The 72,089-nt window shown below is 45.3% G+C and overlaps 1 protein-coding gene across 1 annotated transcript; it reads right to left on the bottom strand.

Moving 5' to 3' along the window:
* Positions 1–7,631: 7,631 nt before the first annotated feature.
* Positions 7,632–54,410, bottom strand: LOC120928727. Its single transcript, XM_040339721.1, has 6 exons — positions 53,980–54,410; positions 26,676–26,816; positions 20,142–20,435; positions 13,691–13,840; positions 8,533–8,582; positions 7,632–8,231 (listed from the first exon to the last, which is right to left on the bottom strand). The coding sequence occupies exons 2-6, from the start codon at positions 26,710–26,712 to the stop codon at positions 7,974–7,976; spliced, it is 789 nt and encodes a 262-aa protein (XP_040195655.1). The 5' UTR covers positions 26,713–26,816; positions 53,980–54,410; the 3' UTR covers positions 7,632–7,973.
* Positions 54,411–72,089: the final 17,679 nt, after the last annotated feature.

A 72,089-nucleotide genomic window follows, 5' to 3' on the forward strand; every position in this document is an offset into this window, starting at 1 on the left:
TGCCTTGGGTGCCATTCACAATAAATGTCCCACCATAGACCGCACAGGGACCGGGTGTATTGCAGGAAGGTCCGTGTTCTACCGCGCAATGGAGAAATGTGAATGGGCTCACTAAGGTTTTCATATTCTTTCTTTATAATAATAAAATGGAGATCAGAGATCTTCTCTGCGGTTGATTGGCTCTGCTGTTGTGTTCAGACTCTGGTGGGAAATTCTTGTGTCTTTAGTACTTTCTATTTCTCAAGAATGAGATCTGCACTCCTCTTCCTCTGCTTCCCACCACAGATATCAGTTTCAGAAGAATTAGCGGCGTAAGTGTAGCCATAGAAGCCCACGCAGGTGCTATGTGGCCGGTAGGGGGGGGGAGGGGGCTCTATCAGGGGGGCTCTTCAGGTAAATGAAACATAGAAAATCTGTGTGTGTGAAGATAACTCCCATCAAGTACTGTATTATTATGGGGTGTAGAAAGGGCTTTTATCACCGACCCCCTCCTCCCCCCTGTGACATCTCCAATAGATGGGAATGGAGGTCAGACCTACAGCAGAAGACTTCACAATTGTGTTCTGTAGTGATATAGCTAGATTCAGGTAGGCAGGCGTATCGTTGCGGCGGTGTAGTGTATCGTGTTTACACTACGCCGCCGTAAGTTAGCGAAGCAAGATGATGCATGATTCACAAAGTACTTACTTGCCTGCTAAGTTACGGCGGCGTAGCGTAAATCGGGCGGGCGTAATGGCACCTAATTCAAATTTAGCTGAGGGGCGTGTTTTATGGTAATGGGGGTGACCTTACATGATTGACGTATTTTACGAACGGCGCATGCGCCGTCCGCCTACATATCCCAGTGTGCATTGCGGCAAAGTACGCCGCACGGTCCTATTGGTTTCGACGTGGACGTAAATGACGTAAATCCCTATTCACGGACGACTTACGCAAACGACGTAAAATTTTCGAATTTCGACGCGGGAACGACGGCCATACTTAACATTACTATTCCAGCTATTTGATGGAATAACTTTAGGCCTGATAATGCGTTACGTAAACGGCGTATCTGTACTGCGTCAGCCGGGCGTACGTTCGTGAATAGGCGTATCTAGTGATTTACATATTGTACGCCGACCGCAATGAAAGCGCCACCTAGCGGTCAGCCTAAAAATTACACTTTAGGATACGACGGTGTAAGACACTTACGCCGCTCGTATCTGAGCCTAATTTTAGCGTATCTGGTTTCCAGAATACGCTTAAATTAGCGCCAGCGCAAATTCAGACTTAGGCCGGCGTATCTACTGATACGCCGGCCTAAATCTTCCTAATAGACCTCCTTTGCAGGCTGTGCAATAAGGCACAAAGTGTCACATAATTGTGAAGTGGAAGGAAAATGATACAAATAAATATGTGAAAAGTGTGGGGGGGGGGGAACATTTGTATGGCGCCCCCCGGAGTCAATACTTTGTAGAACCCCCTTTCTCTACAGGTCTTTTTGGGGGTGTCTCTACCAGCTTTGCACATCTAGAGAGGGACATTTCTGCCCATTCTTCTTTGTAAACGACGGAGAGCAGGAGGAGATGACGGAGAAGACCGGGCCGCCGCTAGTAAAAGAGCTAGAAGAAGATAGCGGAGGAGCCCGGCAGAAGGACACCGGAGAGAGGGAGAAGAGGCCGGAGAGCGGAGGAGCCCGGCAGAAGGACACCGGAGAGCGGGAGAAGAGGCCGGAGAGCGGAGAAGTCGGAAGAAGCCCCCCGGAGCTGCCTAATAAATGATTTTAAAAACCTGTGTAGTGTGTTTTTTTTTATTTGACACTTCCCCCCCCCCCAGGTGAATGGGTAGGGGTGCAATGTACCCCATACTCATTCAAATAGGTTGGGGGGCCGGGATCTGGGGGCTCCTGGATTGCGATAAGTGCTCGCCCGCAGCCCCCGACAACCAACGGCCAGGGTTGTCGGGAAGGGGCCCTTGTCCTCATCAACATGGGGACAAAGTGCTTTGGGGTGGGCGAGCGCCCCCCTGCCCCAAAGCACCCACCCCCCCATGTTGAGGGCATGCGGCCTGGTACAGCTCAGGAAGGGGGGGTGCTCTTTCGTCCCCACCCCCTTTCCTGACTGGCCAGGCTGCATGCTTGGATAAGGGTCTGGTATGGATTTGGTATGTTTTTTTTCGGCGTAGGGGGTTCCCCTTAAAATCCATACCAGACCTAAGGGCCCGTTATGCTCTTGGAGGGGGAACCCATGCCGGTTTTTCATTTAAAATTTGGCGTGGAATTTCCCCTCAAGATTCATACCAGACACAGTGCTTGGTATTGGCGGGGATCCAAGTCCGATCCCCGTTCAATGTGGGCATCAAGTCGTGTAGCTCATTGGGAAAGGAAAAAAAAATAATTGTTCCTTTCTCGAAGAGCAAGCTGCCTCCCGTGACGGGCTCGCAGGTGTCAATCTCACCGATAACAGCGGCGAGATTTACACAATATGCAGTCACCTAGATTCCCCCTTGTGACTGAATAAAAACATCACACAGGGGAGCTTGGTTACTACGCATGCGCGAGATTCAGGACCATATTAAAGCGGAGCTCCACCCTAAAGTGGAACTCCCGCTAATCGGAACCCTCCCCCCTCCGGTGTCACATTTGACACCTTTCAGGGGGGAGGGGGGTGCAGATACCTGTCTAAAGACAGGTATTTGCACCCACTTCCGGCCACACAGTCTCGGGCAGACTGCGGGCATGATATCATCCCCCCCCCCCCGTTATGTTCTGGGAACACTCGGCTCCCACTACACAGCGGGTGCCAATCGGCAGGCGTAGCGCGACTCGCGCATGTGCCGTAGGTAAACCGGGCAGTGAAGCCGGAGCGCTTTTTCAGCAGACATCCGCTTTAATGCATGGGCACCGCCCAAGGGCCCCAGGTACACGGGGGGCCCATAATAATCTTGCATTACATCATGCTTGCCAACTGTCCCAGATTTTCTGGGACGGTCACGCTTTTTACTAAACTCTCCCGATATGGTCGTGTCCCAGAACCTGTACTGTGCCCTCCTGATCCCCCTCCCCCAGTACTGTGCCCTTTGTGTTGACTAGTCTTTGATTTATGGAATGTTTTCTTTTTGTAAAATTGATTATATTGAAAGTACTAATGAATATAATTTTAATTCTATCAACTATTTATGCTTTATTTCTTGAAAGTAGCTGTGCAAATTGGGACAAGATAGTAGGGGCCCCAGCACTTTACTTTGCCCAGGGGCCCATGATGCTATTAAGACGGCCCTGGCGAGATTTCCTACAGGGAAACAGCAAGGGCAGAAGTGATGTCAGAAACTGAATCACAAAACAGCAGTAAACATGGCGCTGCCAATACCCGGAAATACAGAGAAGAAAAACATAAAAAAAAAAGGTATTTGCAGGCCTTGTTTTTGGAAGATTTATATATATATTAGGCATTGCAATGAACTTGTGTAATTTAACAATTAAAAAACAGTCAAAGTCGGGCCTGGGTTTACTTCCTCTTTAAATATCAGGATTGCATTGCACAGAGTGCAGAGTTCAGGAGGGTTACATACAGAGTGCAGAGCTGTCACTTGTAAACACAGGAACCGGACTTCTATGTTTACAAGTGATTGTGGTGAGCGGCCCCCCCCCCCAAGGGTCTGAGCCAGAGGTGGTGGAACTGAGTTTCACCAAGTTCCCCCTGAAATAAAGCCCTGATTGATAACTCACATCAAGTACTCTATTATTAAGGGGTGTAGAGGGGGCTTTTATCACTGGTTGTCTGTAGTCATCAGGGCCGCCATCAGGAATTATGGGGCCCCTTACACAGCTTCAGGCATGGGCCCCCTGGAGCACGGGGGGGGGGGGTGCTGCCGCCTCAAATTGAGAAGCGGGGGGGGCTCTGGTAATTGTTGAGAAGCAGGGGGTTGCCCTGGGGACCTCTGGGCCCCTTGCAAAAAAATTAGAATATATATATATATATATATATATATATATATATATATAAAATATAAAAAAACGGGGGGGTAGCCAACCGGTGCCCTGGGGACCTCTGGGCCTTTTAATAAAAAGAAAAAAAAGAAATAAAAAAATATATAAAAAAAAGGGGGGTAGCCATCTGGGGCCTTGGGGACCTCTGGGCCCTTTAATAAAAATAAAAAAAATATAAAATAATAAAAAAAATTATAAAAAAAAGGAGGTTGTGTGGAAAAAAGGACGTCAATTTTGTTTGGGAGCCACGTCGCACGACCGCGCAATTGTCAGTTAAATCGACGCAGTGCCGAATCGCAAAAGGTGCTCTGGTCTTTGGGCAGCCCAAAAGTCCGGGGCTGAAGTGGTTAAAGACCATAACCACCTCTTGCCACTAGTAGAAGCAGTTTGTGTGCCCCAACAACCAGATTCATGGCCAAACTGCCTCTCGGTGATCACACCCAGTGACCGGGTCTCAGTCCTTGGCACCGGATGCAGATGAAGAGGAAGGCAATGAGGAGGAAGATGTCTACATGGACTGGTTGTGGCCATCTATACTGTCAGGGACTACCACTCCTCCTCCCAGTGAGACAAATACTGGAACCCTCGGGTCTGAGGTTCCAGAAATTATACCCCAGAGCCAACCCCTGAGAAGTCAAGAAGACCCTCAAGAAGAGAACACAGGGACTTCTCAGCCATCCAAGAAACCGGAAAAGGAACTGGTCAGGGAGGAGTCATCTCAGCCAAAAGAAACAAAGGCCAAAGAAAACTATTCGGCCCCCTATAACACTGACATCTGATACCTTAGGGCAGAGGTGTCCAACCTTTTAAAGAGAGAGGGCCACCTAAGCGACTTGGTAACCGGTCATGGGCCACAATGAGCGAAGCAGGTGGATGTCAGCCCACTCTACTCTATAGAGCCCACTCTACTTTTTTATATTGCGGATTGGAGGTAGGCGTTTGTAAATGGACACAAGTCCATTTACATCTGCTACTCCTTAGAGGTGAATGGAGGGTCCAATTGGGTCAGACTGACCATGTCAAAGGGGCCTATGGATCAGTGCATGTAACCCATGGGTGCGCTGCTCTGCACCTGCGGATCAGTTTGAAAGCAGCCCAGTAACCACTGCAGAACAGACATGCCCATATATACACTGTGATTTTAGTAATAAACTGAGCTTTATTAACAGTATTCTATTCCATCCCAGAGAAGGAGGTCAAGGGCCACATCAGAGGGCTCCGCGGGCCACGTGTGGCCCCCAGGCCACTGGTTGGGCACCTCTGCCTTAGGGTGACCAGACATCCGCGGTTTCAGGGGACAGTCCCTAGATTGAGGACACTGTCCCCGGACCAAGTCTGTTCCCGGTTTTCTCCCCGGATTAGATTTGAACAGGGGCTGGGGCAATTTCAAAGACAGTCAGTGCAGAATAAAAAAAAAATATCTGAATCACACACCCCGGCTACTAGCTTAGGGGGGTGTATGTTTTCCCATTATCTGTGCCCCTTTCTAATGATTTTGTGCTGGTCGGAGCGGAGGGTATATTTCTTCAGTTTCGGGTGCCCATTCAGCTCCGCTCGCATGTTCTTCTGCCTGGGCTCAAGTCCTGGCCAGCCGTCTGCCTGCTTATCTCCTTGCCTTCCCTGGTGGAGTGATCTTCCTCCGCACCCCATCCAGTAGTATACGGGGCACAGAGAGTGAGACTTCACAGGCTGTGAGGCGGGCGGCGAATGGGCAGAGAGTCCCCGGATTTCATTTTAAAAATCTGGACACCTTACCTTAGGTGAAACTTCTGAGGAAGTTCTTTTCACCACTCAAAGGACTCATGGAGTTCCAATCCTTCCTACTACAGATTTAGTGACTCAAACTCACCCTCTGGCACATCTAGATGGACCATCCCAATATCAGTGGCTTAGAGAACCTCACTCCTTCTGATAAATGGTGGGAGGTTCCCTTGCTAAATTTGTATATCAATGAGAATTATTTGGGTTTGTGTAAATGTTGACTTAAGTTTTGCTTTCAGTTGTTTATTTAGGTTAATCTAAAGCTGTGGACATTATATGTTGATAGACTCGGCCCCTCGTTTTTTTTTCTTTGGTAGGGGGGGGGGTATGTAGCCAGAGGCCTGGTTAACAATAGAGAGTGAGATGTGGCTGTAGCTGCCCTGGTTCAGGAAAGCATTGTGCTGTGGGCCCTGTAGTCCAGAGGAGAGAGACTCTACTGTAATCAAGAGCTTTTGAACTGCATTTGCCAGAGGGCGATTGTCAGGAGGAAGGTAAAGAGCTGCATTTTCTTCAGGCTGTCACCTTCCTCTTGCCATTAGAGAGCCCAGAGAGTGCACATCGCTGTCCAGTGAGCACCACCACTGCTGCATAGCAGTAGTCTAGACAAGGCCTGAAGTGCTGAGTCCAGATGTGCCAACAGCCAGATTCTCCTAGGTGCAGAGCAGAGAGTGGACTAATGGATGTGTATGGCCGGAGGGTGAGCTGCGATATCACTGGCGCTGGTGAGGTTCTGTTGTTGTGATTTACTATCTGCTGCTAGAAAGCATGACCTAGCCCCTTAGAAACTGACCATACAGCCATAGAGTAGCCTTTTTGCTGCCTGCAGGGTTGACTGGGACTATTCTCATGTGCACCAACAGTACAACTGGACCCCAACTGTGGCCGGCTGAAGAGTTAGGACTAAAGACTACTGCATAGAAACCTTCACCAATTGCTTATGCTAAGAGGTACCTCTCAAGGGACATTACACTATATCCTAGCCATTCTCCTAGAGTACACTCTAGACAAGTTTTAGTAATTTTATTCACATTGCAATTAATGCTTACAGTATAAACTGGAAAAAGAAAGAAAATAAATACAAAACCGTTATACATTTTCATTTAAAGCTGTATATCAATCAAATAGAACATACACTTGATCCGTAGCTCAGCTATGGAAGCAACAAAAAAAACGAATACAATTAAATATTTAGATCGAATGCATCTCTTCTACATCATGAGATAATAAATTTAAACTATAAATACTTCTAGCTGGATTCACGTAGGGCGGCGTATGTTTCAGCCGGCGTAGCGTATCGTATTTACGCTACGCCGCCGTAACTCAGAGAGGCAAGTGCTGTATTCACAATGCACTTGCCTCCTAAGTTATGGCGGCGTAGCGTAAATGGGCCGGCGTAAGCGCGCCTAATTCAAATTGTGAAGAGGTGGGGGTGTTTTATGTGAATAAACCATGACCTGACGTGATTGACGTTTTTAACGAACGGCGCATGCGCCGTCCGTGGACATATCCCAGTGTGCATTGCTCCAAAGTACGCCGCAAGGACTTATTGGTTTCGACGTGAACGTAAATTACATCCAGACCCATTCACCGACGACTTACACAAATAAGGTAAACTTTTCAAAATTCAACGCGGGAACGACGTACATACTTAACATTGGCTAGGCCAGCTTTTTGTTGGACTAACTTTACGCCTGAAAGCGCCTTACGTAAACGGCGTATCTTTACTGCGACAGGCAGGCGTACGTTCGTGAATAGGCGTATCTCGCTGATTTACGCATTCTAGGCGTAAATCAGCGTTCACGCCCCTAGCGGCCGGCGGAACTAGACAGCTAAGATACGACGGCGCAGGCCGTCGTATCTTAGCTACACTTAAGTGTATCTCAATTTGAACATACACTTAAATGGTACGACGGCGCAGATTCAGAGTTACGCCGGCGTATCTACTGATACGCCGGCGTAAACCTCTCTGAACCTGGCTATCCATATTTTAAATATTGATCCTCCATTATTGAACACATACAATCCTGGGTCATCGTGATGAGAAGAAGAGGATCTAGGGCAGTCAAAGAGGGTAAAACAGTAACGTTGGTAATTATTTGAAATTTATATGTTTCCAGTGGTAAAAAGTTATCCAGGGACAATCCTAAACTAGGTGAGTTCCTTAAAAATGAGGACAATTGGCAGTTGAACAGAAGCTGAATTTGGTTTAGTTCGCTGTCCGCCTGGACTCTGGTATGTCGGCAGATTATTCCCAGTCGGGGTAAGTGGCACTTTGCTCCAGGGGTCTGGAATCCGGAGTGGACATCCTCAGGGATGCATAACACACGTTGCCCAAGTCCTTGTCTGTAGAGTCACCTGTGAAGGGCTGGGGAGGAATGGCTATCCTCACTGGAGCGTACTCTACCACATCAGTCCCATTATTCCCATTTCTCTCCTCCCTCCTCTGTCCAGCAGATGGGTGATGCAGAATGGTGGAATAATGGAGATCACCGGCGTCGTTCTCCTAGGGAGACCAAAGCAAGAGAAAACGAATTAGGAACTTGTGTAGATGGCCATTCATCTCAAATGCAACATTTTCTATTCAAGCACAAGAAGAGGTTGGGTTTTCATCTACTTTGCCTACAATGCAAACCCTGCAGTGTCTAAAGCAGAAAGTGTGGGCCCTCCCCCCCCTGAACCATACCAGGCTACGTGCCTCCAACTTGGGGGGGGGGGGGATTTTTGTCAAGGATCCATTCTGGGTTGGGTTAGTGCAATAAGGGACTGTCTGTGATGGATCAGTGGGTAAGAGCTCTGCCACTAACCTGCGTACATGTCTGTCCATCTCTTCTCTCAGCTGATGGTGTCTGGGATCCTGCAAGAATAAACATAAAGTGCAATGCTGAGAATATCATCAACAAGGAATAACTTTTTTTAATAAATGAACAAATAAATAAATAGTGTTCAGCTGTATAATAAACTAAATGATGCAAAAATGATACACAGAAAAGACCCTTGGGGTGTGTGTGTGTGTGTATATATATATATATATATATGTATATATATATATATATATATGTGTATATATATATATATATATATATATATATATATATATATATATATATATATATATATATATAAAATATATATTAACCACTTAAGACCCGGTCCTTTATGCAGGTAAAGGACCTGTCCAGTTCTTGCGATTCGGCACCGCGTCGCTTTAACTGACAATTGCGCGGTCATGCGACGTGGCTCCAAAACAAAATTGGTGTCCATTTTTCCCCACAAATAGAGCTTTCTTTTGGTGGTATTTGATCACCTCTTCGGTTTTTATTTTGTTGCGCTATAAACAAAAATAGAGCGACAATTTTGAAAAAAATTCAATGGGGCAGATCCACGTAGAGCCGCGTAAAATTGTGCGGGCGTAACGTATCTGATTTACGTTACGCCTCTGCAACTTACACGGGTAAGTGCTGTATTCTCAAAGCACTTGCTCCGTAAGTTGCGGCGGCGTAGCGTAAATCGGCCGGCGTAAGCCCGCCTAATTCAAATTTGGATCAGGGGGGCGTGTTTTATGCAAAACTACTGTGACCCGACGTGATTGACGTTTTTTCGGAACGGCGCATGCGCCGTCCGTGGAATTTCCCAGTGTGCATTGCTCCAAAGTACGCCACAAGGACATCATTGGTTTCGACGTGAACGTAAATAACGTCTAGCCCCATTCACGGACGACTAACTTTTTCAAATTTCGACGCGGGAACGACGGCCATACTTAACATTGGCTGAGCCTCATATAGCAGGGGCAACTTTACGCCGGGAGAAGCCTAACGTAAACGTCGTAACTTTACTGCGTCGGCTGCGCGTACGTTCGGGAATTCGCGTATCTAGCTAATTTGCATACTCGACGCAGAATTTGACGGAATCGCCACCTAGTGGTCAAAAAAAAAATGCAGTTTAGATCCGACGGCGTAAGAGACTTACGCCTGTCGGATCTAATGGATATCTATGCGTAACTGATTCTAAAAATCAGGCGCATAGATACGACGGCGCAACTGAGAGATACGACGGCGTATCTGGAGATATGCCGTCGTATCTCGGTTGTGAATCTGGGCCAATATTTTTTACTTTTTGCTATGATAAATATCCCCCAAAAAGATATAAAAAAAACGTTTTTTTTCCCGAGTTTAGGCCGATACGTATTCTTCTACCTATTTTTGCGAAAAAATATCGCAATAAGCGTTTATCGATTGGTTTTCGCAAAATTTTTAGCGTTTACAAAATAGGAGATAGTTTTATTGCATTTTTATAAAAAAAATGTTTTACTACAAATGGTGGCGATCAGCGATTTTTTTTTCGTGACTGCAACATTATGGCGGACACTTCGGACAATTTTGACAATTTTTTGGGACCATTGTCATTTTCACAGCAAAAAATGCTATAAAAATGCACTGTTTACTGTGAAAATGACAATTGCAGTTTGGGAGTTAACCACTAGGGGGCGATGTAGGGGTTATGTGTGACCTCATATGTTTTTCTAACTGTAGGGGGGTGGGGCTGGACGTGTGACGTCATTGATCGTCATTCCCTATATCAGGGAACACACGATCAATGAAGCTGCCACTGTGAAGAACGGGGAAGCTGTGTTTACACACAGCTCTCCCCGTTCTTCCGCTCCGGGGACCGATCGCGGGACTCCGGGGGCGATCGCGGCCGCGGTCACGGAGCTTCGGACCGGGTGGTGGGCGCGCGCCCGCGACCCACGGCTGGGCACTTAAAGAGGACGTACAGGTACGTGCTTGTGCCCAGCCGTGCCATTCTGCCGACCTATATGTGCAGGAGGTGGTCCTTAAGTGGTTAACTGTGAAACAAGTGCACAGGTTTTTATATATAAACATATATTATATATATTTTTGAAATTTATATATAAAAATGCAGAGTATATATATATATATATAAAATAACCTGTGCACTTGTTTCACAGTTAATATATATTAATATAATAGATAGGTAATAGTATGTACTATATATATGCAGTGTGTGTGTATATATATATATATCCAGTATATACTATTACCTATAAAATTGGAAGGGAAGAAAAGAAAAGGAGAGAAGGACGCATTTATAAATCTGTCACATAGACAATGGGAAAATATAAACATTAATGCAATGAAAACGTCTTCTCCTATAAGCAAAGAACTGTACTAGTTTAACCCCTTCAATACGGGGCTTTAATACCCACCTCCATACCGGGGGGCCTATTCCGGCACTTCTCTCCTACATGTACAAATCATCATTCTTTTGCTAGAAAATTACTCAGAACCCCCAAACATTATATATGTTTTTTTAGCAGATGCCCTAGGGAATAAAATGGCGGTCATTGCAACTTTTTATCTTACACGGTATTTGCGCAATCATTTTTCAAACGCCTTTTTTTTGTAAAAAAAAAAACGGTTTCATGAATTAAAAAATAACAAAACAGTAAAGTTAGCCCAATTAATATGAAAGATGATGTTACATCGAGTAAATAGATACCTAACATGTCACGCTTTAAAATTGCGCACACTCATGGAATGGCGCCAAACTTCGTTACTTAAAAATCTCCATAGGCTACGCTTTAATTTTTTTTACAGGTTACCAGTTTAGAGTTACAGAGGAGGTCTGGTGCTAGAATTGTTGCACATGCTCTAACGCACGCGGCGACACCTCACATATGTGGTTTGAACGACGTTTACATACGTGGGCGGGACTTACGTGTGCGTTCGCTTCTGAGCGCGAGCTGTCGGGGACAGGGGCGTTTTAATTTTTTATTTATTTATTTATTTACACCTTTTTTTTTTCCGATCGCTTTTATTCCTATTACAAGGAATGTAAACATCCCTTGTAATAGGAATAGTGTGTGACAGGTTCTCTTTAAGGAGAGATGCGGGGTCAATAAGACCTCACATCTCTCCTCCAGGCTGGAAAGAATGAGATTGTGAAAAAAATTCACAGATCTCATTCTTACTAGCCGCAATTGCGGTTTGTTTACTTACTGGTACCCGGGCGTGACGTCATCACATCGCGCCCGGGCCTCCGACGATCATAGAGATGACTGATGACCATCTGGTCACCAGTCATCTTTATGCCTCCCATCCGGCGCACAGCGATCATCTCTCCGGGCCCCCGATGGCACGGGAGAGCCCAGAGAAGCACCGGATGGCGGCGGGAGGGGGGGATGTCCCCTCCCGCCGCCTATGAGAACGATCAAATGGCGGAACCGCTGCTATGATCGTTCTTATGGTGCGCAGTAGGGATGTCCCGATACCGATACTAGTATCGGTATCGGTACCGATATCGAGCATTTCCCAAGTACTTGTACTTAGGGGGAAATGGTCCGATGCTTCACCCGATACCTGGGAAGTCAGGTGGGGGGAGTTACTAGTCTTCTCCGTGTTGTCTTCTCCCCCTCCGTGCCGCTCTCCCCCCATGCCGTCTTGTTCCCCAGTGCCGTCTTGTTCCCCGCGCCACTCTCCCCCCGCGCCACTCTCCCCCCGTGCAGCTCTCCCCCCGTGCCATCTTGTTCCCCCGTGCCGTCTTGTTCCCCCGTGCCGTCTTGTTCCCTGTGCCGTCTTGTTCCCTGTGCCATCTCGTTCCCTGTGCCGTCTTGTTCCCCCGTGCCGTCTTGTTCCCTGTGCCGTCTTGTTCCCTGTGCCATCTCGTTCCCTGTGCCGTCTTGTTCCCCCGTGCCGTCTTGTTCCCCCGTGCCGCTCTCCCCCCTTGCCGTCTTGTCCCCCTCCGTGCCGCTCTCCCCCGTGCCGTCTTGTCCCCCCTCCATGCCGTCTTGTCCCCCTCCGTGCCGCTCTCCCCTTGTGCCGTCTTGTCCCCCTCCATGCCGTCTTGTCCCCCTCCGTGCAGCTCTCCCCCCCATGCCATCTTGTCCCCTTCCGTGCAGCTCTAACCTGGCTCCTACCTTTTCCGAATAGACAGAGCCAGTGATCACTGACTCTGTCCATTCACATAACTGAGCATCGTAACCTGTGATTACGATGCTTCAGTTTATGAATGGAGAGGAGCTTCTCTCCATTCATTTCAGCTGAGGATGCTGAGAAAGGGACTGTGGAGTCTGTGTCCCTAGTCACTTTCTCTGTCTTAAAGGGGAGATGTCAGAGCTCTGTTAAGACCCCTGATATCTCACCAAAGCCCCCCCCCCCCCCAACAGGGCTGATTAAAAAAATGAAAAAAATAAATAAATAATTTAAAAAATAAAATGTAAATAATAATCAAAAAAGAAAAAAAAACACACTGACAATCCACTACACCCCCCCCCCCCTTTAAAAAAAAAAATCACTTAAAAAAAAAAAATAGTAAAAAATAAAAATTGTGGGGAAAAAAAGTCACGTGACATTCGGTATCAGCGAGTACTTGAAAAAAAGTATCGGTACTTGTACTCGGTCTCAAAAAAAGTGGTATCGGGACAACCCTAGTGCGCCGGATCGCCGCCGGAACAAAATGATATCAGAAATCACCACACAAAGTACAGGACGTCATATGATATCCACCCGGGATAAGAGATCCCCTTTTTGGACGTCATATGACGGCGTGCGGTTTTGAAGTGGTTAAGAAGTAATTATTATTATTACAATTATTAGAAGCAAAAATATGATTGTGCTATACAGCTGCATAAAAAAAAAATTCAGCAAGTGAAAAGTTAAACATTACCAACTGCTTCTTGCAACATTGTATCTAGCACTGCAGGAAAGAATAACATACTTACCATATATATGTGTATAAAGTACACTGACATCTAGTGAGAGTTCTCAGTATTGCAGCCAATAATCCCATCATCCCAATATGCAGTTTAGTACGTCCCATTATCAGTGTGGGTTCCAGGATCTCCAATCCACATATCTACACTTGCATCCTGCCCCGGAGTTTTTTTTTTTATATATATAATTTTATTTATAAATCATCTGACATGAAGAATTCTGCCTTCCTCACCTCTTCTAGCCGCACATCTTCTCCAGTACAGGATCACCGCCAAGCAGAGGAAGGTGACGGGTATCAGAGAGTACAGGTAGAGATAGTTATTGCTTGAAGAATCTCCTTTATGCTGAGTATTATTAATAGGAGTGACCGGGGTGGTTAATGCTACGGGGAAAAAATAGAAGAAAATAAACATTTTAATGTATGAATTACAATAAAATATATATAGTGGTAGGTTGCAGTTATTTGGTATATAAATGTGTGACTGCAGCAGCTTAGATAAGTAATTAGCACTGGTGGTCTTGCAGAGGTGGTGCCTGTTCTTCTGGATTGGGGGAGCTTCTTCCATCAAACCCCAGAACCCCAGATTGGTCATTCAACAGTGTGTGTCTATGTCAGGACCGGGCAGAAGAGGCAGCTGCCTTGGGTACTTCGGCAGGAACTGAAACCTATTATTGTAAGGTAACCCAGAAAACCAGTGCGAGCGCAGGCTCATGCGCACTGTTCACGTGCTAATACTTCTAGGCATGTAATATTTGTGTTCATCGTGCTCGCATTCATGCGCGCACGCGCGCACGTGCACATACAAATTAGCGTGCATACTTGGCGCCCAGCTGCCTTTTTACCTGGCCTGTCACCATGAGCATTTGCTGAATGGTCTACACCCGCACGCCTGAAGTGTATTAGAAATAGTCAGGGCCGATCCGCCCTATAGGCTCACTATGCAAGCCGCTTAGGGCCCCGCAAAGCTGCGGGGGGCCCCCCCAAATTACTAGAGGTCCCGCCTGGTGAGAAGTCATTTTCGGCCCCTCACCCCGCTTCTCAACTCGCTGGCTGCATGGGAGAAGAGGTAAGAAGTCAGCACCAGCACCTCACTTTAATGTAAGATGTCATTTCCGACAGCACAACCCCCCCACCCCCGCTTCTCAACTTTAATGTGAAATGTAATTTTGCTTAGGGCCCCAGGGAGGCCAGGATCGGCACTGGAAATAGTACAACATGGAATGCACTGTAGATATAAGATGAATAACCCGCCTGCTTAATCTAAATCAAGCTATATCTCCGTCCACACCAACAACACTACACACAGAGATTTATTTTTCCTGAAATCCGCTTTCAGGGCAGCAAGTTTCTGTACCTCCTTTGAAATGCGGCGAAGTCTGTTCACCACTTTATCCTGGAATGCTGATAAGGACTCCCCTTGCATGGGGACAGGCCCAGGATCCAATGCAGCATGAGCACATGGTGTAGGCCTCTCGGGAGCCCCCACCTTTGTCTTCCCCAACATGGTTCATGCTTGCCTGGGAAAAGCCTGCAGGACAGGCCCCAGGATTGCTGCTTCTCTCAGCTGAGATCCCAGCAGATTTAAGGCCCGTACACACGGTCGGACTTTCGGCCAACAAACTTCAAAATCAACAAGTTTTCAAATTTGTCCGATCGTGTGTACGCTCCATCGGACCAACTTTTTCGCGTTTCATCGGACAAAAAGTTCGATCTGCAAACAGACAGTCCGATGGTGCCTAGTCCGACCGTGTGTACAGCAAGCCATCGGACTTTTGTACAAAGTGCAAATACGCATGCTCAGAACCAATGTGAAAATCAACCAACAATAGCAGAAGTTAACCAAAGGGTGGCGGTAAAGAGCAGAAAAAACACGTGGGCCCGGATTCAGATACATTTACGTATCTTTCGGCGGGCGTAGCGTATCTCAGATACACTACGCTGCCGTAACTTAGGGCGCAAGTTCCGAATTCAGAAAGAACTTGCGCCCTAAGTTACGGCGGCGTAGTGTAAATGTGTCGGCGTAAGCCCGCCTAATTCAAATGTGGCTAGTAGTGGGCGTGTTTTATGTAAAACTCTCATGACCCCACGTAATTGACGCTGTGAATGTTTCCAAGTGCGCATGCTCCAAATTCCGCCGCAAACTGTCAATGCTTTCGACGTGAACGTAACTTACGTACAGCCCTGTCATGGACCTTGAGATATTAAAGTGTTTCTACTTGACATCTGTTACACAGGAGAGGGACATTCAATGCAAGGCTTTTGAAATGCTAAGTGGAACCAGCTTGTGAAATACCTTTTATTGTGTTCTGCAGGTTAAGAGCGGGTGTCGGAGTCAGTCCGTCTGGCTAGAATTGGGGATTGAAGGTTAATTGAATCTATTATGCATGTTTGAAGATGTATGTGTTTACGCTAAGGGACTTTGTATTGTTCTAAAGGTTAGAAGCCTGTCAGCTGTATTGAATTAGCATTCTATTGTCTAAAGCAATGTAACCTCTCAGAGGTAGTAATTAAGTAGACCGGGTTATTGTGTACATTGATTACCCCCTGGGGCTTCTGTCTCAATACACAAGTCTTTCTATCCAAGCTATTGGACCAATCCCTGTTGACAATTTCAAGTCCTCATTTGCATGGTCAAGGAGGACTTGAGTGAAGACTGCATATACTTTACAATTGACCAATAGGAAAGCGGTTGTTGGGAGTGGGATGTTCCAAAATTCTGTATAAAAGTGTGCTGTGTACTTGAAAATAAAGAGTCCTGTTTGAACTTACATACAGCCTGCCTGGTGTTTGTTCTTAATGGGTCCGAATGGCACATAGCTGTAATTCGGATCCCGGAACCTTGGATGACTGTACCATCAGACATTGCAATCTGCAAGCTGACTCACTGGTAGCAGAGGAGTGTCGGGAGAGCAGGACCTGGGCGAGAAAGGATCTCGTCACAAGCCCTATTCGCGAACGACTTACGCAAACAACGTAAAATACAACGCTGTTCGGTTGTTTCTGACGTCCATACCTAACATGACTTACCCCTGCTTTATGAGGGGTAACTTTACACTGGAAAAAGCCTTACGTAAACGACGTAAATAAATGCGCCGGGCGGACGTACGTTTCTGAATCGGTGTATCTACCTAATTTGCATATTCCTCGCGTAAATCTACGGAAGCGCCAACCTAGCGGCCAGCGTAAATATGCAGCCTAAGATACGACGGTGTAAGAGACTTACGCCGGTCGGATCTTAGGGAAATCTATGCGTAACGAATCAGTCGCATAGATACGACGGCACTCAGAGTTACGACGGCGTATACGGAGATACGCCGTCGTAACTCCTATCTGAATCCGGGCTGTGATGCTGGGAAAGTTTTAGAAAAGCTTTCAGAAAAGTCCGAGCGTGTGTATGCTATGGGTGTGACCGGACAAATCACTTCGGACAAAAATCCAAGGGAAAGTTTGTCGGATGTCCGACCGTGTGTATGAGGCTTTAGCCAAAAGCTCCCTGAAAAACAGCACCACCTGGTGGAGAAGCTCCTCTGGTGCTGAGACTGATGTGACTGGCTCAGTATTCTCTGTACAGCACTGCAACATATGTCAGAGCCAGGGCTGTCTTAATGAAAGGGCACTGCCCAGGGGCCCCAGCTGCATGGGGGGGGCCCTGCACTTTCCCCAAAGCAGCTGGTCCTTGAGCCCACGCTGCCCTTTTGTTACTTTGCTGTACAGAATGATTGTTCATGTAGTTAATGCGGAGCTCCACCCAAAAGAGGAAGCTCTGCTTGTCTGCCTCCGACCTACTTGATTTCTGTTTAACCCCTTAACGCCCGCCGCACGACTATATACGTCCGCACAATGGCACGGACAGGCAGAAGGACGTATATATACGTCCCTGCCTTTCCGCGGGTCGGGGGTCCGATCGGGACCCCCCCCCCGCTGCGTGCGGCGGGCGGATTCCCTCGGGGAGCGATCCGGGACGACGGCGCGGCTATTCGTTTATAGCCGCTCCGTCGCGTTCGCTCCACGGAGCTGAAGAACGGGGAGAGCTGTATGTAAACACGGCTTCCCCGTGCTTCACTGTGGCGGCGCATCGATCGTGTCATCCCCTTTATAGGGGAGACACAATCGATGATGTCAGACCTACAGCCACACCCCCCTACAGTTGTAAACACACACTAGGTGAAACATAACTCCTACAGCCCCCCCTGTGGTTAACTCCCAAACTGCAACTGTCATTTTCACAATAAACAATGCAATTTAAATGTATTTTTTGCTGTGAAAATGACAATGGTCCCAAAAATGTGTCAAAATTGTCCGAAGTGTCCGCCATAATGTCGCAGTCACGAAAAAAATCGCAGCCATTAATAGTAAAAAAAAATAATTAATAAAAATGCAATAAAACTATCCCCTATTTTGTAAACGCTATAAATTTTGCGCAAACCAATCGATAAACGCTTATTGCGATTTTTTTTAACCAAAAATAGGTAGAAGAATACGTATTGGCCTAAACTGAGGGAAAAAATAATTTTTATATATGTTTTTGGGGGATATTTATTACAGCAAAAAATATTGCATTTTTTTCAAAATTGTCGCTCTATTTTTGTTTATAGCGCAAAAAATAAAAACCGCAGAGGCGATCAAATACCACCAAAAGAAAGCTCTATTTGTGGGGAAAAAAGGACGCCAATTTTGTTTGGAAGGCCACGTCGCACGAGCGCGCAATTGTCTGTTAAAGCGATGCAGTGCCGAGTTGTAAAGACGCCTTTGGGCATTTAGCTGCATATTGGTCCGGGGCTTAAGTGGTTAACTGCACTGTCTCCATTGTAGGGGCCCCAGAGCATTTCTTTGCCATGGGGCCCATGATGCTATTAAGATGGCCCTGGTCAGAGCTATATAAATGGATAATAATAATAATAATAGTGTAAATGGGATTATTTACTAAAACTGAAAAGTGCAAAATCTCCTTAAAGAGCCCCCTGGAGGTGTGGACTGTATCTGAGTGTGGATTGGGCATCAATGTGACTGGTTGGTTATTATTAGACAATGACTGAAATGATTGTTTCTTAGGCTTCTTTCACACTATGGATTGTATGTCCGTTTTATAATATCCGTATTACACCTATTAACGGACTTTTATTAACGGATTTAATAACGGATACATACGGATAAATATTTTACCATTCTTCCTTTATTGAAAACGGATAATGTTTATCCGTATATATCCGTATACATCCATTATATCATTCCTTTCTAACGTCCGTTAATAAAAAACATTTCACCCTTTCTTGAAGTCCAGCTCCAGAAGTCGCATGGATATTCAGGGGAACCCCGCCGTCAATTTAAAACAAAAATGACGTGCGGTTCCCCCTAAATATCCATAACCAGACCCATTATCCGAGCACGTTGACCTGGCCGGCCGCAGAAAAGAGGGGGGGACAGAGTGCGCCCCCCCCTCTCTCCTGAACCGTACCAGGCCACATGCCCTCAACATGGGGAGGATGTCCCCATGTTGATGGGGACAAGGGTCTCATCCCCACAACCCTTGCCCGGTGGTTGTGGGGGTATGCGGGCGGGAGGTTTATCAGAAGACCTTTCCTCTTCATGGTCTTCCCCAGTGACGTAGCAGAGGTACGTCAGAGGGGGCAGGGTCACGTGACGGGTGGCTCTGCCTCCTCTATATAAGAAATGTCACAGCTTCAGCCGCTCATTCGCCGGGCTGTGCTCAGCGGTGAGAGGAGGTCCGGGATGCTGCTGCGCCGGATGGATGGATCTTCACATCGCCGGAGCGGAGATCACCCGACGCTGGATCTTCTCATCGCGGGAGATCACCCGCACCCGTCGCTGGATCAGGACAACGCAGGAAGCCGGGAACGAGTGGATTTTTCAGCGCTGGAGTTTTTTTTTTTTTTTTTTAATAAAGGACTTTATTCTTTTGTGTCAGTGTGTGTTTTTTTACAATACTTTTTACTTCCTTCGTGAAATGGTAGAGGTACAGTGTACCCCATTACCATTTCACACAGGGGGGGGGTCAGGATCTGGGGGTCCCCTTTGTTAAAGGGGTCTTCCAGATTCTGATAAACCTCCCGCCCGCATACCCCCACAACCACCGGGCAAGGGTTGTGGGGATGAGACCCTTGTCCCCATCAACATGGGGACATCCTCCCCATGTTGAGGGCATGTGGCCTGGTGCGGTTCAGGAGAGAGGGGGGGCCGCACTCTGTCCCCCCCTCTTTTCTGCGGCCGGCCAGGTCAACGTGCTCGGATAATGGGTCTGGTTATGGATATTTAGGGGGAACCGCACGTCATTTTTGTTTTAAATTGACGGCGGGGTTCCCCTGAATATCCATGCTCAGTAAAATTAACGTCCGTTAACATAACGGACATTTACGGAGACATTTACTAACGTCCATGTGCCATAGACTTCAATGTTAAAATATAACGGACGTTAATATATCCGTTACTTGCAACGGACAAAAAATTTACAAAAAATAGTGCAAGACCCGTCACATATTCCGTTATAACTAACGTCCGTATGTTATAACGGACTATTACGGATCTTTACGGAACATAAAAAAATCCCATAGACTTTAATGATATTTTATAAAGGACGTATAACTTCCGTTTTTTAACATTATCTGACGGATTTTAAAACGGATTATTAAAACGGATTTATTTTGTAGTGTGAAAAGGGCCTTACCTGTGACTGACAGTAATGTCCCATTCCCTCTGTATGGATACAGGTGGTTGTCCCGCACTGTGCAGGTGTAAAGTCCGGAGTCATTAGGGGTGACAGAGGAGATGGTGAGAGAGTTCGGGGTGACGGTCACTCGGGATGAGTTCTCCAGATTCTCGAAGGATCCCTGTAAATTCCAGGAATGGTTCAGAGTCACCCCCACATTGACATTCTTCACAACACAGGACATCCGGGCCGTGTCACCGGCAGACAGGTTGAGAAATGGAGGATCCTGGATCACCGTCATAGAGCCGACACCTGGGGGGGAACAAATCACATTCCCGCCCACTTATTATATATATATGAAGTATACTTTTTAATTAACTAAACTCAAGATCTATGATCTATAAAAAAAATATAAAGCAACAATCCCACCTATGCACCACAGAAGAATATATATAGGGGCAGATCCACAAAAGAATTACGCCAGCGTATCTATTGATACGCCGCGTAATTTTAAATTTCCCGCGTCGTATCTTTGTTTTGTATCTACAAAACAAGATATAACTGCATCTGGGATCGATCCGACAGGCCTACGTCTTAGTACGCCGTCGGATCGTAGATGCATTTTTCCGCCGGCCGCTAGGTACGGCGATCCACGAACGTACGTCCGGCCGGCACATTTTTTTACGTCATTTGCGTTCGGCTTTTTCCGGCGTATAGTTACTCAATGTTAAGTATGGCCGTCGTTCCCACGTCGAATTTTGAATTTTTTACGTTGTTTGCGCAAGTCGTTCGCGAATAGGGATTTGCGTAGAATGACGTCACCGTCGTAAGCATTGGCTTGTTCCAGTTTAATTTCGAGCATGCGCACTGGGATACCCCCACGGACGGCGCCATTCAAAAAAAACGTTGTTTACGTCGGGTCACGACGTATTTACATAAAACACGCCCCCATCACATCCATTTGAATTCCGTGCCCTTACGCCGCCAAAGATACACTACGCCGCCGTAACTTACGGAGCAAATTCTTTGAGGATTAGAAAAAAAAATTACGGCGGCGTAGTGTATCTTAGGTACGCTACGCCCGGCGGAATCATGCGCCGATCTACGTGGATCTGCCCCATAATGTATAGTGCAAACAAGATTAAGTGAAATAGGATTTGAACTGTTTTATTAGTAATTATTAATCTTTATTTTTCCATGTATTTATTATTATCGTATTTTTAACTACTGAGGAGGTTGCTCATTATAGAATCAATTGCATAGTCATTTTATTTAAGAACATTCTTGGGGGGCTTTACATTTTACATTTTACGAGATTGAATTACTATTGCTATTTAGGTGAACGTGTTTAATCTGAGACATAGTCATGGACTATGGGTTTTAGGATCATTCTTCTTTTGTAACTTCTGTGACTCATGAGCACGGATGGTGAGCATAATGCTTGAATTCCTGCCCCGGTGTCACGGTCGTAACATATGCTTAAATGGTTAATCATTTGCATATGACATTCTAAAAAAAATGGAGGATTCTGTGCCATACAGCCAATCCCTGGATGAAGTCGTGATGACGAAACGCATTTGGAGGTGGCTGTACAGAAGTGAAATGTCACAGACAAACCGGAAGTGACGTATCACGAAAAAAAAACAGATACCATCGGTCGAGTGAGACGCAGGTTTACTGAGATTTGTGTCCATTGGCATCGGTTGTTGATGGAGATGGATTTTATTGCAAAAATGCCTTTTTAACTTTGCAAAATGTGAGAGGAATGTTTGATTTTTTTTTTCTTTGTTCTTTTTTTTATTAACCACTTAAGCCCCGGACCAATATGCAGCCTAAAGACCCAAGGGGTTTTTACAGTTCGGGACTGCGTCGCTTTAACAGACAATTGCGCGGTCGTGCGACGTGGCTCCCAAACAAAATTGGCGTCCTTTTTTCCCCACAAATAGAGCTTTCTTTTGGTGGTATTTGATCACATCTGCGGTTTTTAGTTTTTGCGCTATAAACAAAAATAGAGCAACAATTTTGAAAAAAAAGCAATATTTTTTACTTTTTGCTGTAATAAATATCCCCCAAAAACATATATAAAAACATTTTTTTTCCTCAGTTTAGGCCGATACGTATTCTTCTACCTATTTTTAGTAAAAAAAATCGCAATAAGCGTTTATCGATTGGTTTGCGCAAAATTTATAGTGTTTACAAAATAGGGGATAGTTTTATTGCATTTTTATTTTTTTTTATTTTTTTACTACTAATGGCGGCGATCAGCAATTTTTTTCGTGACTGCGACATTATGGCGGACACTTCGGACAATTTTGACACATTTTTGGGACCATTGTCATTTTCACAGCAAAAAATGCATTTAAATTGCATTCTTTATTGTGAAAATGACAGTTGCAGTTTGGGAGTTAACCACAGGCGGCGCTGTAGGAGTTAGGGATCACTGTGTATGTGTTTACAACTGTTTGGGGGTGTGGCTGTAGGAATGACGTCATCGATCGTGTCTTCCCTATAAAGGGAATGACGCGATCGATGCGCCGCCATAGTGAAGGACGGGGAAGCCGTGTTTACACACGGCTCTCCTCGTTCTTCAGCTCCGGGGAGCGATCGCGACGGAGCGGCTATAAACAAATAGCCGCGCCGTGGTCCCGGATCGCTCCCCGAGCGGACCCGACCTCCGCATGTAGCGGGGGGGGTCCCGATCGGACCCCCCACCCGCTAATAGGGGAGGACGTACCCATACGCCCATGTGCCTGTACGTGCCATATTGTGGACGTATATGTACATGGGCTGGTCCTTAAGTGGTTAAAGTGTACTTTGTGCGTGTACTCGAGAGAGGAGCCGGACTGCAGGAGTTGGGAGTAGGCAGGCCTCCCCAGAGGCAATCTGCCACCTTTCTCCATGCCCCGGGTGGCAATGGCGGGTGTGTGAGGGGGTCCTCCCACACAGCCCGCCCTACCTGCTCCGCTTTGAAGCCCAACGGGGCAGAGGGACTCCCTATAAGGGAGTGAGAGGATTTGCCCGCTCAACCAGCCCCGTTAGTCCTTCGCCTCTCTTTTTAGAGACCGCGTGGTCAAAGTGTGTGCATGTTAACCCAATTTCGAATACGTGTAAGTGTGGTAGTTTTTGTGGGAGGGGGGTGGGCGTACTAAGCGCAAGCTTACCTCGCATAGCACACCCACCGGGAGCCGGGCTGAGACCACCAAACTCAATTCACATGTAGCCGAGACCGGGATCCGAACCCCTAGCTGCAGAGGTGAATGGCTTGTCAGCGCAGTGCCAATCGCGTTGAGCCACCGCAGCTCCCCAGAGGAATGTTTGATGATAAAGCGTGTGTTAATTGTACTTCCCCCTTTCTTGCCATATGTGAGCTCTCAGTCTGGGTTTTACTACATGTGAGTTGGAGAGCGCCGCTGATGTAATAATTAACCTTCTGGTTGTACAGCACATTTGCTGAACATGAGAATGTGAGGCAAATCCATCTGGTGAGTGTAAACCTAATGGGGAAGGCGTGGCACACTGGCACGTGGTGGGGTGTGAAGAACGTCTTACACTATTTCATTTGTGATGGCCTCCCATGTTCGTGCCTGCCACGTGCCCACTGCAGGGTGCAGGCGACATACTTTGGCCCAGATTCACAGAGAGCAAGGCGCACATTACGCCGCCGTAGAGCAAACACTGTACGCTACGCCAACGCAGCGCAGAGAGGCAAGCATTGCATTCAGCAAGCCAGTGCTCCTAACGCTGCGCCAGCGTGGCGTGGGTTTCGAAGGCGCACGCCGGCGTAGGTTGGTGGGCGTGACCCATGCAAATGAGGCGTGACCCCATGCAAATGATGGGCCAAGCGCCAGACAGGTACGTATCACGAACTGCGCATGCGCCGCGACGTGGACGCAAGCACAGCACCCCCCTGCGCCTGCTCACAACCACACCGGCACAACTGCCTAAGCTACGCCGGATCACTGCGTACGCCGTGAACATAACGTACACCCAGCCAGACACACGTCCAACGCACAATACGCCGGCTTGTGTTCCCTGGTGCAGACCTGTGCATGTCTGTTGCCGGGTTGCACCTCATTTATGGGGAATAACTTTACGGCGGACGTACAACTTACGCGCATCTAGCGTAGCATGCACCGGGCACATGCACGTTCGTGAATCGCCGTATTTCCCTCATTTGCATGTTTGAATGGCTAATCAATGGGAGCGGCACCATGCGCCCAGCCCATATGTGCGCCCACCCTACGCCGGCGTGTGCAAGCTACGTCGGCGGGGTGTAGCCTGTCTTTAGGCGCATATTTGTTTGTGGGTCTGGCGCACAGATACGCCGGCGCACATTTGCACTTACGTCGGCGTTATGTGTTATACGTCGGCGTAAGTGTTTTGTAAATCTGGGCCTTTGTGATCACAGATTGAAGTAAAAAGCCAATCAGCGGCTCTTTACCACATGATCAGCTCTGTCCAATCACAGCTGATCACGGAGGTAAACAGAAGCCGATTATCAGCATTCCTTTCCTCATGATGACTGCATGAGGTGATGAGAAGAGAGCCGATAACCTGTTTCTCTAAAAGGGACATGTACACTGATAATCAGTGCAGTCCCAACAGTGTCCACCAGTTATGCCAATCTGTGCTGCCAATAAGTGCCCATCACTGCCTCCTGATCAGTATCACCTATCAGTGCTGCCTATCAGTGCCCATTAGTGCCACCTATTAATGCCCATCAGTGCTGCCTATCAGTGCCCACCAGTGCCACCTCATGGGTGCCCATCATTGCAGCCTATCAATGCCCATTAGTGCCCAGTGCCCAACAGTGCAGCCTCATCAGTGCACATAAGTGAAGGAGAAAAATTACCCGTTTGCAAAATTTTATAACAAACTATAAAAAAAAAATAGTTCAAAAGTTTGGGTATTTTTTTTGTTTATTTAGCAAAATAAATAAATAAATAAAAAAACACCAAAAAGAAAGCTCTATTTGTGTGAAAAAACAAAAACAATAAAAATGTCATATGGGTACAGTGTTGCATGACCGCCCAATTGTCATTCAAAGTGTGACAGCGCTGAAAGCTGAAAATTGGCCTGGGCAGGAAGGGAGTAAAAAGTGCCTGGTAAGCAAGTGGTTAAAGAAGGAAACTTTCCTTCCATCTTTTGTATTCAATCACCCAGGGGTTCCTGGACACCTGAACAGTGAGTGCATTCCATAGGATGGCCGAGAATGTTCCAGCCTTTAAATCAACATTTGTTGAGTCAGATGGTGCTGACAGGACCCCCAGCAGGGCTGCCTCAATGCATGGGCACCCCTGGGCATTGCCCAGGGCCCCCAGGTGCATGGGGGCCCCATCATAATCTTGCATTACATCACGCTTGCCACCTGTCCCATCACACTTTTTACTAATCTCTCCCATGATGGACACATCTCAGAACCTATACTGTGCCCTCCTGATCCCGGTATTGTGCCCTCCTGACCCTCCCTGTATTGTGCCCTCCTGACCCTCCCTGTACTGTGTCCTTCTGTCCCCCCCCCCCCCCCACCACTGAGCCCTGAGTGTTGATTAGACTTTGATTTATGGCATGTTTTCTTAATGTTTGAAATCGATTTTATTGAAAATACTAATAAATATATGTTAAATTCTATCAACTATTTATGCTTTAATTCTTGACAGTATTTGCGTAAATTGGGGCAGGCTGGTAGGGTCCTCAGTGCATTACTTTGCCCAGTGGCCCATGATGCTATTAACCTCCCTGGTGTTTTATATTGTAGGCCTGTAATTCTTAGGAATAACTCATTTAAATCTGACCAAACAAGAGTCTAGTAGGCATCCCGGGTATGACATTTTTTAAAAAACAAAATTATAAATTATAATATAAAAAATAATTATAAATAATTATAACAAATAATAATATAATTCTAATAAAAATGATTCAATAATGTAATCAACTCAAAATCACTGAAATTTTCTCAGTTGCAGAATTGTCGCTGTCATTACTTTTATTTTTTATGACAAATTTCCCCACAAATCGCTATCGCACAATTCTGCAAGTGATTATAATTTATTATCGCTGTTTTCTAGCTGCTCTAAAACCATTTTTGACATAAAGGGACACTTTTGGTTGCTATGGACAATCTACAGTTTGCAGGGAGAAAGAAACGTTTTTATTATATAAAATGACATGTAGGACACTGGGCAGACCACTAGGGACAAGGGGGGTGTGTATTTTTTACATACAGTACTGTAATCTATAAGATTACAGTATACTGTATGTAAGGTGTTTGTTTACTTTTTTTAATTTGACGCCGTTCTCCGCCCCCTTGCGTCGTAACGTCGCAGGGAACGGAGATCGGCGGCACACGGGGACACTGTGAATCGAGCGAGGTCCCGCTCGCTCACACAGCGGGGATGCATCGCAGGATCCAGGGACAAGGTAAGTAACTTGTCTGTGGATGCTGCGAGCAGGTAAGCCGACCATACAGGGGTTCCCCAACCATACAGGGACCCTCCAACCATACAGGAGTCCTCCAACCGTACAGGGGTTCTCCAACCACAGCCAACGTACCTGTAATCAGACTCAGGAGCAGCACCATCGAGATCATTGTTACAAGTGGAACCAGCGCCCTTGTCAGATGTCACCCAATAACTGGACTCCACCCTCCGAGCAGACCACATGTTGTGTCATGGTATTTTGGTGAAGAGTGACCTGTAGTGTGAAAATAAACAGCTTGAAGATGGAAAATATGAATTTCAGCTGCAGACCACATTGGTACTTCAATGACAAAAAAGTTATGTGAAAAAAAAAAAAGTTTCAGAGAAAGACAAGATCTGGTAACCTCCAGGAAGGTTCTCATATTGAAACCAAACAGCACTGGCCTCAGGTCATTTGGCATATCAAAAGCAAACCGACCTCACCTTCTTTGCGACCATTAGTGGTGAAGGTGGAAAGCATCCACCAACCTGAAAGTAGCACTGTGCCTCTTCTTCAGGCTCATGTGGAAGAAAAGAAAGTAATGGAGCGCCCGGTGTCCAATAAAGGTAAGTATATTTGTATTTTATTTGAAGTGTTAGCAGTAAAAAGAGGCCAAAGCGTTTGTGCAAGAGAAACTCAGGTAACAAGCGCGCAGTGGTGCGCAGGCATGGACATTCCAAGAGATGCACAAGAAAGGACATGTACTGGTGCATGCGTGAGCGCACGAGCCAGCGTGCACGCGCACGCGTGCGCCCATTGGTGCCAGTCCGCCTATTTAAGCCTGCCAGTGACATGCACACTTTGCTGAGTGGTCTTTCAGCTAGTGCCTGTTTACCCGATCTGTACCAGTTTCTCGTATCCTAACCCGGCTTGCCTGAATCTTCTCTTTGACGCTCGCCAGCCTACTTGTGACCCCGGCTTGTGCTTGACTCCGCTTCTGCCTGATGTTCCTGACTGTGTACCGAACCTGGCTTGTGTCCCGTCTTTGCCACTGCCTCACGTCTCGGTACCTGCTCTGTACGGCTGTTGATGACCCCCTGGCTTACGTCCCGGCTACGCTTCCAGCTGCTGATCCAGCGACACGGGGCTCCTGTTCTCAGTTCTGACCCAGCGCTCTCCAGTCACCTGGTTTCTGCCAAGACCCAGCCAGAGCCATCTGCTACATCAGCCCTCGTGCCACTCTGTGTCCTCCACTCCCTGTCATCACTACCAGGGGTGTTGGACAGGAGGTGCAAGAGAAGCCCCCTCTACTGCTCGATCTCCACCAGGTACGTGACAGTTTCTCCCCTTTCATCAGGGCAGCTAGTAAAAGTGGTTATTGAATAATCCTGTTGGTGGGTGCCTTTGACACATGAATCGGACTGTTAGATGTCCACAACTGAAACTTCAAATAAAATACAAATATACTTACCTTTATTGGATACCGGGCGCTCCATTACTTTCTTTTCTTCCACATTATACGCGAGGTCGACCTTAAGGCAGCACACCGAGGTAGCAGCCCAACAGCAGCCAAACAGGGCTCACTACCACCTTTTTCTTAACCACTTGCTTACTGGGCACATAAACCCCCTTCGTGCCCAAGCGAAATTTCAGCTTCCGGCACTGCGTCGTTTTAATTGACATTTGCGCGGTCGTGCGACGTGGCTCACAAACAAAATTGACGTCCTTTTTTCCCCACAAATAGAGCTTTATTTTGGTGGTATTTGATCACCTCTGCGGTTTTTATTTTTTGCGCTATAAACAAAAAAAAGAGCGACAATTTAAAAAATATATATATATTTTTTACTTGTTGCTATAATAAATATCCCAATTTAAAAAAAAAATAATACTTTTTTTTTCTCAGATAAGGCCGATACGTATTTTTCAAAGTATTTTTGTAAAAAAAAAAAAAAAAAATCGCAATAAGCGACTGGTTTGCGCAAAAGTTATAGCGCCTACAAAATGGGGAACAGAATTATGATTTTTTTTTATTATTTTTTTTTTTGCTAGTAATGGCGGCGATCTGCGATTTTTATTGGGACTGCGATATTGCGGCGGACGTATCGGACACTTTTGACACAAATTTGGGACCATTCACATTTATACAGCGATCAGTGCTATAAAAATGCACTAATTACTGTATAAATGTGACTGGCAGGGAAGGGGTTAACACTAGGGGGTGAGGAAGGGGTTAAATGTGTATCCTGGGTGTGTTCTAACTGTGTGGGGGGAGGGGGGTGACTGGGGGAGGTGACCGATGCTGTCTCCCTATGTACAAGGGACACAGATCGGTCTCCTATCCTCTGACAGGACGTGGAGCTCTGTGTTTACATTCGTAATTTGTTCCTCCGAGCGGCCATCTTGGGGAGACTCCGATCTGTGATCACCTGAGTCTCGTAGACAGCGCTTGCTCGGAAAGACGTCTATGGACGCCCTCCCGGTAATTAAGGCCTGCGCTGTAGACGTCTTTTGGCTATAGCAAGTAGTTAAAGTAGATGTAAACAGGGGCGCTGTTAGAAATCATGGGGCGGTGTACAGCCTTCCTGACAGGGCCCCCCCCCAACCCCACATACACCCCCCACCCTCGGGTACGGTTGCCAACTTTTCTTCAAGTCAAGCCTGAACACTTTAGCGGCGCGCGACAATTTTTTTATAGGATAAACTGTACATATATTTTGCTATTAAAGTGGAGTTCCACCCAAAAATGGAACTTCCGCTTTTCGGAACCCTCCCCCCCTCCGGTGTCACATTTAGCACCTTTCAGGGGGGAGCAGATACTTGTGTAATACAGGTATTTTGCTCCCACTTCCGGGCATAGATAACCGAAACCACCAGCGGGTATCTACGCCACTTCCTTCGTGTCACCCCCCGCTGTCTTCCGGGAGACACACAGGTCCCAGAAGACAGCAGGGACCAGTGGGATTGTGCAGCGTGAGTCAGGGAGTCAGAGCCACGTCCTGTCAGGGAGAGGAGACCAATGGAGACCCGTGTACATAGAGACACCGATCGGTCACCTCCCCCAGTCAGTCCCATCCCCCCACAGTTAGAATCACTCACTAGGGGACACATTTAACCCCTTGATCGCCCCCTAGTGTTATACAGTTGAATACAGTTGCTGCTGGATGCCGAGATGGGCTGTCAGGACCTCACAAGATCCCTTTGAAAAGGACTCACCCTCTGGCCCCAGTGAATCTCCAGGCCATCTCCCGCCTATGCTGGGGGGGGGGGGGGGCAGATACAGTTTTGGGCTTTTTTACTTTTTCACTTTTTGATTTTGGTATGGATGTAAAATGTCCTTTAACCACTTAACCCCCGGACCATATTGCTGGTCAAAGACCAGAGCACTTTTTGCGATTCGGCACTGCGTCGCTTTAACTGACAATTGCGCGGTCGTGCGACGTGGCTCCCAAGCAAAATTAGCGTCCTTTTCCCCAAGCGAATAGAGCTTTCATTTGGTGGTATTTAATCACCTCTGCGCTTTTTATTTTTTGCGCTATAAACAAAAATAGAGCGACAATTTTGAAAAAAAATGAATATTTTTTTACTTTTTGCTATAATAAATATCCCCCAAAAATATATAAAAAACATTTTTTTCCTCAGTTTAGGCCGATACGTATTCTTCTACCTATTTTTCATTAAAAAAAATTGCAATAAGCGTTTATTGATTGGTTTGCGCAAAAGTTATAGCGTTTACAAAATAGGGGGTATTTTTATGCCATTTTTATTAATATTTATTTTTTACTACTAATGGCGGCGATCAGCGATTTTTTTTCGGTACTGCGACATTATGGCGGACACATCGGACACTTTTGACACATTTTTGGGACCATTTTTATAGCAATCAGTGCTAGTGGCCTGCGCGAGAGCCGACGTATAGCTACGGGCTCTCGCGCAGGGGAGCCGACCCTAAAATTTCTCTTGCCAATACATACCCCTGAGGAAGGAGATACGTGTTCTCCGAAACGCGTTGGGTGCAAGCGTACTGTATATTGTCTTGTGTACAAATGGTGACAATGTTATAGATGCATTCCATATGTTTAAACTTTTTACATATTATATTTAATAAACTATTCTTTTATCCAAATACTTTTATACTATTTACGTGCCCTAAAAGTCCACCACAAGGGGTTTTTGTTCTTTAGCTTCAAATCCTGGATGTGGCACAGAAAAATTCATTTAATTGCGGTTATACAAATTTTTTTTCCCAATGAGAAAGATAGTGAAGCGTTGGGTAGTAGAATTCGGCATATCTGAAGTTCCACTTTAGTTAGTTAAGCAGCTTGAGAAACTTCAGAAAACATAAAAAAGTAGAAAAGCTCAAAAGTCCCTCTTCTGCTGGACATCGTCATTTACGGCTCAGTCAGTGACGGAATGAGGAAATTCTGTGGCCTGCACAGACAGGATGTTCTATAAATAATGCCGCAACTCCGCTTCACATTTTCACTCAGAACACGAATATAACCAATGTGGGTTTACTAAAAATGACTGATTTATGGTGTGACCAGGCCATTACAATTGGTCCTTTGTGGTTGTACGCATAAAAAGGCCCGGATTCAGAAACAGTTTACGTCGGCGTATCTCTAGATACGCCGCCGTAATTTAAAAACTGCGCCGTCGTATCCTTACGTTGAGTCTCAAAGGCAGATACGCTTAAAAAATAGGCTTCCTCCGCCGACGTAACTTGCATACGCCGGCGTATAATTGTGTGCAATTTTACGCTGACCGCTAGGGGCGCTTCCGTAGATTTCATATGCAAATGACCTAGATACGCCGATTCAGAAACGTACGTGCGCCCGGCGCATTTTTTGACGTCGTTTACGTAAGCCTTTTTCCGGCGTAAAGTTACCCCTGCCTCTATGAGGCGTACGTAATGTTATGTATGGACGTCGGGCCCGCATTGAATTTTCCGTCGATTACGTCGTTTGCATAAGTCGTTCGCGAATAGGGCTGTGCGTAATTTACGTTCACGTCGAAAGCATTGACTATTGCGGCGTAATTTGGAGCATGCGCACTGGGATACGTTCACGGACGGCGGATGCGCCGTTCGTTAGAAACGTCAATTACGTGGGATCACACATAATTTAAATAAAACACGCCCACATTTTCAACATTTGAATTAGGCGGGCTTACGCCGGCCCTTATACGCTACGCCGCCGTAACTTCGGCCGCAGAATCTTTCTGAATACCATATGCGGCTCACAAAGTTACGGCGGTGTAGCGTATAGGAGATACGCTACGCCTGCATAAAGATACACAATTGTATCTGAATCTGGGCCTAAGCTTCTAGCTGGAAATCCATCATAACCAGAAGACATGTGCGCTGCCGAAAAATGTGTTTGTTTTTGTTTCATTATTTTTTTTAGTTTTTTTCGGAAATTTGTAAAATTCGAAAATTCAGAATTCGGAAACTCGGAATTCGGAAACTCGTAAATTCAAGAAAAATTTAATTCGGAATTCTCAAATTTACGAATTTTCGAATTTTCAAATTCTGAATTTTCGAATTTATGATTTTTGCATTTACAAATTTTTGTATTCGGAATTTTCTCATTTACGATTTTCTCATTTACGATTTTCTCATTTCTGAATTTCCGATTTTCGAATTTCTGATTTTCGAATTTCTCAAAGTTGACCCACACTCTACCAATTTCTACAGATTTATGGAGATCAAAAAGAAAGAAGTTTACAAAAAACGAGAACACCATTCGTGGTTCTGTAATATTCAAATTTCAAATTTTTGAATTTCAAAATGTTCGCATTTCTGAATTACCGAAATCTCGAATCTTCACATTTCCTCAATTTCGAAATGTCAGAGATGTGAAATTTTGGAAATTCGAAGATTTAGAAATCCGAAAATCCAAAAATTCGGAAATTAAAAAATTCGGAAATTTCGGAATTAACAAATTTGTCAAGATTTGTTAACCACTTAAAGTAGTTGTAAAGCCATTTTTTAAACTTTTACCTACAGGTAAGCCTGTACGGTTTAGGAGATATTCCCCTCGCAATGCGCCACTGATTGCAGCGGCGCATGCGCAGGGGGGATCCACGGCTAAAGGACCGGCAGCCGCCGGACCTTGCCGAATTGCCGCGTACACAAGAAGGGACATTCCGACAACAAAACCGGATTTTTTTCCGACAGATGTTGGCTCAAACTTGTCTTGCATACACACGGTCACAAAAATGTTGTCGGAAATTGCAAACGTCAAGAACGCGATGACGTGCAACACTACAACGAGCCGAGAAAAATCAAGTTCAACGATTCCGAGCATGCGTCGAATTGATTCCAAACATGCGTAGAATTTTTGTACGTTGATTTGTTTATACACGGTCGGAATTTCCAACAACTCTTGTTGTCGGAAAATTGAGAACCAGCTCTCAATTTTTTGTTGTAGGAAATTCCGACAGCAAATGTCTGATGGAGCCTACGCACGGTCGGATTTTCCGACAACAAGCTCTCATCGAACATTTGTTGTCGGAAATTTCCGACCGTGTGTACGCGGCATTAAACCCAAACACTAAAATCTCATAATTTTTTTTTTTTTTATAATTACACAGAGTTTGTAGGAAGTCAAAATTACTAAAAATAGAAAGCAAGTCGATTACTATTTTAAAGTAATATGTTTGCCTCTTATCTTGGTCTGTGGGTCCAGTCAGGATTGGAATAAAGGTGGGTTTACAGTGACGCCGCACAGAAATGTCAGACTGCGGGGGGTATAACAGGGTCAATGCGTCACTCTATCTTTATATGGCATATACTGTATGTGTCACCTCTACAATACGACACACTACAGAGGGGGTGGGACTGAGTCACCATGTCCATGTGTCACTTCTCTCCACCAAGATGGTGAAACCGCGAGGAATACACCGTATTACAGAACCGCGAATGGTGTTCTCATTTTTTGTAAACTTCTTCCATTTTGATCTCCATAAATCTATAGAAATTGGTGGAGTGGGTCAACTTTTTGGTACATAATACAGTGCTTTGCAAAAGTATTCACCCCCCTTGGCTTTTTACCTATTTTGTTACATTAATGCCTTTAGTTCAATGTTTTTTTAATCTGAATTATGTGTGATGGATCAGAACACAATAGTCTAAGGGCTGGATTCACGTAGATCGGCGCATCTTTCCGGCAGCGTAGCGTATCGTATTTACGCTACGCCGTAAGTAAGTGAGGCAAGTGCTGTATTCACAAAGCACTTGCCTCCTAAGTTACGGCGGTGTAGCGTAAATGGGGCCGGCGTAAGCCCGCCTAATTCAAATGAGGTAGAGGGAGGCGTGTTTTATGTAAATGGATGGTGACCCGACGTGATTGACGTTTTTTACGAACGGCGCATTCGCCGTCCGTGAACATATCCCAGTGCGCATGCGTCGGATAGAATGCCTAAGATACGTCGAGCACTGCCTACGACGTGAACGTAACTTACGCACAGCCCTATTAGCGCACGACTTACGTAAACAACGTAAAAAGATACGCCTGTTCCGACGTCCATACCTTGCATGGGCTGCACCACCTAGAGACCAGCTTTATCTTTACGCCGGCGTATGTCTTACGTAAACGGCATAACTAATTGCGACGGGCGTACGTACGTTCGTGAATCGGCGTATCTTGCTCATTTACATATTTGACGTGGAAATCAACGGAAGCGCCACCTAGCGGCCAGCGTAAATATGCACCCCAAGATACAACGGCGTAGGAGACTTACACCGCTCGTATCTTGGCCAAATCTATGCGTAACTGATTCTATGAATCAGGGGCATAGATACGACGGCGGCCATTCGAATCTTTGTGAATCTGGGCCTAAGTGTCACATGACCTGTCATTACATAGACACACCTTTCTGAAAGGCCCCAGAGGCTCTGCAACACCAAAGCAAGAGGCACCACTAACCAAACCCTGCCATGAAGACCAAGGAACTCTCCAAACAAGGAAGGGACAATGTTGGTGAGAAGTACAAGTCATGCTGAGGCCCCGTACAGACGACCGAACATGTCTGCTGAAACTGGTCCGCGGACCAGTTTCAGCATACATGTTCGGTCGTGTGTAGGCCCGAGCGGACAGGATTCCAGCAAACATTTGCCCGCCGGGCCTTTTTCCAGCGGGCAAATATTTCCGGACTTGTTTTAAAACAGCCCGCTGGAATCCTGTCCCCTCGGACATGTTCGGTCGTCTGTACAGACCTACCGTACATGTCCGAGCGCCCGCCATCCCTCGCATGCGTCGAATGACTTTGACGCATGCATGGAAGCATTTAACTGGCAGGTCCGCCCACGTCGACGCGTCATCGTCGCGGCGACACCGCGCACACGCCCCGCGTATTGTTTACACACGGATTTCTGTATGATGGTGAGTACAGCCACCATACAGAAATCCCCGGGCATACATGTACGGTGAAAACGGTCCGGCGGACCGGTTTCATCGTACATGTATGCTCGTCTGTACGCGGCCTATGGGTTATAAAAAAAAATATCCAAATCTTTGACGATCTCTAGGAGCCCCATCAAATCTAACATCACCAAATGGAAAGAACATGGCACAACAGCAAACCTGCCAAGAGATGGCCGCACACCAAAACTCACAGACCGGGCAAGGAGGGCATTAATCAGAGATGAGCACAGAGACCTAAGGGAACCCTGGAGGAGCTGCAGAGTTCCACTGCAGAGACTGGAGTATCTGTACACAGGGGGACAATAAGCCGTACGCTCCATAGAGTTGGGCTTTATGGCAGAGTGGCCAGAAGAATGTCATTACTTTCAGGAAAAAACAAAATGGCGCGTTCTGAGTTTGTGAAAAACTCTCAAAATGTATGGAGGAAGGTGCTCTGGTCTGATGAGACTAAAATTTAACTTTTTGGCCATCAAAGAAAACGCTATGTCTGGCGCAAACCCAACACATCACATCACCCAAAGATCACCATCCCCACCGTGAAACATGGTGGTGGCAGCATCATGCTGTGGGGATGTTTTTCAGCAGTTAGTACTGGGAGACTGGTCAGAGTTGAGGAAAAGATGGATGGTGCTAAATACAGGGATATTCTTGAGCAAAACCTGCAACACTCTGTGTGTGATTTGAGGCGAGGACGGAGGTTCACCTTCCAGCAGGACAATGACCCCAAACACACTGCTAAAGCAACACTTGAGTGGTTTAAGGGGAAACGTGTAAATGTGTTGGAATGGCCTAGTCAAAGCCCAGACCTCAATCCAATAGAAAATCTGTGGTCAGACTTAAAGATTGCTGTTCACGAGCGCAAACCATCCAACTTGAAGGAGCCGGAGCAGTTTTGCAAGGAGGAGGAATGGGCAGAAATCCCAGTGGTGAGATGTGGGAAGATCATAGAGACTTATACAAAGAGACTTGGAGCTCCGCAAAAGGGGGCTCTACAAAGTATTGACTTTAGGGGGGTGAATATTTATGCTTATTGACTTCTTCTGTTATTTTGTCCTATTTGTTTACTTCACAATAAAAAAAAAACATCTTCAAAGTTGTGGGCGTGTTCTGTAAATTAAATGATGCAAATCCTCAAACAATCCAAGTTAATTCCAGGTTGTGAGGCAACAAAACACGAAAAATGGCTCATTGTTATATACACTGCTAAAAAAAACACTTTCTAATCAGAGTATAGCATCAAGTCAGTGAAACTCCTGGGATATGGATCATCTGGTCAGGTAAGTAGCAGAGGGGGAGGGGTGTACACAGAGGGGGAGGGGTGTACACAGAGGGGGAGGGGTGTATACAGAGGGAGAGGGGTGCATACAGAGGAGGAGAGGTGTATACAGAGGGTCAGGGGTGTATACAGAGGGGGAGGGGTGCATACAGAGGAGGAGAGGTGTATACAGAGGGTCAGGGGGTGTATACAGAGGGGGAGGGGTGTATACAGAGGGGGAGGGGTGCATACAGAGGAGGAGAGGTGTATACAGAGGGGGTTGTTAAACAGTTTCAGCTGCTTTGGTGTTAATGAAATTACCAACCGGTGCATTAGACGGGCAACAATGAGACGACCTCCAAAGCAGGAAGGGTTTTACAGGTTGAGGGCACTGAAATTTTTTTCCCTACTCATCTTTTCTGACTGTTATTCACTAGTTCTGCATTTGGCTAGGCGTATTTTGGGAAAACATCATATGATGTCCACCCGGAACTTGTTTAACCACCCACCCGGCCTATAGCAAAACGACGGCCGGGCGGTGGTTAAGTTATCCTGACTGGGCGTCATATGACGTCCAGCAGTTTAACAGCCGCCGCACATCCGTGGGGGATCGCATTGCGGCGATCGATAGTACGGTGTGTCAGTCTGACACACCGCTACACCAATCTCAGTAAAGAGTCTCAGACGGAGGCTCTTTACCAACGTGATCAGCCGTGTCCAATCACAGCTGATCACCATGTAAACGGGAAGAGCCGTTCATCAGCTTTTCCTCACTCGTGTCTGACAGATGCGCGTAGAAGAGAACCGATTGGCAGCTCTCCTGACAGGGGGGGTCTGTGCTGATTGTTTATCAGCGCAGCCCCCCCTCGGATGCCCACACTGGACCACCAGGGAAGCCACCAGGACCACCAGGGAAGCCCCTAACATGTGGATGGCCAGGTTTATCCCCCATGGCCATCCACATCTGCCAATATATGCCAAATGGGCACTGACTGGCACCATTATGGAACAAATGAAATCAGTGATGCCCAGCAATGCCTCCCATCAGTGCCACCTATGAGTGCCCATCAGTGCTGCATACCAGTCCCACCTATCAGTGCCCATCAGTGCTGCCTATAAGTGCCCATTATCAGTGCCCATCAGTGCCACCTCATCAGTGTCACCTCATTAGTGCCACCTCATTGGTGCCTATCGGTGCCGCCATATCAGTGCCCATCATTGAAGAAGAAAACATACTTTATTTGCAAAAAAAAATAAATTAACAGAAATAAAGAAAAAAAAAATTCTAAATTTCCGGCCTTTTTTTTTATTTGTTGTGCAAAAAAAATTGCAGAGGTGATCAAATACCACCGAAAGAAATCTCTATTTGTGGGAACAAATTGATGAAAAATTTGAAAGAAAATAAGAAAAAACCCTTGGGTGGAAGGAGGGTCTGCGCCAGAGGGGACTTTACAAGACCGAAGAAGGAACTTTATCTGGGGATGACACTAATAGGTAGATTCACGTACATTGGTGTAACTTTAGGACGGCCTAGCCTAGCCTGTTTGGGCTACACCGCCATAAATTAGTTAGGCTAGTAGTGATTTTCAAACCACTTACCTGCTAATCTACGGCGGCGTAGCCTCAAACGAGTGGGCGTAAGGGCGCCTAATTCAAATGACTTGAAGTGGGGCGTGTTGTATGGAAATGAGGCTTGACCTCACGTTTTTTGACGTTTTTTGACACTGCGCATGCGCCGGGCGACTACATTTCCCAGTGCGCATTGCGGCTAAGTAGGCCGTACGGGCCTATTGATTTCGACGTGGACGTAAACGACGTAACTCCCGATTCGCGGACGACTTACGCAAACGACGTAAAAAATTCGAACCTCGCGGTGGGAACGGCGGCCATACTTTAACATTGTTATTTCACCTCATAGGTGGAATAACTTTAGGCCGCCTAAGGCCTTACGGAAACAACGTTAATCGACTGCGGCGGGCTCGCGTACGTTCGGGAATCGGCGTAAAAGCTAATTTACATAATCTACGCCGGCCGCAATGGAAGCGCCACCTAGCGGTCAGCCAAAACATTGCAATCTAAGATAGGACGGCGCAAGCCGGCCTATCTTAGCTTTGTTTAAGCGTATCTCTGTTTGAGCATACGCTTAAACAAAAGCCGGCGTAGATTCTGAGTTAGGTCGGCTTATCTACTGATAAGCCGGCCTAACTCTTTGTGAATCTACCTATAAATCTACACCACACCTGGTTGCAATTGCTTGAATAGCACCTGGAGCTCTGTTTGTTACAGAAATCACAAAATATAATGCAGACTAGGTAACTTTTTTACTATACCTATCGCATACAGATCACTGTCAATACTAAAGTGCTAAGAAGGATAGGTAGCGTGTGCATGTGTGTGTTGTATGCATATTTGTAGTACTCTGAATGTCTTGTATTGTTTTCCTACAATTTTAAGTAACTTGTATATGCAGCAATCTGGTTAAGTAATAGCACATTAATATATCGTGTTTCCCCGAAAATAAGACCGGGTCTTATATTAATTTTGGGTCCAAAAATTACACTAGGGCTTATTTTCAGGGGATGCCTTATAAAGTTCCCTGTCTTCTCCCCCCTGCCAGGTCAGGAGTCAGTATTTTGACATTGTGCTGGTGTCAGGTGCAGTGTGTCTCCATTTGTGGCAGTTTTATAAAAATACCTTTTTGTACAGGGGGCTCATGTGATCTTCCTCTGCTCTTCTCCGCTCGGAGATCCCAGGTGACGTCAGCCCGCTCTGAGAACTGCAGAAGGAGGGGCCGCAGACGTCAGCCGGGAGAGGAAGAGAAGAAAGGAAGAGCCGCGATCCCGCTGACGTCAGCCCGCTCCGAGGACTGCAGAGGGAGGGGCCGCAGACGTCAGCCGGGAGAGGAAGAGAAGAAAGGAAGAGCCGCGATCCCGCTGACGTCAGCCCGCTCTGAGAACTGCAGAGGGAGGGGCCACAGGCATCAGCCGGGAGAGGAAGAGAAGAAAGGAAGAGCCGCGATCCTGCTGACGTCAGACCGCTCCGAGAACTGCAGAGGGAGGGGCCGCAGACATCAGCTGGGAGAAGAAGAGAAGAAAGGAAGAGCCGCGATCCCGCTGACGTCAGCCCGCTCCGAGAACTGCAGAGGGAGGGGCCGCAGACATCAGCTGGGAGAAGAAAGGAAGAGCCGCGATCTCGCTGACGTCAGGCCGCTCCGAGAACTGCAGAGGGAGGGGCCACAGACATCAGCCGGGAGAGGAAGAGAAGAAAGGAAGAGCTGCGATCCCACTGACGTCAGCCCGCTCCGAGAACTGCAGAGGGAGGGGCCGCAGAAGTCAGCCGGGAGAGAAAGAGAAGAAAGGAAGAGCCGCAATCCCGCTGACGTCAGCCCGCTCCGAGGACTGCAGAGGGAGGGGCCGCAGACATCAGCTGGGAGAAGAAGAGAAGAAAGGAAGAGCCGCGATCCCGCTGACGTCAGCCCGCTCCAAGAACTGCAGAGGGAGGGGCCGCAGACATCAGCTGGGAGAAGAAAGGAAGAGCCGCGATCTCGCTGACGTCAGGCCGCTCCGAGAACTGCAGAGGGAGGGGCCACAGACATCAGCCGGGAGAGGAAGAGAAGAAAGGAAGAGCTGCGATCCCACTGACGTCAGCCCGCTCCGAGAACTGCAGAGGGAGGGGCCGCAGAAGTCAGCCGGGAGAGAAAGAGAAGAAAGGAAGAGCCGCAATCCCGCTGACGTCAGCCCGCTCTGAGGACTGCAGAGGGAGGGGCCGCAGACGTCAGCTGGGAGAGGAAGAGAAGAAAGGAAGAGCCGCGATCCTGCTGACGTCAGCCCGCTCCGAGAACTGCAGAGGGAGGGGCCGCAGACGTCAGCCGGGAGAGGAAGAGAAGAAAGGAGGAGCCGCGGTCCCGCTGACGTCAGCCCGCTCCGAGGACTGCAGAGGGAGGGGCCGCAGACATCAGCCGGGAGAGGAAGAGAAGAAAGGAAGAGCCGCTATCCCGCTGACGTCAGCCTGCTCCGAGGACTGCAGAGGGAGGGGCCGCAGACGTCAGCCGGGAGAGGAAGAGAAGAAAGGAAGAGCCGCGATCCCGCTGACGTCAGCCCGCTCCGAGAACTGCAGAGGGAGGGGCCGCAGACGTCAGCCGGGAGAGGAAGTGAAAAAAGGAAGAGCCGCGATCCCGCTGACGTCAGCCCGCTCTGAGAACTGCAGAGGGAGGGGCCACAGACGTCAGCTGGGAGAGGAAGAGAAGAAAGAAAGAGCCGCGATCCCGCTGATGTCAGCCCGCTCCGAGGACTGCAGAGGGAGGGGCCACAGACATCAGCCGGGAGAAGAAGAGAAGAAAGGAAGAGCCGCGATCCCGCTGACGTCAGCCCGCTCCGAGAACTGCAGAGGGAGGGGCCACAGACGTCAGCCGGGAGGAGCAGAGAAGAGAGGGAAGGAAGAGCTGCGATCCCGCTGACGTCAGCCTGCTCCGAGGACTGCAGAGGGAGGGGCCGCAGACATCAGCCAGGAGAGGAAGAGAAGCAAGGAAGAGCCGCGATCCCGCTGACGTCAGCCCGCTCCGAGTACTGCAGAGGGAGGGGCCGCAGACGTCAGCCGGGAGAGGAAGTGAAAAAAGGAAGAGCCGCGATCCCGCTGACGTCAGCCCGCTCCGAGAACTGCATAGGGAGGGGCCGCAGACATCAGCCGGGAGAGCAAGTGAAGAAAGGAAGAGCCGCGATCCCGCTGACGTCAGCCCGCTCCGAGGACTGCAGAGGGAGGGGACCGAAGACGTCAGCTGGGAGAGGAAGAGAAGAAAGGAAGAGCAGCGATCCCGCAGACGTCAGCCCGCTCCGAGAACTGCAGAGGGAGGGGCCACAGACATCAGCCGGGAGGAGCAGAGAAGAGAGGAAGAGCCGCCATCCCAGCTGATGTCAGCCCGCTCCAAGCACTAAAGAGGGAGGGGCCTTCGGCCGGGTGGAGAAAGAGAGGAGACGATCTTTGGTTATATCTGGCTGCTATAAATGGGGTATTTTACATGGTGCTGTTGCAGTGGGGTACACACTGGACCTGGGATCTCTTTTCAAAACGGATTACAGCCTTTTTCATTAACTTTACTAGGGCTTATTTTCAGGGTAGGGCTTATATTGCAGCCCTCCCTGATAAACAAGATAGGTCTTATTTTCGGGGTAGGGCTTATTTTGGGGGAAACACGGTACTACGGGGGTTTCTGCTTCCTTGTTTTACCCCAAAGCAACCCGAGGAATGGAACATGTTTTGAGCGTGCGACTGCGGCCAGTGGAAGAACCACAAGACTTGAGCAGTGACTTTTTTCGGGCTTTATAATTAAAAAAAAATATTATTCCACATAGAAAATTGACAGATCTATGAATACAACTGGCTTCTATTTTATGTATAAATTCAGAACCGGCTCGGCTATTGTCCATCGGGTTCTATCCCAGAGGGACCTCTGCAGCAAAGATACGATGGACATCACACGAGACGGACGGGTTTTACGGCTGACTTTTGTTTTCTATTTTTCTATAAGCCGCTGATTTGTTTTCTTTTGTGGAAATACAAGTTCTATGATGACTCACCTGTACGCTTTGAAGTATTGATTCCCCCAGAGCCCTGCGGTTTCCTCCTCCGCTTCTCTACACTATACAGAGCCCTGCGGTTTCCTCCTGCGCTTCTCTACACGATACAGTCTCGTCTCTTAACCACTTAAGACCCGGACCAAAATGCAGGTTAAGGACCTGGCCAGTTTTTGAGATTTGGCACTGCGTCGCTTTAACTGACGATTGTGCGGTCGTTGCGACGTGGCTCCCAAACAAAATTGGCGTCCTTTTTTTCCCACAAATGGAGCTTTCTTTTGGTGGTATTTGATCACCTCTGCGGTTTTTATTTTTTGCGCTATAAACAAAAATAGAGCGACAATTTTGAAAAAAAAATCAATATTTTTTGCTATAATAAATATCCCCAAAAATATGTAAAAAAATAATGGGCCAGATTCAGGAATAATTATGGCGGCGTAACGTATACCCTTTACGTTACTAGGCCGCAAGTTTTCGGCGTAAGTGCCTGATTCACAAAGCATTTGCCTGTAAACTTGCGGCGGCTTAACGTAAATCTGTCCTGCGCAAGCCCGCCTAATTCAAATGGGGCGTGTGTCATTTAAATTAGGCGCGCTCCCGCGCCGAACGTTCTGCGCATGCTCCGTGTGAAAATTTCCCGCCGTGCTTTGCGCAAAATTACGGCGCCCAGCGTGTTTTTTGAACGGCGACGTGCGTAATGTACTTTCGTATTCCTGGACGTCTTACGCAAAAAAAAAAAAATATTTTAAATTTGACGCGGGAACGATGGCCATACTTTAACATGGATGGTGTAATTTTACACCATCTAAATAGCACTCTTAACTTTACGACGCGAAAAAACGACTTAAGAGATTGTGACGAACGCAGGTACCTTCGTGGATCGCCGTAAACAGCTCATTTGCATACCCGATGCTGGAAAACGACGCGAACTCCACCCAGCGGCCGCCAGAAAATTACACCTACGATCCGAAGGCGTACGAAGCCGTACGCCTGTCGGATCTATGCCAAAAGCCGTCGTATCTTGGTTTGAGGATTCCAAATCAAGATACGACGCGGCAAATTTGAAAATACGCCGGCGTATCAGTAGATACGCCGGCGTATTACTGCTGTGAATCTGGCCCAATATTTTTTTCTCATTTTTAGCCGATATGTATTCTTCTACCTATTTTTGGTAAAAAAAATATTGCAATAAGTGTTTATCGATTGGTTTGCGCAAAATTTATAGGGCTAGATTCAGCATTGAATTACGCCGGTGTATCTATAGATACACCGCGTAAATTCAAAGCTGCACCGGCGTATCTTCTTTCTGTATTCAGAAAGCAAGATACGCCGACATTAGCCTAAGATCTGACTGGCGTAAGTCTCTTACGCCGTCGTATCTTAGGGTGCATATTTACGCTGGCCGCTAGGTGGCGCTTCCGTCGTTTTCGGCGTAGAATATGCAAATGACCTAGATACGCCGATTTACAAACGTACGTGCGCCCGGTGGAATTTTTTTACGTCGTTTGCGTAAGGCTTTCCCGGCGTAACATTGCTCCTGCTTCTATGAGGCACATGCAATGTTAAGTATGGACGTCGTTCCCGCGTCAAATTTTTTACGTCGTTTGTGTAAGTCGTTCGCGAATAGGGCTGGACGTAATTTACATTCACGTCGAAACCAATACGTCCTTGCGGCGTACTTTGGAGCAATGCACACTGGGATATGTACACGGACGGTGCATGCGCCGTTCGTAAAAAACGTCAATCACGTCGGGTCACCACCCATTTACATAAAACACGCCCCCCTCATACTCATTTGAATTAGGCGCGCTTACGCCGGCCCCATTTATGCTTCGCCGCCGTAACTTAGGAGGCAAGTGCTTTGTGAATACAGCACTTGCCTCTCTGATTTACGGCGGCGTAGCATAAATACGATACGCTACGCCGCCGTAACAATGCGCCGCCCTACCTGAATCTAGCCCATAGTGTTTACAAAATAGGGGATAGTTTTATTGCATTTTTATAAAAAAATTTTTTTTTTTACTACTAATGGCGGCGATCAGCGGTTTTTTTCGTGACCGCGACATTATGGCAGACACATCGGACAATTTTGACACATTTTTGGGACAATTGTCATTTTCACAGCAAAAAATGCATTGTTTACTGTGAAAATGACAATTGCAGTTTGGGAGTTAACCACTAGGGGGCGCTGAAGGGGTTATGTGTGACCTCATCTGTGTTTCTAACTGTAGGGGGGGGGGCGGGGCTGGACGTGCTCGACTATATCAGGGAACAGGTGATCAATGAGCGCCACAGTGAAGAACGGGGAAGGTGTGTTTACACACAGCTCTCCTCGTTCTTCAGCTCCGGGGAGCGATCGCGGGACTCCCGCGGCAATCGGGTCTGTGGGTCCCGCGGCCGCGGTCAAGGAGCTTCGGACCGGGTTGCGGGCGCGGGCCCGCGACCCACGGCTGGGCACTTAAAGAGGACGTACAGGTACGTGCTTGTGCCCAGCTGTGCCATTCTGCCGACGTATATCTGCCGGAGGCGGTCCTTAAGTGGTTAAAGGGCAATTCTGAACAAAATAAAAAATGTTTTATTTATTATTTTTGAAATGTCTAAATTCTATACTTTATACCTTTTTACCTTTGTAGCGCTCCCTAATGCCCTGTACACACGATAGGTTAGTCTGATGAAAACGGTCTGATGGATTTTTCCATCAGTTATCCGATGAAGCTGACTTTCATCAGTTGCACCTACACACCATCAGTTAAAAAACCGATCGTGTCAGAACGCGGTGACGTAAAACACAACGACGTGCTGAAAAAAATGAAGTTCAATGCTTCTGAGCATGCGTCGACTTGATTCTGAGCATGCGTGGATTTTTAGATTAGGTTAGGAATCCATCGGTTAAATTTAAAGCAAGTTGGCTTTTTTTTAACCAAGGGTTAAATTACCTATGGGGCCCACACACGATCGGTTTTGATCGATGAAACCGGTCCATCAGACTGTTGTCCTCTGTTTAACCTATCGTGTATACGAGGCCTAACATTGTATTTTTTTGGTTTGTTTTTTTCGGGACAGATGGGGTTTTAATTTGGTAGAAAAGTAAAAGTTCATCAAAATGAGTTACCAAAATGAAAAAAATAAAATAAAATTTGTACTTTATTTTAATGCTCTTTTAATTTATTTCATTTTATTAATTGTACTTTTTTTTTTTCGTTTTGGTAGCTTATTTTGATGCATTTTTACTTTATTTAAATTCTCTTTTAATTTATTTTCTATTCTTTTTTTCATTTTGGTAACTATCTTTTGATGAACTTTTACATTATCTTAATTTACATTTATTGTATTTTATATATATATATTTTTTCTTTTTTTTTCTTTTCATTATGGTAGCTAATTTTGATGCATTTTTACTTTATTTAAATTCTCTTTTCATTTATTTTATTTTATTTTTTTCATTTTGGTAACTCATTTTGATGAACTCTTACTTTATTTTAATTTATATTTATTTTATATTATTTATTATTATTATTATTTATTTATTTATTTTTTAATTATGATAGCTAATTTTGATGCATTTTTACTTTATTGTAATTTTCTAAAAAAATTCATCACACTCATCTGCTGGATGCCGAGACGTGGTGTCAGAACACTACAAGCTCTCAGTGCAACGTTCTGATCAGCCATCTTTTATATATATATTTTTTTTCTTTTCATTATGGTAGCTAATTTTGATGCATTTTTACTTTATTTAAATTCTCTTTTCATTTTTTTTTTTTTTCATTTTGGTAACTAATTTTGATGAACTTTTACTTTATTTTAATTTACATTTATTTTATTAAAAAAAAAAAAATATATATATATATATATATATATATATATATATATATATATATATAATTATTATTATTATTATTATTATTATTATTATTTTATTATGGTAGCTAATTTTGATGCATTTTTACTTTATTGTAATTTTCTAAAAAAATCATCACACTCATCTGCTGGATGCCGAGACGTGGTGTCAGAACTCTACAAGCTCTCAGTGCAACGTTCTGATCAGCCATCTTACACTACAATTGCCTTTGACCTCTGTTTTTTCTCTAACTACAACTTTCAGTTAATTCACTTGATCACCAAAACGAATAATATAAATTTCTCTTGACAATATGTCCCCCTGAAGAAGGAGATACGTGTACTCTGAAATGCGTCGGGCACAAGAGTACTGTAATATTATATGTACAAATGGTGACAATGTTATAGATACATTCCGTATGTTATATGTTTGATTATTTTATGTAATATATCCAACAAACAAATATTTCATTTAAATACTTTTATACTCTTCAGTAAATTGTGCCTTAAAAGTCCACCACAAGGTTTTTTTTTTGCTAGCTTATTTAAAAATTAGAAAAAAAAAGTATTTTACAGATGGGGTTTTATTTTGGTAGCAAATTTGGATGCATTTTTACTTTATTTTGTGTTCTTTTAATTTATTTCTATTTTATTAATTGTACTTTTTTTTTCATTTTGGTAGATTATTTCGATGCATTTTTACTTTATTTTAATTTACTTTTGTTTACTTTATTTTATTAATATTATTTTATTTATTTTTTTCATTATGGTAGCTAATTTTGATGCATTTCTACTGTATTGTAATTTTTTTCTTTTCATTTATTTTATTAATTCATTTTTGTTTTTTTCATTATGGTAGCTAATTTTTATGCATTTTTACTTATTGTTATATTCTTTTCATTTATTTTATTTTATCAATTTCCATAAAATTTTTTTTATTTTTTTTACATATCTTTTCCAACGCATCATTTACACATCTTACCCTCCACAGATACACACCCCAAAATTCTCACATAAGTGTGGATTTTTATGTAATGTGGTCAAAATGTCTTTGGTAAAAAAAATAATAATAATAATAATTTTCTGCTATAAGACAAAATGTATGTTGTTACCTGTCTTTGGTAAGAAACCTTTTTTATTTTCTGTCATAAGACATTCAATAAATAAATAATACAAAAATATATATATTTCTTCATAAATTTAGGCCAAAATGTATTCTGCTACCCGTCTTTGGTAAGAAACCTTTTTTATTTTCTGTTATAAGACATTCAATAAATAAATAAATAAAATAAATAAAAACATATTTCTTCATAAATTTAGGCCAGGCTACCTGTCTTTGGGGGGAAAAAATCTGCTATAAGACATTCAATAAATAAATAAACATATTTCTTCATAAATTTAGGCCAAAATGTATTCTGCTACATGTCTTTGGTAAGAAACCTTTTTTATTTTCTGTCATAAGACAGATAAGGGTCTGGTGTGGATTTTTGGGGGAACTCCACGCCATTTAAAAAAAAAGATTGGGGTGGAGTTCCCCTTAAAATCCACACCAGACCTAAAGGGCCTGGTAATAGAATTTGGGGGGACCCCCACTTCATTTTTTTTTTTTTTATGAATAAATTCGCTCTGAATTGCCAGAGCCGACAATTCATTAGAGCCGCAAGTCCGGTTTTAAATGCCTTTTTTTCTTTCAGAAATGACACTTTGTGCAGGGACAGTTCTAAGTACGGGAAACATGCGCTTTTTCACATGATAACTTTACACCCCCCCAGGTACGAAATTTAAAGTAATATTTCACTTTTATTGTTTCACTTTTAGCATTATTAAATTCACTGCTCCCGAAAAAACGGCCGTTTTTAAAACTTTTTTTTGCATTGATACATGTTTCCTGGGACAGGACCCGGGTCCCCAAACACTTTTTAGGACAATAAATTGCATATTAGCCTTTAAAATTAACACTTTAGATTTCAAATGTTCGAGTCCCATAGACTTTAATGGGGTTCTAAAGTTCACACGAACATTTGGTGTGTTCGCAAGTTCTGGTGCGAACCGAACAGGGGGGTGTTCCGCTCATCCCTAATAGTTACACATAGTTACATATAGTTACATAGTAGACGAGGTTGAAAAAAGACACAAGTCCAACCGATGTGTGTTTTATTGCATTTTAGTGTAAATATGAGATGTGACGTCTTTTTGACCCCCAGATCTCATGCTTCTTTCTATTACAAGGGATGTTTACATTTCTTGTAATAGGAATAAAAGTGACCCAAAATATTTTTTTTAAAAGAACAGTGTAAAAAATAAAAATAATAATAGGTAAAATAAATAAAATTTTTGTGCCCTGTCCCCACAAACTCGCGCGCAGAAGTGAACGCACACGTGAGCAGCGCCCGCATATGAAAACGGTGTTCAAACCACACATGTGAGGTATCGCCGCGATCGTTAGTTATGCCCCGTGCACACGATCAGAATTTACAATGGAAAAAGTCCATCAGATATTCCAAATGTGTTTATTCCCAATCAGATTATTTCCATCTGAAATTCTGATTAATTCCGTCAGAGTTTAGATAGAGAACATGTTCTCTTTTTTTTTCTCCGTCGGAATTCCGATGTGATTTTGGTCGGACAAAAGTCTGACCGTGTGTACGGGGCTTTAAATCAAGTGTAAAAATAAATAAAATAAAGTAAAATAAATAAGAAATCATTTTTTTTTTAAAGCGCCACGTCCCGACAAACTCGCAGAAGCGAATGCATATGCGAGTAGCGCCCGCATATGTAAACGGTGTTCAAACAACACATGTGAGGTATCGCCGCGATCGTTAGAGCGAGTGCAATAATTCTAGCCCTAGACCTCCTCTGTAACTCAAAAAATGCAACCTGTAGAATTTTTTAAACGTCACCTATGGAGATTTTTAAGGGTAAAAGTTTGTCGCCATTCCACGAGCGAACGCAATTTTGAAGCGTGACATGTAGGGTATCATTTTACTCGGCATAACATTTTCTTTCACAATATTAAAAAAAATGTGGCTACTTTACTGTTGTCTAATTTTTTTAATAAAAAAAGTGTATTTTTTCCCAAAAAAGTGCGCATGTAAGACCGCTGCGCAAATACGGTGTGACATAAAGTATTGCAACGACCACCATTTTATTCTCTAGGGTGTTACAAAAAAATTATAATGTTTGGGGGGCTCTACGTAATTTTCTAGCAAAAATTTTTTTTTTTAACTTGTAAACAACGGGCCAGATCCACAAAGAGTTACATCGGCGTATCTATTTATACGCCACGTAAATTCCATCGATGCACCGTCGTATCTTTGTTTTGTATCCACAAAACAAGATACGACTGAATGTGGTTTAGATCCGACCGACGTACGTCTTAGTACGCCGTCGGATCTTAGGTGCATATTTACGCTGGCTGCTAGGCGGCGCTTCCGTTGATTTCCGCGTCGAGTATGCAAATTAGCTAGATACGCAGATCCTCAAACGTATGTCCGCCCGGCGCATTTTTTTACGTCGTTTACGTAAGGCTTTTTCCGGCGTAAAGTTACCCCTGGCTCTATGAGGCGTACGCAATGTTAAGTATGGAGGTCGGGACAGCGTCAAATTTTCCATCGTTTACGTCGTTTGCGTAAATCGTTCGCGAATAGGGCTTTGCGTAAGTTACGTTCACGTCGAAAGCATTAACTATTTGCGACGTGATTTCGCGCATGCACACTGGGATGCGTCCACGGACGGCGCATGCGCTGTTCGTAAAAAGCGTCAATTAGGTGGGGTCATAACTGATTAGCATACAACACGCCCACTCCAAGCCTACTTTGAATTAGGCGGCCTTACGCCGGCAGATTTACGTTACGCCGGCGCATATATGGGAGCAAGTTCTTTGTGGATACCCTACGAGCCACTCAGATTTACCGTGGCGTAGCGCATATGAGATGTGCTACGCCCGCCTAAATATACGCCCGTTTTTGTGGATCTGGCCCAACATATCTGAAAAAGAGGCCCGGTCCTTAAGTGGTTAAAAACAGTTCTCCATGCGTAAAACCGCAAGAAAACAAAAGCTTAAAACAAACCACTACTACATAACATTCCTAATCTTGTAAAAACTTCCAAAGATCGGTTTCTTCAGTTCACATAGCCGCTGGTAATTCCGAGTTATATATTCCTACCATGAAAGATATTTCTAAGGATGAAAGTAAAGAACATAACTTGACCTCTAATGATATTTCGCGACTAATAACGTTGTTAAAATTGGTAAAAAAAAATTAAAAATTGTAACACCAAGAGGTCTTACTGATTTGAGACATTTCCACGGACGGTCGTCCTCCCTTCCCCCCTTTTCTCTTTCTAGCTTTTCATTTTTCCTCTTAGGCTGGCCAATCATACACGGCCGAATTTCGAAAAATAATTTTTCTTTTGAAAATCTGAAATTTCAGGCGTTTTGTGATCCGATGGCGCCAGCATTGATTTAGAAAATTCAGCCAACCAAGCCTTCTTTTCTTTTCTTTTTTTGGAATTTTCTTCTTTTTTTTTTGCATTTCTTTTTCAATAAAAATTTTCGCACGATTCTCCCATCATCATTGATTAGAAAATCATTTGTTTTTCAAAAACATTTCCAACATGCCCAATTTACTCAAATTCAACGGCGGCATGAAAATCGGCTATTGCTGCAGCCAGGGCTGCTGTTAAAAATCCCGGGGGGCCCGTACAGCCTACCTGACAGGCCCAACCCCAAATATATCAAGACAATATTTTCACTAAAATTATTATTAGTGGACACGAACATAACAGAGAACCTTTGTGAATTAGCCATGTTTCAATAGTTTTTTTTACATTTTATAAAAAAATAATTAAATGTTGAAAATGTTGCAATTATTTTATTTTATAATTTTTTAAAATTATTTATTACAATATTTTTTTTTTTATAATTTGTTATTTTTTTATGCTGCGGAGACGGGGGGATCACAGTGACAGGGTGGCACATGGAAGGATCAGAAGCAGGCAGAACAGGGAGGGGGATTGCTGTCAAGGAATCAATTATAGGAACGATGCCCTGTGTCTGTGTCTCTACCCACAGCAGCTGAAAGCCAGCAGGAAGGGGAGAAACTGGCTTTCAGCTGCTGCAGAGAACTGCAAAGGGCATCCTTCTGTAATTGCCCCTCCGAACCAATTCCCCCTGATGTTCGGGCCCCCCTTTGTGACCGGGCCCCCGACGGGAGGACTGGTGGTCCCCCCCCTATCAGCGGCCATGGATACAGCCCACTAAAGGAGCAAAATCAGAACAAAAATTCTTATGCCGCGTACACACCATCACTTTATGTGATAAAAAAAACAACGTTTTTAAAAACGTCAATTTAAATGACCGTGTGTGGGGGAAAACGTTGTTTTATGTCTTGTGAAAAACGACCAAAAAAATTGAAGCATGCTTCAATTTTATGTGTCGTTTTTCAAAACGTCGTTTTTTGTGTCACAGAAATTGACCGTGTGTAGCAAAAAACGTCATTTAAAACAATGTTTTTACACCCGCGCATGCCCAGAAGCTACTTATGAAGCGAGCTTCAATGGAAAAACGTGGTGGAACGTAACCTCGCTTTGCTAGAACATTGTGAGAAAAACGATGGTGTGTAGGCAACTTCGTTTTTGAAAATTAAAGTTTCAAAAACGTTGTTTTTTACTTCACAGCAAATGTCGTTTTTTTTTCATCACATAAAGTGATGGTGTGTACGCGGCATTAGATTCGATTTTCGAAAAGAAAATTATTTCGAAATTTCGACCCTAACCCTCCGTGCCTTCTATGCCATTCTATTTTTTTTTTTTTTACAAAAAATATGTAGAAGAATACGTATCGGCTTAACAGCCTAAACTGAGAAGAAATTATTATTTTTTGATATTTTTTGGGGATATTTATTATAGCAAAAAGTAAAAAATATTGGGCCAGATTCACGTAGAATCACGGCGGCGTAACGTATCCTAGATACGTTACACCGCCGCAATTTTTCATCGCAAGTGCCTGATTCACCAAGCACTTGCGATGAAAACCTACGCCGGCGGCTTCCGGCGTAAGGCGGGCCAATTTAAATGGGCGTGTGCCATTTAAATTAGGCGCGCTCCCGCGCCGGACCTACCGCGCATGCTCCGTTTTTCTAACTCCCGCCGTGCTTTGCGCGCGGTGACGTAATTTTTTCGAACGGTGACGCGCGTAGCGTAATTCCGTATTCCCAGACGGCTTACGCAAACGACGTTGATTTTTAAATTTCGACGCGGGAACGACGGCCATACTTTAGACAGCAATACACTTGCTGACTAAAGTTAAGGCACCAAAAAAAAAGTGTAACTTTGCGATGGGAAACTAGACTAGCGGCGACGTAACGAACGCGAAAAACCGTCGTGGATCGCCGTAACTCCTAATTTGCATACCCGACGCTGGTTTACGACGCAAACTCCCCCCAGCGGCGGCCGCGGTACTGCATCTTAAGATCCGACAGTGTAAAACAATTACACCTGTCGGATCTTATGGATATCTATGCGTAACTGATTCTATGAATCAGTCGCATAGATAGAAAAACAGATACGACGGCGTATCAGGAGATATGCCGTCGTATCTGCTTTGTGAATCTGGCCCATTGCTTTTTTTCAAAATTGTTGCTCTTCCCTCCCGAGTTCTTATTCCAGAAACACACTTTGTGCTGCTTTTGAATAATCACAAAGTGTTTCCTCACCGGCAGCATCTTCAAGCAAGGAATTGTTAAAAACCACGGCCTCCCGAAAATACACAATCCCTTCATTTATAGAGAAAATCAGAAGAACATTCATCCATTCCAGCTCCTCATAGAGCAATATACACTTTTTTTTTTTTGGTAAGTATTATAGCAGAAAGTAAATCTATAAATATATATATATATATATATAAAATTGTCTGTCTTTTTTTGTTTATAGCGCAAATATTAAAAACCGCAGAGGTAATCAAATACCACCAAAAGAAATCTCTATTTGTGGGAAAAAAATTACGCCAATTTTGTTTGGGAGCCACGTTGCACGACCGCGCAATTGTCAGTTAAAAATGACGCAGTGCCGAATCACAAAACAAGTGCTCTGGTCAGGAAGGGGGGTAAATTCTTCCGGGGCTGAAGTGGTTACCCTCCAAACTAAATGTTCAACCTACAATTTTAATTCATAGGCTGCTGTGAAAAAATAAATAAACTTTTTTTTTGGATCCTGGCTTAGATTCCCATTGATGTCAATTTCCAGTTCCGAAATTCCAGATTTTGGAGGGTAACACATTTTTTAAGGTTAACGTTCAGCCAAACCCCATCTGATGGAATTTTTTAGAAGTTCTATCATCTCTACAGGTTAATGTATTTGCATTGTGAGCTCGCGTTTGCAGTCCTACCGATGGAAATAGATAAGAGGTGAGCGGAGCCTCCATGTTGCGTTGTACCCAAACTCCGATGAAAGCCGAGCTACACAACTTAGCTTTCTACAATTCAAAACGGGTTGATTTTTTTGGCAGAAGTTGCAAATATTAATATTATAAAGCAGTATCCTTAAATTAGGAACTTAGGGCCAGATTCACTAAGAATTGCCCTGGCGCAGCTTATCTGCCGCTGTATTTTACCTGGCGGAATTTCGAATCCAGGAAGATTTCGCGCCGTAAGTTACGGCGGCGTAGTGTATTTCTCGGCGCCTATTTCAAATTCGGCGGGTAGGGGGCGTGATTCATTTAAATGAAGCGCGTCCCCGTGCCGATTGAAATGCGCATGCTCCGTTTCGAAATTTCCCGCCGTGCTTTGCGCGAAAATTTGAGTGAGTTACGTCCTTTCCTATGCACGGACGACTTACGCAAAAAAAAAAATACAAAATTCGACGCGGGAACGACGGCCATACTTTAACATGGCAAGTCTATCTATACGCCACGAAATAGCAGCTTTAACTATACGGCGGGAAAAGCCGACTATCGACGACGTAAGAGAATGCGACGGCCGCGCGAACGTTCGTGGAACGACGGAAAAAGCCAATTAGCATACCCGACGCGGAAAACGACGCAAACTCCACCCAGCGGGCGCCGAAGTATTGCACCTACGATCCGAAGGCGTACGAAGCCGTACACCTGTCGGATCGAAGCCAGAAGCCGTTGTATCTTGGTTTGAGGATTCAAACTAAAGATACGACGCGGCAAATTTGAAAGTACGCCGGAGTATCAGTAGATACGCCGGCGTACTTCTTCTGTGAATCTGGCCCACAAATTTCTATTTCCCTTCCAGCGTACGTGTCATTTTTTTTTTTTTTTTTGCTCACCCTATTTGTGTTCCACCAAGAAAGTAAAAATTTTACCCAAATTTCATAAAAATTTACATAAAAATTTTCTATCTTACCTGTGCAGGATGTTGTCTTCTTATATACAATCCACAGTGTTGGAAAACCATCCATTCAGGAATGTGGGTGGTCAGTACCGTGGTCAGTACGGTGGTCAGTACCGTGGTCAGTACCGTGGTCAGTACGGTGGTCAGTACCGTGGTCAGTACGGTGGTCAGTACCGTGGTCAGTACGGTGCTCAGTACGGTGGTCAGTACCGTGGTCAGTACGGTGGTCAGTACAGTGGTCAGTACGGTGCTCAGTACGGTGGTCAGTACCGTAGTCAGTACGGTGGTCAGTACTGTGGTCAGTACGGTGGTCAGTACCGTGGTCAGTACCGTAGTCAGCAGGCCCACCTCGGAAAAGAAGGTCTGTGTGCAACATCTGATGGCCTCAGACAGCCATGATGTTCAGTGGCTGATAGGAGCTCATTCTAGGTGCTGACAGAGTAGCAGACTGGAAGCAATTATGTGGTTTCTCGTAATGTTTTAGCTCTTTAGGTGACTGAACGCCGGGTTTCTCTTTCGGTTTCTGTGAAAAAAATAATTCACAGACCTTTAAAGGGCCAGTGCATACCTTCCATACAACACATCCGATAACTTATGATGTGAAAATGTCCTTTTGCACCTAATGCCTCACCCAAAAAAATTACACTATATTACCAAAAGTATTGGGACACCTGCCGTTACACGCGGATGAACTTTAATGGCATCCCAGTCTTAGTCCGTAGGGTTCAATATTGAGTCGGCCCCGCCCTTTGCCGCTATAACAGCTTCAACTCTTCTGGGAAGGCCGTCCACAAGGTTTAATAGAGTGTCTATGGCAGGGATTCTCAAACTACGGCCCTCCGGCTGTTGTAGAACTACACATCCCACATCCTTTTTATTGTAAAGCGCTGAGTAAACTGTTGGCGCTATATAAATCCTGTATAATAATGATAATAATAATACAGACAATGGATGGCCAACAAGATAATACAGTCAATGGATCTTCCATAACCTAATACAGTTCATGGATGGACCATAAGACAGTACAGACCATAGATGGACCACAAGATAATACAGTCAATGGATCTTTCATAACATAATACTGTCCATGGATGGCCAACAAGATAATACAGTCAATGGATCTTCCATAACATAATACAGTCCATGGATGGACCATACAGACCATGGCTGGACCACAAGATAATACAGTCAATGGATCTTCCATAACATAATACAGTCCATGGATGGCCAACAAGATAATACAGTCAATAGATCTTCCATAATATAATACAGACAATGGATGGTCAACAAGAGAATACAGTCAATGGATATCCTATAACCGAATACAGTCCACGGATGGCCAACAAGATAATACAGTCAATGTATCCTTCATAACATAATACAGTCCATTGATGGACCATAGGATAGTACAGACCATGGATGGCCAACAAGATCATAATACAGTCAATAGATCTTCCATAACCTAATACAGTCCATGAATGGACCATAAGACAGTACAAACCATGAATGGACCACAAGATAATACAGTCAATAGATCTTCCATAACCTAATGCAGACCATGGATGGACCATAAGACAGTACAAACCATGAATGGACCACAAGATAATACAGTCAATGGATCTTCCATAACCAAATACAGTCCATGGATGGCCAACAAGATAAAACAGTCAATAGATTTTCCATAATATAATACAGACAATCAGGGCCGGTGCAAGGATTTTTGCCAACTCAGGCGAAGGTGCATTTTGCCGCACCGCCCCTCCCCCCGCACGTACGCCCAGGGCACAACACATCAGTGTACAGTGCACATCAGGGCACAGGGCACAGCACATCAGGGCACATGAGGGCACAGTGAACATCAGGGCATAGCACATCAGGGTACAGCACACCAGGCCACATCAGGGTAAAGGGCACAGCACATCAGGGCACACGACATTGAGGCACAGCAGACTGGGGCACAGGACATCAGGGCACGGGACATCAGGACACATGGCACATCAGGGCACGGGGCACTTGGCGCACATCAGGGCATTCTGGCACACATTGGGGCATATTGGAGCACATCGGGACATATTGGAGCACATTGGGGCGCAGCGTTTACCTGGCAGCCAGTATGCAGGAAGCATCTGTGATAAGTTCTCTCTCATGTCACGCTGCCCCGGCGGCCTCTCCTCTCTTCTCGTCCATCCCAGATGATGTCACAATCAAATAGGGATGGACGAGAAAAGAGGAGAGGCCGCCAGGGCAGCGTGACATGAGAGAGAACTTATCACACACACTGCTAGTGTGGCTGCAGCGCTCCCCTCCCTCCTCCTCTACACTTCACACACAGCAGGCATCTCCCGCTGTGTGTATCGGAGCTTAGTATGAAAACTTTGGCCGCGCTGTGAGAAAAGTCCCGCCCTCCTCCTAGATCAGCTTGTGTGATAGGTAGAACAGAGACGAGAGAGACACTGACACTGTCAATTTTCCGCCCTGTTCCCTGGCGTCGTAAGGCAAGTGCCCATGTTGCCTTGCGCTAGCGCCGGCCCTGCAGACAATGGATGGCCAGCAAGATAATACAGTCAATGGATCTCCCATAACATAATACAGACAGTCCATGGATCTTTCATAACCTAATACAATCCATGAATGGCCAACAAGATAATACAGTCGATAGATCTTCTATAACATTATACAGACAGTGGATGGTCAACAAGATAATACACGACATGTTAAGGACCGATCCTAGTGACACCTTACCCACTATCTCCATGACCCCAACCCCCCTATACCTTACCCCACAAAGCCCCAATGATACCAGGGACCACGTTGTGGAGTAAAATTGGCCTTCCAGCCTTTTTTATTTAACCATTTCAAAATTTAACATAAATAACCGTTTAAATAACTTTAAATAACTTTATACACATTTTCAATACTTGGTGGTCTAGAAGACCACCCCTCTCAACTTGGACACTGGGACAACCATTATTACCTAGGCCTCAGTCGCAAGACACCGACACAGAGGCAGTATAACCGTCTGCAGTGACCTAACATTTTAGCCCCTTCCTGGTTAACCCTCGTTAACCGAAAGGTACCCAATAACCCCCATACCACCTATGGGTACAACCTTTTTCCTACCCCAACTTCCAGCCTTTCCTCGTCTTCCATAGACCCAACACCCCCCACAGAAAGCCTAAAACCAGGGAGGGTGGGTGGCCAGCTTCTCTTTCAGTTACAAATGGAGGAGTGACGAAACGTCACTTCCTCCGCGCCAACAGCCTCTGCCGCCCCCGCCAACTAACAGACTACCCCTCCCCTTCCACCAACAGGAGCCTATCTCCTACGGCCAGTCCCACCCTGTCATGCCGTCCCTCCCCCAACTTCCTTTGCTCCGTGACTCCCTGTCAATGGATCTTCCATAACCTAATACAGTCCATGGATGGCCAACAAGATAAAACAGCCAATGGATCTTCCATAAGATAATACAGTCCATGGATGGCCAACAAGATAATACAGACAATGGATCTTCCATAAGATAATACAGACAATGGATAGACTATAAGATAGTATATAGAATGTATGGATCACAAAATAATACAGTCCATGGATGTTTCATATCAAAAATACATTTCATGGATGGACCACAATAGAACACTGACCATAGGTGGCCACCATGAATAGAACCATGAATAGACCACAAGATAATACACAAGTTCCTGACATTCGTGACATTCAGACTTCTGGGGAAATGAAAATAGTTTGTTCTTCGTAAACAAGCAGTCACATTGTTAGACTTGCACTGCGGTTGATGTGTGATTTGCCACTTCCTGCCATACCATACGTCGTGTATTCAGGTATTTACGTAACTGCTGGAAAATGTCAGCGAGTCAGAAATGCACAGTAATTGCACAGTGCCGGGCATTAGACCCCCAACCACAGCAACTGAGATATAGCCGATGATGAAAGTCCCCACAAGGTCCTTCACACAATGGAGGAGGAACAAGGGGCAGGTAAACCACATCCCCGGGTCAGCTAGAATGCTCCTCATGATGGTGATGATGATGAATAAGGTCAATCAAATCAAACAATTCAGCTTTGATACGGAGAAGAAAATCCCTAAATTCGGGAAGGCCGCTGACGTAACACAAATATGCGCCCCACTGGACTGGGCTTTTTTCTGTGGGGCTGCACATTTCCATATCTCCTTTTGTGCCAGTGACTGGGGTCTCACCCAGGGCCGGATTCCAGACAAGGCCAACAAGGCCAGGCCTCGGGGCGGCAGTGGGTGCAGGGGCGGCACTGTGGCTAAGAGGAGAGGACACTTTCACTTTCATTTCGGGAGCTCCCCCCTGTCATGTCACGGATAGTGAGAGGAGAGAAAACTGAGGGAAGAGGAGGTGAGCACCCCCCCGCTTCTCAATGCAATTTTCAGCAGCAGCAACCCCCCCCCCCCTGCCTCTCAATGTGAGCACCCGCCCGCTTCTCGGTGCCCTGCCAAAAAAGTCCCCCGGCGGATAATGTCCCCCCTGTACTGCGGAAGCGGCATTGAAAGACCCGGGAGGGAGTAAATCCGGGCCTGGTCTCACCGAAAAGCCCCCGACCCCTTTTTAACGATCAGGACCTGGAAAGTCCAATTCCGGGTCACCTGATCTCGGTGATAGCCTCTGATTGGCTACCACAGTGATCAGTCACTGTGAAGCCCTCCCCTGTGTTTTCTGTCTCTGTGAATGGATGAGAAAGAGACATTTCATCTTTCTCTGTCCTTGCAGAGAAAGAAAATAAAAGTGTGTGTAGAAAAAATAATAACAACAACAACAATAATTTAAAAAAAAATACCTAGATCAAGCTTTGATCTAGATCAATGGCAGGGTTAGTGTTTGGGTTAAGGTCAGGGTCAAAGGTCAGGGTCAGGATTTTTTGGACAGAATTTTTTTTTAAATATTATTATTGTCAGTGGCCCAGATTCAACAAGCAATTGCGTCTGCGTAACCATAGTTACGCAGCGCAATTGCTTACTTGCGCCGGCGTCTCGAATGCTCCTCATTCAGGAACCTCGATATGCCGACTGCAGCCTAAGGTCCCATTCACACCTAGGCGTTTTTACGCCTGAAGCGCACTGCTCACAAACGCCAGAGGGGAGAATTAACATTATTCCCTATGGTGACTGTTCACACCTGAACGCCTGAACGCCCAAACGCCTGTCGCGCGAAGCTCAAACAAGTCCCGGACCTTTTTTTGTCGCGCGAATCGCGCGACAGCGGCGTTTGAGCGTTTTTTTTTTCCCCATAGAAAGTAATGGGAAACGCGCGTATTGAGCGTATCGCGCGACAACGGGCGTTTTCTATGGGCGTTTCGTCGCTTTAATCAATAGAACTTGTCGCCCATGCAGAAGATTAAAAAAAATCTACCAACATAGCAACAAGTGATGAAAAGATGATAATTTTTCCTATTGGCTAAAATAAGAAACGCCGAAGTACAAAAACGTCGCACGACGCTGTATGCAAACGCACAAATAAGCATGAATACGCGCGAAAAAAAACGCCCGAAAAAACGACCGAACGCCCTACGCTCAGGTGTGAATGCAGCCTAAGATATGACTAGCATAAGGCTCTTATGCCATCATATATTAGGCTGCATTCTTACGATGGCCGCTAGGGGGCGTTCCCATAGTGGTCAGCGTATAGTATGCAAATTGCATACTAACGCCGATTCACAACCCTACGCGAGCCCTGCGTACGCAGTTTACGTCGTTTCCGTTCGTCGGGTTCCGCGTAAGGCTGCTCCTGCTATTAGCAGGGGCAGCCAATGTTACGTATACCCGTCGTTCCCGCGTTGCGAATTAAAAATTTAACGTCGTTTGCGTAAGTGAATCGTGAATGGCGCTGGACGCCATTTACGTTCACTTTGAAGCAAATGACGTCCTTGCGACGTCATTTGCCGCAATGCACGTCGGGAAAGTTTCCCGACGGAGCATGCGCACTACGTTCGGCGCGGGAACGCGCCTAATTTAAATGATCCACGCCCCCTATGGGATCATTTAAATTACGTGCGCTTACGCCGGGCATTTTTCAGGAGCGCCCACGCAAATTACGGAGCTGCTGCTCCGTGAATCAAGCGTAGCGCAGGAAATTTACGGAGGCGCTGTGTTAAAACGGTAGACTGCGCCTCCGTAAGAAATGGGCAAGTCGTACCTGAATCTGGGCCAGTGTGTTTTAGGTAGGTTAAAAAAAGAAAAATGTGCACTATTGTTTCTGGGCTGTATTTTATGGACAGGATTTTTTTTATTATTTTATTTTTTTATTGTCAGTGTGTTTTAGGTAGGTCAAAAGAATAGCAAAATGCGCTCTATTATTTCTGGGTTGTATTTTTCTGGGCTGTATTTTATAGACAGGAATTTTTAATATTTTTTTTTATTGTCAGTGTGTTTTAGGTAGGTTAACCACTTAACCCCCGGACCATATTGTTGGTCAAAGACCAGAGCACTTTTTGCGATTCGGCACTACATCGCTTCAACTGACAATTGCGCGGTCGTGCGACGTGGCTCCCAAACAAAATTGGCATATTTTTTCCCCCACAAATAGAGCTTTCTTTTGATGGTATTTGATCACCTCTGTGGTTTTTAGTTTTTGCGCTATAAACAAAAATAGAGCGACAATTTTGAAAAAAAATAATATTTTTTACTTTTTGCTATAAAAAAAATATATAAAAAAACAATTATTTTCCTCAGTTTAGGCCGATACGTATTCTTCTACATATTTTTCGTAAAAAAAATCGCAATAAACGTTTATTGATTGGTTTGCGCAAAAGTTATAGCGTTTACAAAATAGGGGATAGTTTTATGGCATTTTTATTATTATTTTTTTTTTACTAGTAATGGCGGCGATTAGCGATTTTTTTCTCGGTACTGCGACATTATGGCGGACACTTCGGACACTTTTCTGACACATTTTTGGGACCATTGGCATTTTTATAGCAATCAGTACTATAAAAATGCATCGAATTACTATAAAAATGCCACTGGCAGGGAAGGGGTTAACACTAGGGGGTGAGGAAGGGGTATGTTCCCTGGGTGTGTTCTAACTGTAGGGGGGGTGGCCTCACTAGGGGAAATGACTGATTGCTGTTCATACATTGTATGAACAGAGGATCAGCATTTCTCCCCTGACAGGACCGGGAGCTGTGTTTTTACACACACGGCTCCCGGTCCTCGCTCTTTAACGAGCAATCGCAGGTGTCCGACGGCGATCGCGCCCACCGGGCACGCGCACGGGAGTCAGGGACAAGCGGGGGGCGCGCGCATGCGCCCCTAGTGGCCGTTTTGAGATGCCGACGTATAGCTACGGGCTCTCGCGCAGGGGAGCCGACCTGCCGCCGTATAACTGCGGTGGCTGGTCGGCAAGCAGTTAAACAAAAGCAAAATGCGCACTATTGTTTTTGGGCTGGATTTTTTGGACAGGATTTTTTTTTATTGTCTTAGGTAGGTTTTAGTGTGTTTTAGGTAGGTTAAAAAAAAGCAAAATGAGCACTATTGTTTCTGGGCTGTATTTTTTTTTATTATTTTTTTTATTATTTTTTTTATTGTCAGTGGACCAGATTCAAGTAGAATCGCGCAATATTTGCGTGGGCAAAGAGCAAATTTTTTTCTCTGCGCCCACGCAAATATTGCGCAGTTGCTCCGTAAATTGCGCGGGCAATATGCTAAGCAGCCGGGCGCAAGGCTGCCTAATGTAAATGATCCCGCCGGGGGCGGGAATCATTTAAATTAGGCGCGCTCCCGCGCCGAGCGAACAGCGCATGCTCCGTCGGGAAACTTTCCCGACGTGCATTGCGGCAAATGACGTCGCAAGGACATCATTTGCTTGTAAGTGAACGTGAATGGCGTCCAGCGCCATTCACGGTTCACTTACGTAAACGACGTGAAATTTGAACGTCGCGAGCGGGAGGCGCAGCTATACTTTAGCATTGGCTGCGCCTGCTATTAGCAGGAGCAACCTTATGCTAAAGGCGCCGTACGGAAACTCCGTACCTTGCGTACGCAGGGCCCGCGCAACTTTTGTGAATCGGTGGTAGTATGCAATTTGCATACTACACGCCGATCACAAAGGCCGCGCCCCCTAGCGGCCAACGCAAGAATGCAGCCTGGGATGTGAAGGCATAAGGAGGCTTATGTCTGTCATATCCTAGGCTGCAGTCGGTGTAACGAGGTTCCTGAATCAGGAGCACTCGTTACACCGGAGCAAGTAAGCACTTGCGCCGCGCAACTATGGTTGCGCGGGCGCAAGTGCTTCTTGAATCTGGGCCAGTGTGTTTTAGGTAGGTTAAAAAAAGCAAAATGCGCACTATTATTTTTGGGCTGTATTTTTTGGACAGGATTTTTATTTATTTTTTATTGTCAGTGTGTTTTAGGTAGGGTTAAAAAAAAAAAAGCAAAATGCGCACTATTGTTTCTGGGCTCTACTACAGGTACAAACATCAACGTACATACACATACGTGGTATCACTGCGATCGTCAGGAGCAGGAGAATTAGTTTTGAGTTGTTCTTTGGTGGTTTATGGTAGTAACAGGAAATATACAGCTAAATGAAAAAATATATATATATTTTTTTACTATTTTTGGGACAGTTTTCCTTTGATAATAAAAAATAAATAAAAAATCAGGAGATAACCATTACCATTTACCACCAAACGAAAGTCCAATTTGTTCTAAAAAAAACCTGCAGTATAATCCACCTGGATGCACGCAGTAGTTGTGATGATTTGTACGTTTTTTTAACACCTTTTAAAGCTGCAAAATTGTGCTTAGGCATTAAGATGTGTTTTACCCTTAGGCGCGAAGAGGGTTAATATAACTTTTGTCTTTATTTAATGGAAATTATATTGACACGGCGCAAGGCGACCACAGAGTGGAAACCATACAGTCGTAACACAACGCTTTATTTAGGTTCTTGCACAGCCGACCAGTAAATATAATTAGGAAGCATCAGATTACCATCATAGGTGTCACGTGTACATCTTGGGAGGAGCTTTCGGTTCTATACTATAAAGTCTATATTGTTTTTTTCGTATGTACACAACGGCTTTAATAGTCTTTACTCAAGATGGCCTCTAGGAACACCCCCTCCCACCGAGTCAAGGATGGCTGAAGTTAAAGATGGCGTCTGCCCCCTACTAGTGTTGCTCACGAATATTCGTATTGCGAATATTCGGCTCGAATATGGCATATTCAAGTATTCGCAAATTTCTCGAATTTCGCGGCCAATATTCGCTATTCCGAATATTCACATTTTTTCAAATTTATTTTTAAAACAGATCACATCCTAGTGATCTCCATCGACGTCTGAAAGCATTGCTGGTATGATTAGAGACCTTGGGCCGAGTAGCTGAAGCGATCATTTTATATTGCCGAATATTCGCAATGCGAATATTCGGCAATAGGAATATTGCGCGATTATTTTCTCCGCCCTTCTTTTGCATCAGAGCCAATCAGAGTTCTCCTACAGCAGTTGTCGAAATTCCGCAATCAATTTCGCATTCGCATTTTGCGAAATTTCGATAAAATATCAGGAATATTCGATTTCAGAATGAGCCAATCAGAGTGCTCCTACCGCAGTTGTCGAAATTTCGCAATTATTTTCGCATTCGCAATAGCGAAATTTCGCAAACATTTCATTTCGATAAAATATCACGAATATTCGATTTTAGCGAATATTTCTCGAATATTCGGCTATATATTCGTGATATATCGCGAAATCGAATATGGCGTATTCCGCTCAACACTACCCCCTACTACCCAAGCAATTGGAAGAATGCAGAAGACCAAGAGGGACCAGATGACAACCAAGCTTTGACCATCAAGTTTTTGTACTCTCCTTGTATTTCAGCCAATCAGAGGTGCTTTTTAGACTCGCATTAACATAATAGTGACATATCGTGCTGTGTGTAAAAAGAGCTTGGCACTGCCTGTAATAAAATATAGATCAGGAAGTAGTTGAACTGAACAGATGTGTCAGTGAGTTACTCCCGGCGTGCGCTCATATCTACACTTTACATTTTGGACCAGCAGCGGAAATCCACCTTGAATCCCAATGAGGTTCACCCCCATAACAGTACAAATATACATTACAGTGTGCATACCTCCCAACTTTCTGAGATGGGAATGAGGGACACCTATCAGCAAAAGTATGCAGGCATAGGACACACCCCTTGCCACGCCCCCTTAATGGAGAATTGTACAAAAAAATAAGATTGGTTAAACCCACAAGTGCTTTTTTTACACTACTATTTCTTTATATTGGCTTTTGGAATTTACAAATGCAGCCATTTAGAAATCAGATTAAAGGTTTAGCGCTGGAAACACTTTTTGATAGATAAAAGGGACATTTTATATACATCTATATAGATCAGGCCAAAATGAGGGACAAATGAGGAGAATGAGGGACAGTCCCTCGAAATCAGGGACAGTTGGGAGGTATGCCGATGTCGTTAAGGCAGAATGAGGGAACGCTCAATGGTGGCTTTTATGTCTGTGGACAGTCCCAAACCACTAGCTATTAAATCTTCGACTTTGCACACAACATAATCCAGGATTGTTCAATAAACTCAACTCTGTGCAAACAAAAATTTAAATTGCTCCCAGGCAGCGACAAAAATAATAGCTTTGGTTGGAATATGCACCTTCAATCCAGAAATGCCGTCTGTAGTACCTATCTTCTCCACAAGATGTACTCCATCATCTGGGTTGGATATACCTAGCATCAATAAACCTGAGACCAAAGATTGTAAGTGTAAGTTGTCAAAGCCCCTCCCCCTGACCACGGAGCCCTGAACTCACTGATCCTGGAAGACTGAGTGAAGATTGAAAGTGTAGGGCGTTATAGCCTCTCCCCCTGAGCATGGTGCCCTGAGCTCACTGAACCTGGAAGACTGAGTGAAGATTGTAAGTGTAGGGTGTCATAGCCCCTCCCCCTGAACATGGTACCCTGAGCTCACTGAACCTGGAAGACTGAGTGAAGATTGTAAGTGTAGGGTGTCATAGCCCCTCCCCCTGAGTATGGTGCCCTGAACTAGCCCTGACTGAGTGAAGATTGTAAGTGTAGGGTGTCATAGCCCCACCCCCTGAGCATGGGGTCCTGAACTCACTGTGTCATGATCACTTAGTGCCCCTGTTCCTCATTCCAGCACCCGGGTGTTTGCTGTTGCTTTTCCTCCCTGTCTGTGTTGACCTGTTGACTGATTGATCTGGTCAGTCACCTGATATAAGCCAACTGAACACTCTATCCCTCGCTTGTGATAGAGACAGAGACCTGCATTGTTCTGATCAAGCCTTCTGTTTGCCTGCACTACTTTGCTGTTAGATTTCCCTGTGTATGACTCGGATTGGATATCGGCAGGGCTTTTTTTCAGGGGGAACTTGGGGGAACTCAGTTCCACCACCTCTGGCTCAGACCCTTTGGTGCCTGCTCACCACAATCACTTGTAAACACAGAAGTCTGGTTTCTGTGTTTACAAGTGACAGCTCTGCACTCTGTGTGTAACCCCCCCGAACTCTGCACTCTGTATGTAATGCAATCCTGGTATTTAATGCCCCTTTAAGACCCTTCTACTGTTTGTGAAATCTGAACGGGGTCGTGGTTGAGTTCCTGCACCTATTTTCTGAGAAAAAAAGCTCTGGATATGGGACCACCCCAGAACTCTGCATGCCTTATTACCTGGACCGTCTTAGAGCCATGCTATCTGTTAAAGGAAATTTCATTCACTTTAGAGAGACTTACTAAATTTCTGTTGCATCCCCAACATAGGAAGTGAAGGGAAAGCTCCCGATTGGGACACAAACAGCAAAGAAATAACCTGGCAGGGGTTTTAGCCCTTCCCTACGCTATCCAGAACTCATAAAATGTGACCCATGCCATTCCTCTTGTTAACTAATCTATGGGTCAATGTGCATAGAAGCTGCTGTAAGCTCTTTAGAAATCCACCGATGGCAGCTGTGAAACTCTGCGCAAAAAATCGACCTTACCTTTCTTCTTCCCTCCTTTCTCATTGGCCGTAATGATTATCTGGTTTCTATTTGCTGACCTCAGCCAATGCTTAAAGTGTATGTAAAGGATTCTTTTTTTGTTTTGGATGAAGTAGGAAAGGATTAGACCCTTTTTTCAAGTTTTTATTGCTGTCTCCGCCCCCATTGGGGAGATCCTCCCTTTATGTGTCCTGAGGGACCATTGTCACCGAAATGGAAAGTGAGGATAAATCCAAACATTTTGAGTCCAACTCTAAAGGGGAAATTTCATTAACTTTGGAGAGATGTTATCTAATTTTCTGTTGCATCTCCAGCACAGGAAGTGTCCTGATTGGGACACAAACAACAAAAAAATAACCTGGCAGGGGTTTTAGCCCTTCCCTACGCTATACAGAACCGATAAAATGTGACCCATGCCATTCCTCTTGTTACCTAATCTATGGGTCAATGTGCATAGAAGCTGCTGTAAGCTCTTTAGGAATCTCCAGATAGCAGCTGTGAAACTCTGTGCAACAATCGACTTTACCTTCCTTCTTCCCTCCTTTCCCATTGGCCGTAATGATTTCCTGATTCCTATTTGCTGACCTCAGCCAATGCCTAAAGCGTATGTAAAGGGGAAATTTCATTCACTTCTAGAGATTTCATCTCATTTTCTTTTTTTTTTTTCTTTTTTCGACCATAATTTTTATTGAGAACAAAAATAATCAGAGTGTTACAAACATTCAGCACACGTAGCAGTATTACATAAAAGAAGATATGAAGAAACTGACAATCTTTTAGTAATTATTTATGATACAAGAATAAAGAAAGTTTCCCGCTATGAAAAGTGACCCCAATCCAATTTGGTGGGGTCCAAACCTGTGACCCCCCCATTGGGTCATCTCATTTTCTGTTGCATCTCCAGCACAGGAAGTGAAGGGAAAGCTCCCGATTGGGACACAAACAGCAAAAATAAAACCTTTCCCCTACGCTATCCAAAACTAAAACTAAAAAAAAATGTGTATGTCCAAAACATTTGGCTCTGAGGCTCTGTTAGATTGATTCCCCCCTCACTTCCTGTCCCGTTGACAATTTTTTTTTATTAGACAGGAAGCGAGGGAAACTCTCCAACACCAACACAGGAAGAAGAATAAAAATTAGTGGTAGAAGGGTTAGAACCCCCTGTCAGATGTTTTCTATATGTCGATGTCTCTGTTTTTCTCACTTCCTGTCTGGTAAAAGTGTTGTAACTGGAACAGGAAGTGAGGATAAATCTCTAATCCTTCCCCAGCCACTCCCCACTATCCAATCATTATATTTGTATTACATGTATCAACCTTGTTTATAATGCTTACAGCATTCTGGGAAATTGACAGCCATATACATATATATATGCACTATGTTGTCAAAAGTATTGGGATGCCTGCCTTTGCACACACATATGAACATTAATGGTATCCCAGTAGGGTTCAATATTGAGTTGGCCCCGCCCTTTGCAGCTATAACAGCTTCAACTCTTCTGGGACGGCCGTCCACAAGGTTGAGGAGGGTGTCTATGGGACGAGAAGAGCATTTGTGAGGTCAGGCACTGATGTTGGGTGAGAAGGCCTGGCTCGCAGTTTCCGCTCTACTTCATCCCAAAGGTGTTCTATTGGGTTAAGGGCCAGGACTCTGTGCAGGCCAGTCAAGTTCTTCCACCCCAAACTCGCTCATCCATGTCTTTATGGACCTTGCTTTGTGCACTGGTCCAAATCATTTGGTGGAGGGGGGATTATGGTGTGGGGTTGTTTTTCAGGGGTTGGGCTTGGCCCCTTAGTTCCAGTGAAGGGAACTCCTAAGGCCCCATACACACGATAGAATTTATCCGCGAATACGGTCCAGCGGACCGTTTCCGCGGATAAATCCTCTCGAGGATTTCGGCGGATTTTCATGCGATGGAGTGTACTCACCATCGCATTGAAATCCGCGCCGAAATCCTCTGGCGATGACGTGTCGTGCCGTCGCCGCGATTATGACGCGGCGACGTGCGCGACGCTGTCATATAAGGAATTCCACGCATGCGTCTAATCATTGCGACGCGTGCGGGGGATCCCTTCGGACGGATGGATCCGGTGAGTCTATACAGACCAGCGGATCCATCCGTTGGGATGGATTCCAGCAGATAGATTTGTTTAGCATGTCAGCAAATATTTATCTGCTGGAATCCATCCCAGGGGAGATATATCCGCGGAAACAGATCCGCTGGAGTGTACACACCATAGGATCTATCCGCTGAAACCCATTCGCTGGGATTTATCCGCGGATGGATTCTATGGTGTGTACGGGGCCTAAGGCGTCGGCATACCAAGACATTTTGGACAATTTCATGCCCCCAACTTTGTGGGAACAGTTTGGGGACGGCCTCTTCCTGTTCCAACATGACTGCGCACCAGTGCACAAAGCAAGGCTCGTAAAGACACGGATAAGCGAGTTTGGGGTGAAGGAACTTGACTGGCCTGCACAGAGTCCTGACCTCAACCCCTATAGAACACCTTTGGGATGAATTAGAGTGAAGACTGCGAGCCAGGCCTTCCTGTCCAACATCAGTGTCTGACCTCACAAATGCTCTTCTGGAAGAATGGTCAAACATTCCCATAGACCAGTTGTTTCTCAACTCCAGTCCTCAAGGCACCCCAACAGGTCATGTTTTTAGCCTTTCCTTTATTTTGCACAGCTGATTTGATCAGTTTCACTGCCTTAGTAGTTGCCACAGCCGTTCCATCTGAGGGAAATCCTGAAAACATGACCTGTTGGGGCACCTTGAGGACTGGAGTTGAGAAACACTGCCATAGACACCCTCCTAAACTTTGTGGACGGCCTTCCCAGAAGAGTTGAAGCTGTTATAGCTGAAAAGGGCGGAGCCAACTCAATATTGAACCCTACAGACTAAGACTGGGATGCCATTAAAGTTCATGTGTGTAAAGGCAGGTGTCCCAATGCTTTTGACAATATAGTGTATATGTCTATATGATAGCTCTATAAATAATTATAATGAGAATGAATTATAACTTATGGTTCATGTCTGTCCGATGAAGTGTACTGTGAAGCCGCTCACCCTGCAAAGTCCACAGCTGAAGAAGGTGATTTCTGGTGGCCACATGACTGAAGGTATCACGTCTCAGGGAGGGAGCACACTAAGAACATTTATAACATGGATGTGATCTCCTTGTCTAGGTATTCTACATATTCAATATACTTTACTATGCGGTCCATGGGGGGGCTATTCACTGGTTGTTTTGGTATTAGTATTGGTAGTATTGGTGGTATTGGTGTTGTTGATGTTGATGTTGGTGGTGGTGTCGATGTTGGTGGTGGTGTCGATGTTGTTGGTATTGATGTTGTTAGTGGGGTTGTTGTCGATGTTGTTGGTGGTGTTGGTATTGGTGAGGATGGTGTTGATGTTGTTGGTGTCAATGTTGTCGATGTTGGTGGTGTCGATGTTGGTGGTGGTGGTGGTGGGGTTGGTGGAGATGGTGTCGATGTTGTTGGTGTCGATGTTGGTGGTGGTGTTAGTGGGGTTGGTGGAGATGGTGTTGATGTTGTTGGTGTCGATGTTGTCGATGGTGTCGATGTTGGTGGTGGTGGTGGTGGGGTTGGTGGAGATGGTGTCGATGTTGTTGGTGTCGATGTTGGTGGTGGTGTTAGTGGGGTTGGTGGAGATGGTGTTGATGTTGTTGGTGTCGATGTTGTCGATGGTGTCGATGTTGGTGGTGGTGTTGGTGGGGTTGGTGGAGATGGTGTCGATGTTGTTGGTGGAGATGGTGTCGATGTTGTTGGTGGAGATGGTGTCGATTTTGGTGGTGGTGTTACTGGGGTTGGTGGAGATGGCGTTGATGTTGTTGTTGTCGTCGATGTTCTCAATTTCCGCAATCGTCTTTTCTTCAAATTGGAAGTTCATCTGAGGCTTCAGAATTCCCCATATTCCCTCAGCGCCCCCTTCTCTGGGAAAAAAGACAAGATATAGTGAGGGGAACACGGCACAGTCTGCTCACTTCATTGACATACATTTTTATTACTGCAAGATGCGCAATTTTATCATTCAAACCTGACCAGATCCCAGGAACAACACAAGGGGCATATTTGATTTTGTCGGCAAATACCTGCTGTCAAAATGACAGCCAGGAGCTGCTGTTTAAATAACATAGCTGAAAAGCTCCTACTGTCAAGAAAATGGACACATTGGGCCAGATCCACAAAGAAGTTACGTCGGCGTATCTATTGATACGCTGCGTAACTTCTAGGATGCGCCGGCGTATCTTTTTTCTGTATCCAGAAAGCAAGATACGCCGGATTTTTGCTGAGATACGACTTACGTAAGTCTCTTACGCTGTTGTATCTTAGTTGCATATTTACGCTGGCCGCAAGGTGGCGCTTCCGTAGATTTACACGTAGAATATGCAAATTAGGTAGATACGCAGATTCACAAACGTATATGCGCCGTTTGCGTAAGGCGTCGGACCGGCGTAAAGTTACCCCTGCTATAGTGAGGCTTACGCAATGTTAAGTATGGACGTTGGGACAGCGTCAAATTTTCCGCTGTTTACGTCGTTTGCGTAAAACGTTCGCGAAAAGGGCTTTGCGTAAGTTACGTTCACGTCATCTAGGCATTGAGCGGGCGTAATTTAATTTGAAAATTCAACGTGATACTGAGCATGCGCCGTTCGAAAAAAGCGTCATTTACGTGGGGTCATGCTTAGTTTATATAAAACACGCCCCCCTGTTCCTCATTTGATTTAGGCGCGCTTACGCCGGCACATTTACGCTACGCCGCCGTAACTTTAGACGCAAGTGCTTTGTGAATACGTAACTACGAGCGTATTCCGGCGTAGGTGGAAGTGGGCGTGAGCCATGCTAATGAGGCGTAACCCCATGCAAATGATGGGCCGAGTGCCATACAAGTACTTAAAACAAACAGCGCATGCGCCGTCCCGTGGATGTTTTCCAGTGCGCATGCTCAGAATCACGTCGGAACTACTCCCTAAGATACGAAGGTAACCTACGCCCAGCCCTATTCACAAACAACGTAAAATACAACGGCTGTGTTCCCTGGTCCATACCTTAGCATGAGTTGCGCCTCATATGGGGCTTAACTTTACGCCGGACGTACGACTTACGCAAACCGCGTATGTTATGCGCCGGGCGCAAGTCCGTTCGTGAATCGGCGTATCTCCCTCATTTGCATATGCGCATAGAAAATCCACGGGAGCGGCAAATGCGCCCAGCGTAAATATGCGCCTACGATACGCCGGCGTAGGCAAGTTACGTCGGTCAGATGAAGCCTATTTTTAGGCGTTTCTCAGATTGTGGGCACGACGCACAAATACGATGGTGCATATTTACACTTACGCGGCGTATCTCGAGATACGTCGGCGTAAGTGCTTTGTGAATCCGGGCCTATGTTTATAAACATTGGTCAGACAGGAGATAGAGAGATACAAAGCAACATTGTTCAAAAAAAGGACGTCAATTTTGTTTGGGAGCCATGTCGCACGACCGCGCAATGGTCAGTTAAATCGACGCAGTGCTGAATCGCAAAAAGTGGCCAGGTCATTTGGCAGCCAAATCCTCCGGGGCTGAAGTGGTTAAAGGCCAGCATTGAGTAGTTCTAACCAGACACATGGAGAACGGAAAAATAGTTTCATTTCGTATAAATTGTTACTAATTTAGTTTTGTGGATTAGTTTCAAAATTTGTTTCGGTTTCAATTCTCTTATTCATTTTCTAACGAATTCCACATTTTCAGAATTCGAATTCAAATCTGTGGAAATTTTATCAACGGATCCAAATTCTGTGTGAAGAATAGCTGGTTGCTAAGGAGCAGCACCCGGGAAGTCGGCCGCCGCGTTCTTAACAACCGATGACTCATCAGCTGTCAGCGGGCTTCCCCACTGACAGCTGAATGTAAACAAAAGAATGCCGGCAATTAAAAAAAAAAAACAGCGCAGCCTTCGGGTCTGGTATGGATTTTAACCACTTAACAACCCCTTCATGCCGATATACGTCGGCAGAATGGCACATTAACGTATAGGTACGTTGTCCTATAAGCCCAGCCGTGGGGTCACCCAGACCCGGTCCAAAGCTCCGTGACAGTGGGACTCGCGGACCCG

Source organism: Rana temporaria, chromosome 2, assembly GCF_905171775.1.
Source record: "Rana temporaria chromosome 2, aRanTem1.1, whole genome shotgun sequence".
In the NCBI taxonomy this organism is placed as follows: Eukaryota; Metazoa; Chordata; class Amphibia; order Anura; family Ranidae; genus Rana; species Rana temporaria.

Coding starts and splice junctions, on each gene's coding strand:
- LOC120928727 (XM_040339721.1), bottom strand. CDS start 26,712: ATGATCTCGATGGTGCTGCTCCTGAGTCTGATTACAG. Junction 20,436..26,675: donor GCTCCTGAGTCTGATTACAG/GTACGTTGGCTG, acceptor GTTCCCCCCCAG/GTGTCGGCTCTATGACGGTG. Junction 8,583..13,690: donor AAGATGTGCGGCTAGAAGAG/GTGAGGAAGGCA, acceptor TTATTCTTGCAG/GATCCCAGACACCATCAGCT.